Source organism: Lupinus angustifolius, chromosome LG11, assembly GCF_001865875.1.
Source record: "Lupinus angustifolius cultivar Tanjil chromosome LG11, LupAngTanjil_v1.0, whole genome shotgun sequence".
NCBI classification, from domain to species: Eukaryota; Viridiplantae; Streptophyta; class Magnoliopsida; order Fabales; family Fabaceae; genus Lupinus; species Lupinus angustifolius.
The window spans coordinates 1,444,665-1,505,612 of NC_032019.1; the positions used below are offsets into that span (position 1 = coordinate 1,444,665).

The 60,948-nt window shown below is 32.0% G+C and overlaps 9 protein-coding genes, 1 long non-coding RNA gene and 1 other non-coding gene across 13 annotated transcripts in view; 7 read left to right on the top strand and 4 right to left on the bottom strand.

Annotated features, from left to right (window-relative positions):
- The window catches only part of LOC109359268 (laccase-5-like), a 3,232-nt gene extending 1,423 nt beyond the window's left edge, over positions 1-1,809 (top strand). The window contains exons 5-6 of the mRNA XM_019603865.1: positions 229-1,188; positions 1,436-1,809. Of these exons, the coding sequence (XP_019459410.1) occupies positions 229-1,188; positions 1,436-1,566 (1,091 nt within the window). The 3' untranslated portion in view covers positions 1,567-1,809. The remainder of the gene's footprint in view (positions 1-228; positions 1,189-1,435) is intronic.
- Positions 5,506-11,532, top strand: LOC109359242 (SNF2 domain-containing protein CLASSY 1-like). The gene is given in 7 exon segments (XM_019603829.1): positions 5,506-5,655; positions 5,939-6,189; positions 6,519-6,720; positions 6,723-8,065; positions 8,265-8,411; positions 8,618-10,537; positions 11,298-11,532. Coding segments are annotated over 7 exon segments (3,933 nt in total). The 5' UTR covers positions 5,506-5,603; the 3' UTR covers positions 11,316-11,532.
- LOC109360574 (LOB domain-containing protein 12-like) lies at positions 18,180-19,210 on the bottom strand. Its single transcript, XM_019605558.1, has 2 exons — positions 18,980-19,210; positions 18,180-18,539 (listed from the first exon to the last, which is right to left on the bottom strand). Exons 1-2 carry the CDS (start codon positions 19,205-19,207, stop codon positions 18,195-18,197), a joined length of 573 nt encoding a protein of 190 aa, XP_019461103.1. The 5' UTR covers positions 19,208-19,210; the 3' UTR covers positions 18,180-18,194.
- Positions 28,492-30,742, bottom strand: LOC109360573 (40S ribosomal protein S4-1-like). Its single transcript, XM_019605557.1, has 5 exons — positions 30,613-30,742; positions 30,168-30,245; positions 29,903-30,083; positions 29,256-29,353; positions 28,492-29,092 (listed from the first exon to the last, which is right to left on the bottom strand). Exons 1-5 carry the CDS (start codon positions 30,613-30,615, stop codon positions 28,658-28,660), a joined length of 795 nt encoding a protein of 264 aa, XP_019461102.1. The 5' UTR covers positions 30,616-30,742; the 3' UTR covers positions 28,492-28,657.
- Positions 30,856-30,928, top strand: TRNAK-CUU. The gene has a single exon. It is a non-coding gene; the product is annotated as a tRNA-Lys (tRNA).
- LOC109360572 (peptide-N4-(N-acetyl-beta-glucosaminyl)asparagine amidase A) lies at positions 32,146-34,058 on the bottom strand. Its single transcript, XM_019605556.1, has one exon. It carries the CDS (start codon positions 34,013-34,015, stop codon positions 32,246-32,248), a length of 1,770 nt encoding a protein of 589 aa, XP_019461101.1. The 5' UTR covers positions 34,016-34,058; the 3' UTR covers positions 32,146-32,245.
- LOC109360571 (sister chromatid cohesion 1 protein 1) lies at positions 34,517-40,565 on the top strand. 3 transcript variants are annotated; one of them, XM_019605555.1, is made up of 21 exons: positions 34,517-34,630; positions 35,031-35,099; positions 35,193-35,251; positions 35,385-35,429; positions 35,553-35,572; positions 35,665-35,741; positions 35,878-35,998; positions 36,215-36,296; positions 36,384-36,462; positions 36,672-36,784; positions 37,834-37,907; positions 37,987-38,139; positions 38,367-38,532; positions 38,667-38,719; positions 38,833-38,992; positions 39,112-39,184; positions 39,378-39,496; positions 39,605-39,686; positions 39,779-39,891; positions 40,027-40,114; positions 40,214-40,516. In XM_019605555.1, exons 1-20 carry the CDS (start codon positions 34,578-34,580, stop codon positions 40,107-40,109), a joined length of 1,794 nt encoding a protein of 597 aa, XP_019461100.1. In that variant the 5' UTR covers positions 34,517-34,577; the 3' UTR covers positions 40,110-40,114; positions 40,214-40,516. The 3 variants fall into 3 exon arrangements, with proteins under 3 accessions (XP_019461100.1, XP_019461099.1, XP_019461098.1); XM_019605554.1 differs by having other exon boundaries at positions 34,518-34,630; positions 38,667-38,746; positions 40,217-40,565; XM_019605553.1 differs by having other exon boundaries at positions 34,518-34,630; positions 38,667-38,746; positions 40,214-40,515.
- On the bottom strand, positions 40,741-43,224 carry LOC109360570 (U-box domain-containing protein 1-like). Its single transcript, XM_019605552.1, has one exon. It carries the CDS (start codon positions 42,915-42,917, stop codon positions 40,845-40,847), a length of 2,073 nt encoding a protein of 690 aa, XP_019461097.1. The 5' UTR covers positions 42,918-43,224; the 3' UTR covers positions 40,741-40,844.
- On the top strand, positions 48,697-49,446 carry LOC109360012 (LOB domain-containing protein 21-like). Its single transcript, XM_019604749.1, has one exon. The coding sequence runs from the start codon at positions 48,742-48,744 to the stop codon at positions 49,282-49,284; it is 543 nt and encodes a 180-aa protein (XP_019460294.1). The 5' UTR covers positions 48,697-48,741; the 3' UTR covers positions 49,285-49,446.
- LOC109359178 (ethylene-responsive transcription factor ABI4-like) lies at positions 56,369-58,355 on the top strand. The gene is made up of 2 exons (XM_019603746.1): positions 56,369-57,212; positions 57,827-58,355. Exons 1-2 carry the CDS (start codon positions 56,510-56,512, stop codon positions 58,135-58,137), a joined length of 1,014 nt encoding a protein of 337 aa, XP_019459291.1. The 5' UTR covers positions 56,369-56,509; the 3' UTR covers positions 58,138-58,355.
- Positions 59,650-60,125, top strand: LOC109359180. Its single transcript, XR_002109040.1, has 2 exons — positions 59,650-59,777; positions 59,882-60,125. It is a non-coding gene; the product is annotated as an uncharacterized LOC109359180 (long non-coding RNA).

Below are 60,948 nucleotides of genomic sequence, written 5' to 3' on the forward strand. Positions count from 1 at the left end.
ACAGTATAAAAAACACTTACACGGTTAGCATATACATATTAAATATTTTCATTTATAATTTTGATCTACCTCATCAACATGTCATCTTTCATTATCTTGGTTAATTAATTACTGTACTATACATAGAATGTATTTGATACACTTTAAGGACAAAAATCATCCAATACTTTAATTAATTATGAAACAAAAAATCAATAGAATTTTGACATAACATAATTATCAATGCAGGCACCACAATTGTTCCAATAGATTCAGGAGAGACCAACCTCCTTCGTGTAATCAATGCTGCACTCAATCAACCACTTTTCTTCACAATTGCAAACCACAAATTCACAGTGGTTGGTGCTGATGCCTCATACCTGAAACCTTTCACCACCACAGTTCTAATGCTAGGTCCTGGCCAAACCACTGATATTCTCATCAAAGGTGACCAACCACCTTCAAGGTACTATATTGCAGCACGTGCTTACCAATCAGCCCAAAATGCTGGATTTGATAACACCACTACCACAGCCATTCTTGAATATAAATCAGCACCATGTCCTTCTAAGGGTGTAGCCACAATTAAACCACTTATGCCATCTCTACCTGCTTATAATGACACTAACACTGTCACTGCCTTCAGCAAAAGCCTTAGAAGCCCAAGAAGAGTTGAGGTTCCTACAGAAATAGATGAGAATCTTTTCTTCACTATTGGCTTAGGACTTAACAATTGTCCACCAAATTTCAACTCAAACCAATGCCAAGGTCCTAATGGAACAAGGTTCACTGCTAGCATGAACAATGTGTCTTTTGTTCTCCCAAGCAATATTTCAATCCTGCAGGCTCAACACCTTGGAGTTCAAGGAGTGTTCACCACTGATTTTCCCACAAATCCTCCTCTGCAATTCGATTACACGGGTAATGTGAGCCGTTCGTTGTGGCAACCGATTTCGGGGACTAAAGTGACTAAGTTGAAGTTTGGATCAAGGGTGCAGATTGTGTTGCAGGACACAAGCATTGTTACCTCAGAGAACCACCCTATTCATCTTCATGGCTATGATTTCTATGTTGTAGCTGAGGGATTTGGAAACTTTGACCCCAAGAAAGATACTTCAAAATTCAACCTTGTTGATCCACCTCAAAGGAACACAGTAGCAGTACCTGTAAATGGATGGTCAGTTATAAGATTTGTTGCTGATAACCCAGGTAAAAATAAAACCACTTTTCAATTTCAATTTGCATTGCATAAATCACATTTCTAAGTAAGTAATGATGCATTCAGACCTACATTATTTAGTAAGTTAATGTCATAACACACTTTAAATTAAATAAAAAATATTTACATCCTTATTTACTTACTTTACATGCAAGCTTACTTTTAAGGTACCTTAAAAAATGTACTCTATTATTCTATGTTTGATCTGACATAATTGATGTCATGTGATATGTGTAGGTGCCTGGATTATGCATTGTCACTTAGATGTTCACATTGGATGGGGTTTGGCCACAGTGCTCTTAGTAGATAATGGCATTGGACTATTGGAATCCATAGAGGCCCCTCCAGAGGACCTACCTCTATGTTAACATCATCAAAATTATCCAACTTCATTGTTGTTTCCCTGCATTGGAAATTTTGCTATGTTTCATTGTTCTTTTCATATATAGATATAATCTGGGTTTAGACTTTAGAAGTGATGGTAATGTGGTTTCAACACAAAATGCCATATGATATGGTTACAAGCCCAACTAGTTAATTTGATCATAGATGTTTGTTATTCTTTTCCATGTTGTAATGTTATAATCAAGTATCAGTTTTGATTATGTTTCTGTCCCTCTGTTTTCTAATCTGTGGAGTTATATATCTGTGAGAGAAGAGGAAAAACATAACATCATATGAAACATTATAAAAATGTAGCAATCACCCATTCTTGAATATCTCCATTAATTAGTAAAAAAAATTAACAGCTGAAAATAAAGTGTTGAAGATAAAGATAATTGAAAATGTTGAATAGAAGGTTGAAAATAAAATTAATATCTCCATTAATTAGTAAAGGTTGGGGCTTAAAAATAATCAAAATTATATAGAGGATCTAAGATTCAAGGTGAAGGATCAAAAGTACAATCATGTCAATAAAAGTGGTAAAAGCCGACTTAAATTTTTTCAAGACTTTAAACAATAAAGGGTTTGGGTTAAACCCGAACAAACTAAATTGTTAACCCGATAACTCTTTTTTTATAGATCATGTGAAACGATGCGTTTTAATCTGAATATTGTATTTATATATAATTTCATTTAGACATTCACCTAGTAACCCTAATCTATACAACCCACCTCATTTTTCATTAGCCATGACCTCAATTCGCATGCCAAGATGCTCTTTAGTAAATCTTCCATCACCACATTCAATTTGACACTCCATTAGGTATGTTCATGGCTAATTTTTATTTTTTCGTTAGTTTTGTTGTTCCTAAAAGTTTTTATGTTATGGATTAACAAATTATGGTATTTGAATGATGCACACTACATCTAGATTCTGTTTGATTTCTTTTTATACAATTTCCAATTACTTGTTTCATACCGATTCTTGCTCGTAATTCAATTGGAGCTAATTCAAATTAATTTTTCCATTTGAGACATCTTTTCTCGTCTTTTCACTTCTTCTTCCAAATTAATTCCAACCAAATTTAGATACATGATTTTGACTTCAATTTTTCGAATTTCACTCATATAATTATATAATTGCTTATTTTTTATTTCTTCACATTCTTATGTAATATGATCTGTTTCAATAAGAAACAATCGGAAGCTACACAACTACTATGAGATTTATTTTTTCCTTATTGTCAAATCAAATTTATTTATATAAAAATACATTAATATTTATTTAATCATATTAAACATCTATATTGTTACCTGTCATTTTAATATTAACAATTAGATTTGTTCTGCAAGTCCTATAAGTACCTATGTAATGCCCTCCTAAATTAGGGTGGACATGAATATGTTCATTTTTAAATAGGGCTTGAAATTTTATACATTGTCTATCCTAAACATTGGTAAGGCGAGTTTGTGGGTCGCCCTAAATAAAATTATAAAATATATAATGAATATATAAATATATACCCTAGTCATACAAAATAAATTATTCATAATTGACATACAAATATATAAATGTATTTATCATAATAAATAATCACAAAAATAGAACAATATATATAATACAAATATGTATAGTACATAATTTATATAAAAAATACACAAGAAATAATATATATATATATATATATATATATATAATATACAAACAAAAAAACATATATATATAATAAGAGAGATGAGATCAACTTATTAAACATCTTAGTCATCAATTTTAGAGAAATCTAATATTTAAACTTAATCATAAACTTACTCTTAATGTAAGTGAATCTTCTCTCATAATAAGAAAGTGATAGTACTTTCTCATATTTTATATACAAATGTATATATAATTATCAAAATTATTATTTATTAATGGAACACAATCATCTTCTAGTTTCATTCAATTAATAATTTTCTTTTTTTCTGATAAATTCATGTAATAATATTTTAATAAAAACATTTTAAGTGCATAAAACGTCAAATTTTATAATATAAAATTTTCAACTATACCCTCAAATGATCTCAAATAGGAGGAAAGAAATCAAAATAAGTATAGTAAGTATAAAATAGTTACTGCGATAAAAGCACTACGTAATTAAAGACTTTATAACAATGCATTGAAGAGCATTTAATATTCTTTAATGAATATATTTCTTACCTACGAGTATCAGTTGTTTTTTTTACTTTTCTTACTTAACAAATCTCAAAATTTGAATTATGCCTGATTAAATAATCATATAAGCTAATAAGCATCATATAAAGCACAGACATAAAAAAAAACATTCAAGAGAAGAGTTGCACTAAATTAGTCTTTTTTAAAAACATTCTATGCTAATTTCTTTTAACCTAAATAGTTTGAATATATATTTAATTTTTTAAACAGGTTTTTTTGTTTGCCGTATTCTCGCACTGAAGGCAATCCTATCCGAGCCGGGAACATCCATAAGTAAGTGGAGATTTTTTAAACAGGTTGATACGCATGAAACTTTTTAAGGATAAAATACGTCCAATAAAAAAAGAATGTTTGACAAAAAAATATATATTTCTTTTTTTTTATATTAATACTTGAAATAGAAAAGTAAAAAATGATGTAAAAAATTACTTAATTTGAAACATTACTATGTGTGATATAACAAAATTGCTTGTTACTGTTACTCTGGTCCTGCAATTTATCCTTAAACCATGACTTCTCTCATGCAACTGCACGAAATTCAAGGCTTCATGAATTTCTTCGCCATGCTGTTAGTTTCCATTTTCACGCACTATTTTTCTACTCTCTTCTCTCATTCTGTTGCACTCACTCCATGCTAAACTAAACTACTTCATTTCCAGCATCATTGTCACCTTTTTCTGTTTCCCTGTCACACCCTCTTATTAATTCTTCTCTATCTCTTTAGTTTTAATAAGATGATGGTGCAACAACAGAATCTGATGCATTTGAAGTCAACACAGAATCTGAGGTTTTGATCAATTTTTTGATCGACCTTGTCAACAACGTGACAAACTGTGTTTTTTTTGCACTTTGTCTGAGTTTTTATGGAAAAAGACAATGGCTTCTTTTGTAGAGATTTGTTTTTTGAACCATGTGAAAAGTAATGTTTTTTTCTCTTCCCTTTTGGTGTTATAGAAAGAATGTTTGCATAAATGGGTATATATTATTTTTTCTTCTTTCTCAGTGTTCGCATATAACTAGGTCTCAGCTAAAACTTTAAACTTTTCTGCTGTATGTGTCTGAATTATTATATGCTTGTGATGATAATAGGACTCTTTCCTTTATTATTTAGTTTGATTTGTAGAGGAAAGTGAAACATTTGATTGAGCAGAGTTTTGTCTTCTTCATTTTTCTATCTTAGTTGACACTCCGTTATATATATATATATATTTTGTTGGGTTTATTCGTGAAGTCACACATTCGATAGATATGCGGGGAGGAGCGAAAGAGTTTATAAATAGGCCCATGGAACAATGGAACTCCGAGTGGTTGAAGACTCCCCAGTCGTAGTCTGGTCCAACATTTATTTTTAGGGGAATCTCACAACCTTTGCAGATGTGTGCATATTTAAATTAACGGCATTTATCTTTCTAGATTTTCCTTTAACCTTATGGGTGCAGAAAAGAAAATATATGAAATGAAACACTTTTACCTGTGCCTTTGTTTCAGGTAAATTGTAATTGCTTATCAGTGTTGGTCAGTTAAAGGCATATCTCCATTGCATGCAAACTGAGAGGGTAATCTGCAGAGGAGGAACGTGTCTGACAACAACATAAGCTATTTTCTACAGCCGTTTTAAGGTGGAAAACAGACTTTTGAAGCTAATTTTTTTACTTTAAGATTATCTTATGTTGATAATATGATTGTTCTATAATATAAACCAAACACACCCTTAATGAAGCCTTGAACTGAAGTTGAAGTTTGTGTGCCAAATCATCTGCTGCAGATTCTAACTATACAACATAAGCAAGTAAGTTAGCTGTTTGAATCATGAGCAGAAAAAGGATTGTACATCAATCAAATCATCCATTCGCTTCTTACCGTAAGCCTTTCCTCCTCTTTTTTATCAACTGATCACTATACATATCAAAGAAAAGAAAAGAAAAGTAATGAATGGAATGAATACCAATGAATTATAGTACTCATTCTGCAAAAATAATGGAAGGAATGCCAGTGCTATGATCAAGATAAAAGTACATTATTTTAGTTTACAGGACAAACTTGATTGACTAATGCTTTTCAGATGTGGATACAAGTTAACCATACATTTATTCTCTTTACAAAAGATTCTTTTGACACAATAACAAAATTTTCTTTCTAAACAGCATTTGAAGCATATATCTCTGGTTCATGGCAATTTGTGGAGTTCATAACTATTGAATCTGGAACTTTATACATGCATTTAAAAAATAAGTACCCTGTGGCTATGGAGAAAGGCCCCTTTTCAGATATTCGCGTAAAGTCGAGGAAAGCTGTTTTATCAGATTGCTCAAGTTTTTTACGGCCTGGGATCGACGTATCTGTGCTGTTACCCCCCAAGAAGACTGATAATTCTGATGAATTAAATCTCAAGCCTGTAAGTGCCTTTTAGTATAATTTAACTCCATTGCATTACAACAGAAGTACAGAACTATCATGTCATCTTTTGTTGGAGTAAACCTTATGATAAAACTGTGAGCATGATGCAGGCATAAACTTAATAACATGTATATATGCAGATGATAAATTCTAATTCTTCCTGGTTTTGTTAATATGAGAAATTTGTGTTTCTATGCATTTCACCCTTATCTATTGGCCTGTGTTAAAGTCCTCCCCCTTTTTTGTTTTGGATAATCTCCTTTAATTTGAGAGTAGTAGCTGCCACAATTTAAAGTCTGACTTGCAGATTCTTTTCTTAAATTGTAGATATGGCTTGATGCTAGGATAAGTTCTATACAGAGGAAGCCCCATAATTCCGAGTGCCAATGTCAGTTTTATGTGAACTTCTATGTCAATCAGGGTTCACTTGGTGCAGAGGTAAGAACTCTTAGAAAAGAGGTCAAGGTATTATCGATAAATGAAATCTCCATCCTCCAAAAGCTCGAGCATAGTCCATGTGAAAATGAGTACACCGGTGGAATTCATCTGAGGACTGCCCTGCATTACCAAATACAAAATTACTTCTGGGGAAATTCTTAGCTGACATTTCATGGTTAGTGGTTACGTCTTTTGTGAAGAAAGTTTTGTTCTGCGTGCGAACTGTTAAAGACAAGCTTGTATATCAAATTTTGGATAGTGAAGCTGATGAGTCTTCATTGAACGCCGAGTCTACAATAAATGTTGTGAGTTTCACATTAGATGACGAGAATGGTGGGTTAGTATCCAATGTTTCACAAGTTACTGCTAAGCCCGAGACTATTGACTATGCGCATGAATCTCATGAAGAGAAAGTCTCTCCATCATCATATAATGTTGAGGGCTTACGGCGTTCCAAACGCAGACATGTTCAGCCTGAGCGTTACCTTGGCTACGGTGATGTTACTGAGTTTGATGTTGGTTCTTTTAGAAGCCAGCCACCAATCAAGATAGAAACAGCAGCTAAAGGTGATAACGGATTGTCATTGCCATTATCAAACCTGTTAACTTTGAATCAAAAGCCTCTACAAGAGGATTTTGACAATTCTCAAAATCTCAGCAGGATGAATATCAGCAGGGATCTTCTAGTGTACAGTACGAAGAAAAGGCATAAAACTAAGAAGCGAAAGTCAATTCGCAGCAACCAAAATGAACATCAAAATCAACTTGCTATTATTCCTCTTCCTGATCATGGAGAGCCAATAAGTGTTGACCTTTGTGATCAGAATGACAATGTTTCTGGAAATCATGGACATGAATCTTTTGATACTCCTTTAAAAAGTTATCATCATTATCTGGCAAGTAGCTCTAAACAAAAGTGCGAAAATATTAATCTGTTAACGTTTGAGCCAAATAGTATGCCTGCAAAAGCAAATGATGCAGAAAAGAGTGATGAGTTTACTTCAAGAAGTCATTTTGGTTACGGCATATCTAAGTTACAGAGGAAGGATTCATCTGTTATGGATGATATGGACCTCGGAGGAACTAAATGGGAAGGGATAAGTTCCAGCAAAGGAGTTCAAGATAAAACATACCATCCTACATATTCAAGAAGTAGAAATCCTGATGAAGAAAGAACATATAAGGACAGAACCTTGAATGCAACTGCCTACAAGGATTTGATAAATTCATACTTGAAGAACATCAATGTAACACCAACAGAAGAACTACCTGTCACTGACCATTGGAAGCAATTAGAGGAAACAAGTGGCTTTAGTGGAATGAAGGAAACAGAAACAGAAATATTCGATGAAGAGGATGCTGAAGAAGCTGAAATTGATATGTTGTGGCAAGAAATGGAAGTGTCATTGGCATCATGTTATCTTCAAGAGGCAGAGGTATAACACTAAGTCTATAACCATTGGCTATTGCTTTACCGTTCTTATTTTTTTCGCCCTCTCCTTTTTCACATGTGTGTCTTTAGGAGGGGTGATTTTGATTTTAATTTCAATCATTCTGTCACAGTTTATTGGTGTTCCTAGAAGTATTACTGCACTTTTTTTTCTCCCCTAAGACTAATTCTGTTCAACTAATCAGGGTGCAAATGCTGTCAATCACACTGAGACTGTGGAAAAATTGGAACAAGGTTGTCCACATGATGAAAGAATGGATGACCAAATCGGAATTCATTGCCGCATATGTGGTCATGTGTTTGTCGACATTACAAATATTTTCCCACCCTTTGTAAGTCAAGTTTAAACTTATGAAGAAATCTCCCTGTCTGTGTGTGTTCTTATTTGCATTTCTATGTAGTTTTTTTTTCTATTCCCACTTCTTTACCTTGCATTTAGATGGAGACAATATGTACTGCTAGCTACAACATCTTGCTTTGGTTAGATATTTTATCTATTGAATCATTCAGTATCTTTTAACATGGTTTGGATTGGCAGCTTGAACGGCCTGAGCGGCACCGTGAGGAGAAGCAGAGCAGTGGAGAAGATTCTGATTTAGAGCGAAAGGCTGATGAAGACGGCGATTGTCATCTCTTCTTGACCGATGCTCCTCCTGTTGATGAACCTAAAATTGTAGAAAATGAAAACGTCTGGACATTAATTCCTGAACTTAGCCCAAAGTTGCATGCACACCAAAAGAAAGCTTTTGAGTTCCTATGGCAAAATATTGCAGGGTCTATGGAGACAGCACTTATGGAAACAGATCCCAAAAAAATAGGTGGCTGTGTTATATCTCACACTCCTGGAGCTGGAAAAACTTTTCTCATTATTGCTTTTCTTGTCAGTTACTTAAAATTGTTCCCAGGGAAGAGGCCTCTGGTTCTGGCTCCTAAGACAACACTGTATACCTGGTATAAGGAATTCATAAAGTGGAAAATTCCAATACCGGTCTACTTGATTCACGGTCGAAGAACCTACAGGGTGTTCAATCAGAAAAACTCAATGGTTTTTCCTGGAATTCCCAAGCCTACTGAGGATGTGAAGCATGTTTTGGATTGCCTAGAGAAGATAAAAAATTGGCATTCACAACCCAGTGTTCTAATAATGGGTTATACATCCTTTTTGACATTGATGCGAGAGGATTCGAAGTATGCACATAGGAAGTATATGGCAAGAGTATTGAGGGAAAGTCCTGGCATGATGATACTGGATGAAGGACACAATCCTAGGAGCACTAAATCTAGGTTGAGAAAAGTTTTGATGAAAGTACACACAGATTTGAGGATATTACTTTCAGGTACATTGTTTCAAAACAATTTTTGTGAATACTTCAACACTCTCTGCTTGGCTAGACCAAAGTTTGCTAAGGAAGTGCTGAAAGCATTAGATCCAAAATACAAGAGGAAGAAAAAGAAAGGAGCTAATTATGAGTCACGTGCTAGAAAACTATTCTTAGATACAATTGCTAAGAAGATCGACTCGAAAGTTAATGAGGAGAGGATTGAAGGTCTAAACATGTTGAGAAATTTAACAAATGGTTTTATAGATGTTTATGAAGGTGGGAGTTCTGATGCTCTACCTGGTTTACAAATTTATACACTGCTGATGAATCCAACAGAAACACAGCATGAGATGCTGCATACACTGCACCAGAAAATGGCTCAGAGCAATGGGTACCCTCTGGAAATAGAGCTTTTAATAACTCTTGGATCTATACATCCTTGGTTGATCAAAACAGCTGTGTGTGCTGAGAAGTTTTTCAGTAATGAGCAATTGATAGACCTAGAGAAGTGTAAGTTTGATTTGAAAATAGGGTCAAAAGTGAAGTTTGTTTTAAGCCTTATCTATCGTGTTTTCCAGAATGAGAAGGTCCTTATCTTTTGCCACAACATTGCACCTGTGAAATTATTTCTTGAGTATTTTGAGAGGTACTTCAGATGGCAAAGAGGTAGGGAAGTTTTGGTACTGACTGGGGAACTCGAGCTCTTTGAACGCGGGAGAGTGATGGATAAGTTTGAGGAGCCTGGTGGAGTGTCAAAGATACTCCTTGCTTCAATTACAGCATGTGCCGAAGGCATTAGTTTAACCGCAGCTTCTCGGGTTATCATGTTGGATTCGGAGTGGAATCCATCAAAGACAAAGCAGGCTATTGCCCGAGCTTTTCGGCCTGGTCAGCAAAAGATGGTTTATGTATATCAGCTCTTGGTATCAGGTTCACTGGAAGAGGATAAGTACAAAAGAACAACTTGGAAAGAGTGGGTATCAAACATGATTTTCAGTGAAGATTTTGTGGAGGACCCCTCTCAGTGTCAAGCTAATAACCTTGAAGATGATATTCTGCGCGAAATGGTTGAAGAGGACAAGTCTAAATCATTCCATATGATATTGAAGAATGAAAAAGCTTCAACTACCAGAGAGGTAAGTACTCCTTTCAATAAAAATGACACATATTTACCTATCCTATGTTCTTCCAGTGTGAGTGCAATGTGTGTATTAGAATTTAGATCTCTTGCATATGCTTGACTTCATGTGCATTCAGAGTTGTTCAAAATTATCATATAAACATTTATGTTAGACTAAAATTTAGTGTGAAATATGCATCATGTTTGGCCCACTCTTGTAATATTACACAATTTTCTTCAGCATATGGATCATTGCTATTTAATTATAATCTGGCTATCTGAGTGATCACTATATTAATTAGCCTTTTAAGTTTGCACTATTATTTAATCGAAAGATCGAAGACATGTACTTATAATATTCACTTAAAATGCAACTTGTTAACATAGCATTCTGTTGTTGCAGTAGTTTCTCTTGATTTCTACATTCTGATGTCATCTTTATCTCATTTACTTATTTCAAATAACTTATCATGTATATAAATTGTGGACATTTTTTGCTTTGAGGATAATATTTGAAGGCAATTTACATGGAAACAGTAATATAGTTTCTTGTTGAATCTGATTTTTTTTCTCCTTCTGTTACTTAGCTCATGATTCTAATATATGAATAATACATGCATAAGAATAAGATACCTTAAATGATGTTGTAGTGGATTGCATTATTGGTTTCTTTCTGACATTGATGTTAAGCAATTAATGCAGACATAGTTCTTTCTGCTACAAATTGTTATGGTTATTGCTATTAACTCTTTTTACACTCTTTCCTTTTTCATCAGAGGACCATCCAAAGTTAAAGATTGCAGCAGGACATTAATACAACAAGCCAATCCAATTTCTTAAATAAAAAAAGGCTTTTTATGGAGAGCCCAAACTCTTATTTGTCTTTCTTTTTGGATATGTAATTTTTATTTGGTACATTCTAGGTTGATGCCAAATTTTAAATATTTTTGTTAAGCCTAAAGAGGTGGAATAGAATTAGGGAGGGCCAAAGAAAACAGAATTGAAGAGACAATAGCTACTCCTTGCTCAAAGAATTATTTTCAAATGGGTTGATTTTATTCTTCTTTTTGTCTTAGGTACTGCATGTGAATGATTGTTGGGACATAAAATTGTTGGAATTACATTTAATCACAGCTATTTATTTTCTTAAATCCAATAGATCAATATAATAAGTGATAAGAGAGAAAAATAGAAATCTTAAATAATATATTTGTGTCATTGTGAGTTCTCTCAATGAGTGAGTGTGTGATGTGAGGTTAACATGATATTAAGAAACATGGGAAATGAAAAGAGGATAGTTTGGAGTTTTTTTTATATTAAATGGTGTCCAAAATTAAATTTTGATATTGAAAAATATCTTCATATTAATTAATTTCAGCAGATAAGGCCCACTTATAATAATTAACCTGGAAGATAAAATCAGGTCCAACCTTTGATAAAACCAGGCCCACTTATAAGAATTAAGATCCCATGAAGGTAGAAGATAAAGGTGTTTATTTTTTATTTGTTTTATTTTATTAGATTTAGTCAGAAAACATAGTGCAATTTTGAGATAATAAAAAACTAGCGTCCTACACCTTTGTCTAACATAGCATGTCATACCTCTAAAACTAGGGGAATGAATTAACAAATGTTTCAGAAAGGAACTCTGAGAAGGTTCAATGCTCCAAGCTGTGCAATTTAAAATGTTTAGATTTTCAGGAAAACGGCTTGTTTGTATACATCGCAGCATGAAAAAAATAATACTTATAGATGTATGCGTAGCTTGAAGTTCAACATAATAATTTTTTAAAATTGTTATAATGTTTATGTGTTTGTTGTTGATGTAAAGTGCCAAAAAAACTGACTTTGACTTAAGTGAAAAAGAAGAAGAAAGGCAAAGAGGGTTGGTATAGTGAGGCCTAAATTCCAAAACAAAAGTGCTTTTGGAAGTATTGTCCTCGAGCCCTCAAAAGAGGAATGAGTTTTCCACTAACTATATCACTTTCTTTGTCTGCATAGGGGCAGAATTTAAGATTGATTGATAACATTAATGTATAGGATATGTTTTTGACATGTAATGTGTTTTAACTTATAACTGATGTTCTATTCAACTGCTGTTATATATGGTCGTGTAACCGAAAATTGAGGTATTTTTTGGCTCCCTGCATTATGTAAAGTAGAATATAGCGTTTAAAATGTCTTAACCAAAAAAAAAGTCTTAACCTAAATTACATTTGTGACTAGTAGCCACAGCATGTATAGACTATAGATAACTTACCTAGTCAAAGAGGGAGGGAAGATTTTTAGATGGAGAAAATATTTTTGTACAAGAGACAAATATACTTTTTTTGGAGAGATAGAAACATAAATGTTTAAAGGTAGAGTGCTGTTAATTGATATGTGTTTAAATAGATTGAATATTCACTCACACAATCATAAAAACATATTAGTTTAGTTAATGAAGGTTTGGCATGGTTGTTTGAAGCGTTGTTGGGGGAAGGTGAATGAATATTTTATTAGAAAATGATATATCTTTACTCTATATATTATAAAACACACTCTCCATTGCAATGCAGTTTTGACTTAAGATGTTGGTAGAGTTGCTAGATATTAAAAGTGAGCATATAAATTCAAACCTTCACAATTTTATAACAAACCTAGCCTATGAAAGAAGAATGAGACAATAATAATGAGACTTACAATCACTTAATTATAGAGTCTCAAATAAAATCTGATGTTGTTGAATGAAAACAAATGAATGATTTTATATTATCTAATATGTTGTCAAGCATTTAGCTTGCACTTTATAAGTATGTTAACTTGAACCTTGTTACTAGCCTAAAGTCTCCTTGATGGCTAATATATAAGCAATGAACTATGAGGCATATTCTATTTTGATAAGGCATAGGATCCAACCCACATATTTTTGTTGTTGAAAATACATTAATTAATAGATTGAATATTCATCCATTTATTTGGATTAAAGGATCATATTCCTTTAACAATAATTTAATAGATTTTATTTAATTCAATAACCCATCCTGATTAGTTGTAATATTTGTTAAAGACACTAATTAATATATATCATATGATAAAAAAAATATAGTATACTATGAACCAAGTTTGAATTTTGTTTGTGTAAAGAGAAAATCTTTATTGGAAATTAAATCTTACTATGTTGTGAATATTCTCAAGTAGAAGAAGATTTTCTACAAAAGAGATAGGTTAGCTTATGGTTTTAAGAAAAAACCTAATGAAACCTACATTCTTTTTAAAACTAACTATTGAATATGTCTATCAGTATTAATCCCTCTTCTCTTCATACTATTATTTTTTTGAAATTCCAATTTGCTTGCGTTGCATTTTATACTAAAATGATGATTGTTTTGTAACAAAAAAGAGTTTCATACTATATGGAAAAAAATATTGGAACTTCTTCAAATTTCTACAGTAGATTATAGTAGCTAGGTTAGTTGTTTCACTATCAATTCAGACATTTACTATAGCAGCATCGGTGGGATACGATCTAATGGACCAAATTTGTTATCTCAATTTTTATACAATTGCATGTATTATTTAAATTAAAGTTGTATTTATTAAATATTTTTCTGACCAATCACATCTCCTAATATATGGAGTGACATAAAGTTGTGGGACAGTGGATATGCTACTGGATCTAATACAGTCAGATTAGGACAAAATTGGATAAAGCCAAGGAGGGTTTGGTAGGGATGAACAAATAAAATGATAAATTAAATAGCTTTCAAGTTTGACTTGAAACATGCTTCTAAATTGAACAAACTAGAAAAATGTTTCCATACTAAACAAATCTGGATGAAGAATCTTTAAGTCAGTTTTTAACCCATTTTTTAATTATCAAAATATCACCATCTTGGTACCCTTTTGGCGTTTCTCGAATTTTCTCTTTAGCATTAAATTAATAATTGATTTAGAAGAAAACCATATCGTTTTCGTAAATAATGTATTGTGCACATCCCACAAAATGAGCACTTTCTTGAACACCCCCACTACTTGAACCAACTAGCTAGAAGAAGTTTAATCAGTGTGAAGGAATAAAGTTGCTTCTGATTTTATCGTTTTCTATTAAGATTAGAACGTTGTAGTTTAATTTGTAAGAGCTGAAACATGAAGTGAAAGCGAAGAACATAGAATATGTGAGAACTTTCCAAATAAAACATTAGATTATTGCTGAAATTAGCTAGGTAACATGGGTAAAAGAGACACAGAGAAACTTTGTGAAGATCATATCTGAAAATATCAGCATGTTTTTATCATTCACATATTTGAAAAGAAAACTTCTTCAAGGGAACCATTCACTTAAGAACTTTAGGGTTGATACACTTGACTTGGAATTAAGGGTGGAAACAGGCCAGGCCGCCTACCAGGGGCCTATTACCTGGCCTATAACAGGCCAGGCCAGGCCAGGCTTTCTTCGTAAACAGGCCAGGCACAGGCTTTTTGAAAAACCTATTTAGTTAAATAGGCCAGGCTGTAGGCCATCCAAAAGGCCTATTAAGCCTAACAGGCCGGCCTATTTAATTATATTATGTAATATGTTCATATTATACAATTTTAATATAAGTAATATTATTATACATATGTAATATTAATATAAAAAATATAATTTAATTGTTAGGGTTAGAAGAGTCTAATTAAAAGTAGGAATATTAACCTATCTAAATGTAGATATGATGACCTATTTCAAGATGATATAGTAAAACAGGCTTTTAAACAGGCTAACAGGCCAGGCCAGGCTTTTAAACAGGCCAGACCTAGGCTTTGAATTTTTTTTTAAACAGGCTAACAGGCCAGGCCCAGGCTCCTACATACTATATAGGCTGGGCCTGTTTAAGGCAAAGCCTGGCCTGGCCTGGTCTGTTTCCACCCTTACTTGGAATATATCATATAAGTAGTACAAAAAATTGTATCATGAATACCTACTTAAATTAAAATGCAAGAAGAGATGATATAAGAACTTAAAAAATAGGAAATATGTCATAAAAGTAAGACGGTAAATGAGTATAAAAATTTATACATAATCAGTGTATTATTCATCATTCATTTATATTACTTTTTTGATGCAATGACAGTTTAAAAAATACTTACACTATCCATGTATATTTTTTTTTTTCTCTGTATGCAATAAATAGTTGTTTTTAGGGGAGGGGACATTCCCCCTTAACCATTTACTCGTAGGTCTTTCCCTACAAACATATAGTTAGTCATTTATGCATATTGTTAATGTGAGCAATTTTTTATAGAAAAAATAAATCGAATTTCATATACCAAGATTAGTTTAACTATCCTTGTCTATTTAAATCGAATTTCATATACCAAAATTAGCATAACGCACACATGTATATGTACATACATTATTGACGAAGTTTCTAATAGAAAAATATATTCATCAAGTTCACATATCAATTAACTACAAGGAGGACTTAAAAGAGAATATATCCAAAATATAATGTGGCAATTATATGAAATAAAAGAATCCAATTTGATCTATACATCACATGTTTATAGGACTGGAAGGGCAAAGAGTTAATGAAAGGAGTAAACTAGTCTTTTTCAAAAATAAGAGCAAACTAGTCGATCATGTGTTAAACCTGCACACCATAGCAAAAAGAGAATTAATTTTTTGAATTTGAGAAAATGAAATTATATATTCTTTTATCAGCCAAACTATATATATACATATTTCCATTAGATACATATGAATAGAGCCTTCTAACAACCGCTGAAATTGTTATTATGTGACTCAGAAGTCATATATTAAGTTGTTGAATCATTCTTTTGCAAAGATACAAATGATAGGTTGGGCTATGCCCTTAATTATATGAATATTTGTCGGGTGGTGACGGTATTTGTCAAGGAATAAAAAACAGGCATGTTTAACTGGAAATTATAGTTTTAACTTTCATTATATTTGTATTTAATATTTTTCATTGTGAGGTTCGTAATACCTTGCACTCATTAAAATTTCTTATTTTTTAAGTTATCTTCTGTGTTTTCATTAATTTATGTTAATAAACAATTTTTTTACGGTAAAAAAATGGAAGATTATGCAGAAATTTTAACTCGTGCGTTTAAACTTGGGTCAGGCCCAGTGGTTTTTTTACAAGATGGGTGTATCCCAAGTTGGATTCTCTCCCTATTTTTTACGATTAAAATTTTGAATTGTAAGATTTTTTTTTTCATAAAGTGGAGGTCTCATTTATATTTTAGGATTTGATTTTGATATATATCCTCACACTTTATATCCTGTAATCTAATCATATAAGAGATTGCGCTAAAAAATATAAGCATTTAAGTTTAAACATTGACAACTATACAATTTCCTCTCTCAACAATAACTTTACAAAATAGACAAAAGTAATATATATGAGTGAAAATATATTCTATAATATGTATTTATATATGTACATATAAATAATTAATTAGAAATAAAATTAAGAGGAACAGGTAATTATACATCCGATTGATTGGTTCATCAAATTGTATCAGTAATTATATTTTCGTAGTAATTAAGAAAATCTTGAAATGCCTTTAAATTCAATATTATTTTTTTTAAATGAGAAAACATTTTTAAATAGAACCAAATTACTTCAATTCAAGTCTAATTCACAACAATATTTTGTAGTGATTCAAAAACAATATTCTAGATTATTTTTATATTTTTGACCAGAAGAAGTTCAGTTAGAAAACATGAAGAGTACAATCCTTCGTAATTATACGAAGAACAACTTTTTTATTCGTAAACCAAATTTTTCAATACTATATACATTTATCTCTATTTTCCATTTAATTTGTATCTCTTATATCTATATACATTTCTTTAGGATTTCCGAGGGAAAACATTGGACACCAATATTTTTGGTGTCAATAAAATAATTCACATGGAAGAAGCATAATATTCAGAAAAATGTAACTAATAATATTCAGAACAATTAGTGTAGGTTTCTATTTTAAGGAAAGCAAAGCGTAGCGTAAACCATAAAAAAGGAAATAAAAAATACATTATTTAAAAAAACAATAATAACGTCCAATTTAGAAAAAATCAAATAAAGCATATATAGTTTCTAAAAACTGCAATTTAAAAAAACATAGATTTATCACAAAATGACATGTGCTAAACTTTACAAGAAAATAACTCACTATTATATATATTGGAAACAAAACACTTTAACTTTATCTTAAAATAATAAATAATATTTTGATATTTATACTCACATAAATTAAATATTGTTAAAAATATTAACAAAGAAACGTTTCTCCAACCATAAAACTCATAGCTGATAATGTTGATTTTAATTTTGAATTTGTCTTTCTAGATCATGAATGATATTTCTATATAATTCTCAGAATGTTTTTCCATTTTTCTTAAACAACCACCGACCCTTGTTTTAGTGTCTGCATTAACTTACAAACAGCTTAGTTATTTTTTAACAGCTGAATACACTATATTGCTTCACTGCTACATACTACATAGTAGTACTTAATCACATGCTAGAGTTGACTCTAGAAATCCCTTCATATATCCTAACTTCAAATAATAACAAAATAAGATAAATAAAAAAAGCACAGAACTTTTCATAGTCCATGATGTATATAACAATTTATCTGAATGATTAAGATTTAAGAACTGAAAGCAAGTGACCAAAATTCATTCAAGAAACCATGTCATGTCCAAAAATGTTCTCCCTCTTGAGAGAATCATGAATTACATTAGTAGAAGATCCAAAATTAAGGTACTGAGGGAATTCATTTTGGAGAAAGTAAGATTTCTGATCAGAGTCAATGATGTCTGGGGTTGGCATGACTACTGGGTCATGTTGCATCTGGATGCATAATATCTCTGCTTGAGCAACTGCAAGCTGCATCTGAAGCTCAGAAACTTGATTTTGCAGATATGATATTGCTCCAACACAACCATACACAGGGTCCCTAACTCTTGCATTTGCCTCATACACTAGACTACTCACTGCATCTGCTCTCTGCTGAACTGGAATTTCCTGCATCATTTATAACAAAATACTCTTTAGTGCCACACAAACAAGGAAAAAAATAAGAGAGAAATAAATAGTGATTAACAACTCCAAAAAGGCCTTAAAGTTCTCCTATATTGTTTGGATAGTTGGTCCTTCACCATATATAGCAGATTCTCTCAATATATAACTTTACAAATTGATTACTAACTCAAAGTCTTGTAATATAATCACAAAAATTCATTGATCATGTATTAACTATCTTCTTCATAGTATTAGAAGTGGAACCTAAATTTGTATGCTCTTATCCGCTTTGGTTCTGAAAATGATTCAACTAATCACCATAGAAGGATACTTTTTTATCTTCTTTTTTATTATCAAGGGAAAGAAAACACATAATGATGAATATGAGATAGTTATCAAGGGAAAGAAAGCACATAATGATGAATATGAGATAGTTATAGTACCTGCAGCATTTTGCTAACGTTGCTAGCACCAAAAACCTTGTGAACTATGGCGAACTTTTGAGGGTCATCTGAAGGGAAATAAGGAGCAAAAGTGCAATCTTTGGTGCAACGGCGTCTCAGAAGTTTGCATGAGGCACATGGGGAATTACCACCCATTTGATTTTGAAAACTTAAAGACTCTTTTAAAAGGTTGAAGTTAGTGGAACAAAAAACAAAGGATACACACATAATGAGAGTGGAGTGGATAGGTGTATTTATAATGGTCTACAGCTTGTGTTCTACAATAGTATCATCAAGGATCAATCACATTCAACTGCTAAAGATATTTAACTTAATTACAAATTAGTGGGATGGGTTATTTAATTTTTTCTTCCCTTTTTTGGGTATGCCTTGTTTTGATTATATGAAGGATTTTTACAAAGTTTTGTGTATTAATAGTCACTATTTTTTTTTTAATAAAATCAATATTCATTAATAATAAATGATATCTTAAGAGTGTAAAAATTAAAAACTTCAATTAATTTGGAAAGGTGGAGGTAAGTGTTACCCTTTTTTTATATATATCTTTCTGCAAAATCTACCATTAATTATCATAATAGTACATAAGATAAAGAATCAGTCTCTTGAAAATATAGGGAAGCATTCATGTAAGATGATGAAAAGGTAAATATATAATTTTGTGCCTTTATATGTTTTTTACTAAATGCAACTAAATATACGGAGATGCTGGCAGAGATCAGGTTCGCTAGCTATACAAACTTGATGTAATCTGAATACTAATTTCATCAATATAATGAATAGAATAATTGAGAATTTTGGATTCGGGGATGATTTTGGCTATGGTATTAAAATTGCATAATTCTTTATATTGTAGGTAAAATCTTTTTAGGTTAGAGGGTTATGACATGTATAACTATCAGCAGAAAATATCTTCTATCATTTTTTTTCTTATGTTTTTCAAGTATATCCACAACTGAAAATTGACAATTAAGCAAAGAAAAAGCTGTCAGTTAATACTTAATAGAAAAGTTACTATCAATCAGGTTTCTACATAAGTATCATGAATAGGTTTGATTAGGGGACATGGCCTGAAACAATAGAAATTGCTATGGATGGACTGGTATAAACATCAATGCAAGTTGTACAAAAAATGAGTTGTATTGTTGAATTCTTCAAAATATTTTTAAATATATAAAATACAATTAACAAGTTATATTTAAAGTTTTAAACAATATATACGGCACAAGAGTAATTTCTTTTTCGAAAAGTCTAACAAATTTTGGTAAGTTCACTGTAGAAATTTTGTACTCCCATCACATATTGACTTATTTGCTTTGAAATTGACAAGGGTCCAAAAGCCTAAAGTGTCCAGGTTTAGAGTTACAATATTTTCATTGAAGAAGAGAAATAAAGAATAACAAATTATTTATTAGATCAAGTAAAAGAAATATCTTTCAAAAAGAACTATATGCAAAAGAAATTATGGACTATTATATTTGGGTTGAGCGAAAAAAATATATTTTTATTTTCTATTATTATTGATAATAATTATAATAGTACGTAATTCAATGTGAACATGAAATTGTTACTATTATAGTTTTGTGGCCCTTAACTTATAAAAATAAGGTTGTTATAGTTTAGTTCTGGTAATTATAGTTAGTGCACAAGTTAAGAAATTAAAAAGAAGAAAATATGCATTGAAGATCTAAAATCATTTTGGAACATTTGTTCAGAATTTGCTTGTAGATGAAGTCAGTGTCTTAGTGGTAAAGAATAAAGAAAATAACAATAATAATAAAGAATCTTGCTTTGAAACACTCAAGAATCTTTTTTAATTGTAGATGATGCAAGTTAATGTTGAAGTTCTGCCATGATCTAAAGAGGAAAACAAAATATTCACTACTACATTATAAGCTGATTTGGGTCACATATAGAGAGTGGAAATAAAAGCATGCAAAGTTTATCATTGACACATTGCAATTAAAATTAATCAAGGTTGTTAATTGTGATAACCAAGTAATAATTGGCCAAGTATGGTTTCCACGTTGTTTGACTAAGAGTGATATTTACTCACTTGTTTAAGTGTGAAGAGAGCACATACATGAAGGTTGAAAAACACTAGGTTGGTTCCAAAGAGAGCTGGTTCAACATGAATGTTTGTTAGACACACAAAAACAAACATAAAAACATTCACGTGAATCTACACGTTATTATCCCTAGTATAATTAACTCTCCTTTCAAAGTAGAGGTTGAGTGGTTGACCCAATTCATTGATTAACTCAACATGGTCATTAATCACTAAGATTAGTTTAATATTACTACTACTACGTATAGGAGCTGAATATAGCGGGTGAAGGTGAACTATGGAGGATCCAGCACATCTAACACCATACTTGAATTTTTTAAGGTTTGAGCATGTGACAAGTAATTATGTATATATGATGAGCAAAGCACACTCAATAAATTGTTATATGAAATGAAGTATGATATAGCCTACAAAACAAAACCAAAACATAACAAGTGTTTCACCCCAATAGGATCTCACAAAAACGAGAAACAACCCAAGTTACATAGTTTGATTGTGTGGTGAGAAATGTGTATACATAGTTTGATTCCGCTAAATCTTTAATCAAATACATAAGGGCAAGGACATGTGGTGAGAAATATGTATACATAGTTTGATTCCGCTAATTCTCTATCTCAATTTCCCTTTGTATACAACAGGAAAAGGAGGGAGTACTACATTTACAAGCAAAGTGAATACAGGTATACCATAGCACCAAGATATTAATGAGATTCCTGACACAAGCAATTAAGTTGTAGGATTATTATAAATGAAGCACATTTCGATAGAGATAAATGAAAAGTTGTATGAACTATAGTATCTCGTGTTGTGTGCAATAAAACATAATTAAGTTTTCCATGCATTAATTGCATCACATGATTCAATGCTTCGTTTTCGTCTCTTTCAAATTAAAACAGTTCTTCTTCAATCGCATGATGGTCTCCCATACATTTTTGTTTTCAAAAAGTCTACTAACCGAATGTTTGGGTCGGACATGATTTTGAGCTTCATTTATGGTTAACTTATAGTATTCTCAGATTTAGTTGATATAAAAGTTTTTTAAGAATAAAATTACATTTCTAAAAGATTATTCATTGAGAAAAATGGAGGATATGAAATTCATTTTATATTCAAAATTTGAGGTTTTTTTGGTAAATTAGGCATTATTCATTTTTCTAGGCATATCATCTATATTTATGACTAGTTGGTAATGTTATATTTTCTTAAAATATAAGTCTTGAAGATCCTTTTAATTATACGAAGTGAAAGGTTTCTTTCAATTCATTTGGCTTTGAAATGTGTTAGGTAGATCTTTAAGTTGATTTGTTAGGAGGGCATAATATTTTTGCTTCTTTGTACATCTCAAAATATTTTATACCTTATTTTGAGAAACGATTTTCTTAACATCAACATGAGATAAGGAGCTAAAAGAAAGAGAATAAAATATTAAAAACTAAATTTATTTCTTCTATGATGCATTGTTAAATAGTTAATCTAATATTTGATTCTCTAATAAATTTATAATATTTTATTTCATTTTTATTGTCTTCAGCCTCGAGAGAATCATTTAAGATAATTAATAATTAATTCTAATGCATTATTTATTTAAAACATTGTTTATATTATCTTATAATCACACAATGTCATGTTATTAAAAACGTTCATATATATATATATATATAATAATAATAATAATAAAAAGGTTCATATATATATATATATACAATCATACGATGAGGTGTATGGAAAAAGAGCTTTGTTGAACCCTCGTACAATTTCACCAGTATTAAATTAAAGATTATATACGTATCTAATGCATTAATTATTAATTAGGAATATAAAAGGCAACCAATATCTTGTTGGAGAAAATTACAGGATGAACATTTTATTCTAAAAGAGTTATTCTTTAAAATTGTACCACCATCATTTATTTCTCCTTCAAATTTAATTTTCATGTGCTCTTGGTGTTAATTTTATTGAATTGTCATGTTATAAGGGATATAAAAGAAGAAAATTAGTGGTAGAAATGTGAAATTATCATTTTGTAATGTAATATATATTTCTCTTTATCATTAAACAATGTCCTTATAAAACTTCTTAACCTTCTCTTTTATAGAATATTAGGGATGAACATGGGTTAGATTGGACTGTGTAATGTTTGTCCCTTATCCGACCCTATACGTTGGTCAATATATTTTTTGAATCCGAGTCTGATCCTAAACCCGAAGCTAAATTGTCCAAATATCGACTAGGTCTACCTTCGAACTTAAACTTGACCTAGACCTGATTAAATAATACATACATTTTTTAGATATAGTCTTCTCAATATTTCTTATTACTATAAATATGTAAATTGACATATGAATTGATAAATAATATATATAGTTTAATTATGTAAATATGATGAGCAAAACTAGATAACTAGTGATACTTTCGACCAAAAAGATTACATTGTATACAATTGAATAAGCATACACAAACATGATGAATAAGCGACCATACGACAAATTGGGTTGGATTATGTTTGTCCCTTACTCGACCCTAAATATTGACTGAGTCTAAATTTTTGAACTTGAATTTAGACTCGACCATATTCGATCTAATTATGAATATCCTAAATCGGATGAGTGGGTAGGATGAGGTATTGCTCACCCATATTAAATACTATAAACAATTATGCAAGTATTATTATGGGAAAAGTAAAAGACTAACAAATGTATATAGTGAAAATGTTGTAATTATATTTGCCATAAATTAGTTAATACTGTCTCCATATTATAGAGTAACTTATATTTGAGGACATTCTAAAATGTAACTTATAAAATTGGTTGAAGATAGTAACTTCGCATATATTATATCTATCAAATGTCAATCCTAAACTCTTTCTTTTACTACCTTAACTAGTAGGAGATACGTGTATTCGCACGAGTGATAATGTGTATTGTATGAATCTATTTAAACAGTGCAAAGTAAATTTCAAATTAAAAAGTTAATGATGATTACATAGATGATGTTTATGTATTTAAATGACAAATTATAGTTGTTGATGACCCTCTTATATTAAATAAGAAAAGATATTTATAAAGGATATTTTAATAGTTTATATTATAATAGTAAATAAACGATACTTGTAAGAGCATACACACTTTCATAACAATGGTAGTATAAATTTAATTAAAAAGTGTCAACATAATTTGTTAATAAAAATGATATGGAGATTACCTCATTAAAGATGACTTTTATGTATTTTATTGTTGATATATATTTTTTAACAAATGAAATGGTGTTGAACATGTTATATTAATAAATGATATTTATTTATACGAATATGACATCCTCATATTTATTGGTATAAGTTTAATAAATTTATTATGTCGAACATAATGAAAATTTAAAAACATTTAAAAAATTCACGCGAAATTTTACTCACAACATATTCATTGATTTAATCAACAATCTTAATGTTGATACAATTGTTGCTCTAGATTGCATAAATTGGTCATTCTTATAGTGTTGTATTGTACAAAATGTATAAATTTTTTTAAGTAAAATAATAATTAAAAATACATTCATTAAAGCACTTGTGATAAGTGTGTCTATTTCTTTCAATGTGCACACTTTTTACATTTTTATTTTCAAAATAATAATAAAAAACTCACTTATAACAACTTTCATATATAAAACATTGATATATGTTATGCCCCAAAAATATCCATTAAAATCTTTATTAGTCATGTTTTGTTTAAAGCATAAGCACTTATGACTTGAAAATAGATAATTGAGATCAATAACATTACACCAATTTTTATAAAGTTTAACATCAATTTTAATGTCTCACATTTAAAACTTATTATTCCAACACACTTTAAATTAGTTAGTAAGTACATTCACTTACTTTATTAATCATTCTTGCATTTTTTGTATCTTATTTTCATCATTATGTCATAAGCCAGTAACAAAAATTAATTTATTTTGTGATATAGAAAAGCATCCAAATTCTACATCTCCTAATATATTAAAAGCTACAACTCAACTTTATCTATAATATCTCACTCATTAATCAATTGAATCTCACATGGATGTTAAACTAAACATCAACATAAATAAATAAGAAAGCAAAATAACATCATCCTATCAATTTATTATCTATCTAAGGATTGTTTAATTTACTATTAATTGCAAATTTGCAATTAATAGACAACACAAATCTTGTTTTAAAAATATTTATATCTGATTAGGTAGGGAAGTAGATAGATAGAGAAGAGAAAACATAAAAAAATATAATCTTAGTACTTACATTTAATAACAATTTGCTTATTAGAACAGTTACATAATTTAAATATCTCAATTGACTTATACAAAAAAGAAAAACTTTTACTTGGCTAATTTTACTATTCTATTTTTTGTGGTTGATTTTAGGGTAAACTCGCATATATTATATCCATCAAATGTCAATCCTAAACTCTTTCTTTTACTACCTTGATTAAAGTGCATAGAGAACTACTCAATATTCCTCAAATTTTAAAGTTGTATTTAATTTTTAATATTAATTTTCTGAACTTTGATTGAGTTCCTTATAAACAAAAGTTAAGAGAACACCTAATTTGATAAATGTCCTATAAACATTATTTAAATAATAATATATGAGAAAATTTAAGATTGAAAAATTATTTCCAACATTTGTCAATATATTAAATGCTAACACTTTCTAATACAGTATAACTTTTTTCCTTAAACAATATTCTTAATACAATGGTTAACCTTTATTTAATATGCTCGTGGATCAATGTGGTTAATTAAGTTGTACTAGTACTAGTAGTGAGAGATAGGTCCTGAATTTAGAACTTCAATTCCTCGGGAGGTAGACCCATGGAAGCTGAGACTGAGAAACTTGTCTTTTAGTTTCTCCGAAATCACAAATTTTGAAGATAATAAAATACACGAATATGGTTTAAGAACAGACATTTCACCACGTTAGAAGGAAAAACATGAGACATTGAGACCTTCAACGCGAACATTAAATGTGCATCGTCGTAATGAAGATTCATTTTCGATATGCATGTTGTTTATTTTTCCATGACGATAAGGGGAATGGTCTTTTTAACTTATCAAGCAGCTTTTGTTTTTCATTTTTTTAGTTTATCCTCAAAGTTATCACAAAAATTAGAGTATAGAAAATATCATGAAACAAAGGAAGGACGCCACACGAGACATAGAAAAAATATAGTATATAATATTACTACAACACGATGATTATCAAGAATCTTTGAGAAAAAGTTTACACAGTGATTAAGCATGAAGTCGATTATATGTTAAGAATTTGAATGTTATTTGCCAGCCACACACAAATTTGACGCACAAGAAGTTCAATCTAAATTGATCACTGCCTATAGGTTTTCTTAGCTATCAAGAATGGAATATTATAGTACAATTTTGAAGCCTATACAAGGAAGACCCATGTATTAGTATTTTATACAATCAGTGAATGGATAATAGAGAGCGTTACTACTCTTCCTTTTTGTCTATGTGCGTGAATTAGTTTTGAGAGTAAAAGCTTGGTGAGATTTCATGTGTGTGACATGAACACACAAATGCACAACATGAACGTAGACATGACAAGAATACAACAACCATTATGAAGTGTCATTGCCTCCTCACATGAAGCAACGATGATGAGTAAAATTGTCATCGTTACATCCAAACAAAATGCGACATCATAATATTTTTTCCTTTGTTTTTTATATACTTTTCTCTCTCCAATATAATATGTCTTACGAATACTATGAAGATCTACTATTGTTGACCAACCTAATGGAAATGAATTTCTCTTCAATATTAAACTCTTTAATATTAAAATATGTGGAGGATATAATTTTATAGATTATTTATTTATGTAATTAAAAAATTAAAGTTTTTAATACCACATGTTGTAATCCAGATAATGAATGAAGTGTGTTATGTGTCTATGTATATAAGTTTTCTTTCTTGATGCTTTTTCATCTCCATCATGATCTTATGAGGGGGAAGGTTTATAGTTGAGGAATTGAGGTCCATTTCTTCCTTCTATAAAGGAGTGGCCTCATATGTATGTGGGCTTCTTTGCCACGTTTGGGCTTTCATATCTCTTCTATCCTTCATACTTTCATAGTCCCATTCAAAATTTACCAAATCATCTCTCAATTTAATTATATTCCTAAAATACCCTTTCAAAAATATGACCAATATACTCTTCCAAAACCATTTCCCATCATCCACAAGAACAAGACCAATTACCTACATGAGAAGCTTTTGGATAATTGAAATGGATGTTTGACATTTTAATTAAGTCATTGGAATATTGGCGGTAGTATTAGCATTGTCATGAAAACGATCATGTCCTATCTCTTTCTAAAAGTGACAAAACAATTGATAATAAAATTGGCTTAAAAATGGTCAGAGTGAAATCATACAATCATAAAGTGTGATCAAGGCTTAATAATACCATTTGATTAGTCAATCTTTTATTCAGAGTAAATACATGAGTTCCTCAAAATTCCTCAAGTGTACCAATTTCGTCTTTAAGATCAAATTAGTCTCTATCATATTATAAAATATGCTAAGAGTAATTAATTTTACATGTATTAATATTTTCGGAAACCATTTTAGGCCATTTTAGGTTTTTCATTTTTTGATAAACAAAAGTGGGACACATGAAAAATTTGAGGATCGAAATTAGTATTTACCTTTTATTTAATTTTAAAATTGTAGGTGCTATAGATAAACTCTCATAGGTAGGCAAAATAGAAGAGTGTTTTACACATAATCCTAATAGTGATATATGCTAATTAAATTCTCTAATATTCTATCATGAAAATGTAATATACTACGATCTTTCTACACTCAACACACTATTCATTAAACCTTAAATGAAATTAATACAAAACTTCACCTTTTATTAGTATTTAGAAGTCTAGTTTTCTATCTTTAAAATTAAAATTAACCAAAAGCGGAATTAAAAGACAAATGGAAAGCAATTTGCTTTAAACCTTTGTTGATTAGAAGTGTTAGGGGTTTATGTTTTTTCTCTTACTGAATTTTCTAGACACGAATTGATCAGAAATACAATTTCAAACATTCTACAACAGCCAAACACATGTTAACTGAAATTCCAAAGAGTACATTTCACGATTGTGGTGGGCTACAACATCAATATTTCATTCCTCGTGGCCATAATCTATGATTGTCATGAGAAATCACAACCTCATCCTCAAACCAAACTAAATTTTGGTTGATTCTCCTGTTATGTACCCTCATAAGCGTTTTATATTTTCCATTGTCTTGTCTAGATATAAATCAACTTTGTCAACTAAATCAAATATAAATAGGATACCAATAAAAAACTCTATCGCAACCCCATCATGCGTCCCAACCCAACCTAATAATGCGACAAAACAAAATAAAGACAACGTAATGAATGGAAAGACAATGTTCATTCAGCAATATAGAAGGAACAATAAAAATAGTTAGGTAGAGCAAAATCCAAAATTAAACTCATCAAATGTCAAGACAATAACTAGAAATCAAAAGCACTAAATAAAACTACCACGCAACTAAGTTCAATAGTCCATAGTGATTTAAGCAGTGATTGGTTGTTGAGCAGCAATCCTCTTCCTAGCTTCCTCAATGATTGATAGCTTAATACCCTTGCCCTTGGGAAGAGAGATCCATGGCTTAGTGCCTTTGCCGATGGTGAACACATTGCTCAATCGAGTGGCAAACTCATGTCCGGTGGAATCCTGAATGTGAACTGTCTCAAAGCTTCCCTTATGCTTCTCCCTATTCTTGAGAACTCCAACACGTCCCCTATTCCTTCCCCCAGTGACCATCACAACATTACCAACATCAAACTTGATGAAGTCAACAATCTTATTCTCCTCCAAATCCAACTTGATGGTGTCATTTGCCTTGATGAGCGGGTCAGGGTAACGGATAGTGCGACCATCATATGTGTTCAAGTATGGGATACCTTTATCTCCAAACCGCACTGATCGAACCTTGCTGAGCTTAAACTGCAAATCAACCATATAGAGTGAAAAAAAATGTAAATAGTTCATACAAGAACATCAAAAGAAAATTGGTCAAGACTACAAGGACTGGATGAATAGAATATAGCATCTAGAACAATTTGAGGAAAAGGGAAGATTAAAAAGTTAAGGAACCAAATCAGAATACCTTTGCCTCATCCTCCCTAATAGAATGGAGACGGAAACGACCTTTGGTGTCATAAAGCAGACGGAAGTTCTCATTAGTTTTGGGGATAGATACAACATCTGCAAAAGAGAAACAAATTAATGGTGCATATAATGTCTCCATTCAAGCAAATAGAAACATTTTAAGTATTGAGTTGGGCAAACTCAGTTTTTCTAAATAAAATTGAAGCAGCCAGGTCAGGATCGTACACTACTATTTCAACAATACATGTTTACAATTTCCCATAAATTAAATTGACAAACCCTAGCACAACATAAGACTCCAGGGATAACATTGACTATGCATATTTCCACAGGATTAACAATATGTAAGCTCACACTTGACACCTACATATATTCAATGGTATAACACGAAGGCACCAAGCTGACCCATCTAGTGGGATATATGCTTGGTGGCTTGTTGTTTGTAACAATACTCATGCACCAAAGACTACAAAACAGTTTAGTGAACACCTCCAAACTCTTCAAGCAATGTTTACTTATAAACTACTATAGCATATGATATAATAACTTGGAGAGTGCAATAATTAAAAAAAGTCATGCCACATACTAAAAATCACAATTATATGTCACATAAGTATTTAAAGGACAGAGGACAAACATACATACCCATAAAACCAGATGGATAAGTCTTATCAGTCCTAACTTTGCCATCAACAAGGATATGGCGCTGCATAAGAATGGCAATGACTTCACGGTATGTCAAGGCATACTTCAATCTGTTTCGCAAGATCAGAATGAGTGGCAGACATTCCCTGGACTTGTGTGGGCCAGATGAGGGCTTGGGAGCCTAAACAAGGAAATAAAAAAACACATCAGTCTTTGAAATACACTCTTAAAAAACAATCAAAATGATGAAACTACTTTTACTTACAAAAGCACCACCAAGTTTGTCAAGCATCCAATGCTTGGGGGCATTGAGCCTCTTCAAATGCTTCTTCAATCCTCTAGCCTGTAACAATCATAAGTGTTTACAGTTCAAATCAAAAACAAGTACTGAGGTCCACAACTATTACAACATAGACAAATAACAGCCTAAATGATTAATCACAGCTTTCTTCGGTGGAATCCAAAAAACACAAAACATGTGATACCAGTTCATCACAGCTTTAGGTCCAAAAAACACATTATATGCAATAAAACTAACAATAAGATATGAAATCAAGGAACTAAACATATATAAGTGAATAAATTTCAAATGTCACAGAATACAGATCAATTGATTGTATGGTTAAGATTATAGGAACTATTTTGAATATGAGATTTAGTAAAGGAAAAAGAGCAGAACGATTAACGAATGAGAAGAGTAAAAAACGAACCATATTGAGTGCAGCGAAGTTTGAGATCCGAGGAAACTAGTTGCTGAATCCTCCTGCCGCAAACAAACTGAGGAAGATGAGTTGTTGCTGCTGCTGCTCGTTTAAAAGGTTCATAAACCCTATTCTCAACTAATGGGCCGTGGGCCTTTTGGCCCAATTGGTTGTTAGGTTGCCCAAATATAAATCCACTCTAACTAAATTAATAAACGGATATTATTCATAAAGTAAACAGTTCAAAAACAAGCCCGTCTAGCTCAGTTGGTAGAGCGCAAGGCTCTTAACCTTGTGGTCGTGGGTTCGAGCCCCACGGTGGGCGTTTTTCTCTTCAAGAGAGAAAATATCCATGCTTTTTCACTCTCTTGCTAGTGAATGTAAAGTGGATTATAAGGGTATGGAACACAAGGTAAGGCATTGTCCTAATGGTTTATTATTCGTTGTTTGTTGCCCCTTCCCAAAGGATATCAAGTCCCAGTTCCGTGGCCTAAGAGCAGGGACATGGTCTGCAACACCAGTTTATCGTAATAATGAAAGAGATGAGCAACCATGGAATGATTTGTCTTTTATTCTATTTCTCCCATTTTTCATGGTTATTATGTCTCTGCTGTTTCATTAATCATTATATCTCTTTTCTCTGTAGTTAAAGGGTTTTTTTCGTGTAATGAGTAAATATCTTCTTCACTCAATTTCTATGTGCCCCAATCAATGGTCCCCAAATAGGCAAACATAAGCTTTTTCCCCTTGTTTGTGGTTTTTGTGATTCCTGATGGATGTTATTGCCTTGTTTTCTGCAGCAACCACAACCATAACAAAAGCTATGTGCTGGACAGTTGTTACTAAGGCGTGTGATCCATATAGACATGGGCTTGTTACATACCTGAAGCCTACCTCCTCTTCCTGCTACATTGTGAAAACAAGGATGGAAAAAATAGTTCATGGTATTTTATTTTGTCACGTTTTCCTATATTTCCATATATTTTTATTTTCTCTGTAATGGCAATATGAAAAGTAGGCAAGTGTGAAATATTGTCCCAAAAGAGAAGGCTGGGGAAACTTTAATAGACCATTGCAAGCAATGCTAAGCATATTACCGTTTGTTCAGTTTCTGTGTTTGCTGATATCTTTGCACAATTATGTTTAGGCATGTCATACTCCAAAATTGACTTACTTGCGCCATTGTTGTGTCTTCTGTGTGTAATTTTTACGCAGATAAATGGTGCTGCAAGCCAAAAAATGAACATATTATGCTTTATGTTGCATATTTGCATTTACTGCCTAATTCTTTAAGCTGAAATTGCATATTTTGAACTAGTTCCTTTTCTGCACAGGGAGAGTGACTAACAATTTACTCATACCCTACACCTCTCACTTGCAAAAGCTCTCCTCCATTTGTAGACAAAATTATCATCCTTCTCAGAAATAGAGGATCAGTGATTCCTAGAAGGAAATCCATATTAGTTCTGTTAGACAATTTCAGGATTTTTAGGTTAACTAACTTAAGTTCATAGAGGCAGCCTGTTTCTTCTTCTTCTGACGGATTAAGATATAATATACACATGCAAATTCAGAAGGTACTACACATTGTCCAAAACAAAGTTAAATTACAAAGAAACAGGTTGCAGCAAAAGTAGTTGAACTACAAAGAATTTTCACATTGAAAACTTGAATCATCATCAATAATTCTGCCATCAGCTGCTGCAACATTCCGGTTGTAACAATCAAACCCATCAATGTAACTATAATTTTGTTTAGTAGTTGTTTCACCTGATAGAACATTGTGATCTTCAACCTCCATCCATCCATTGGAATCTTGAACATTACTAACCAAGTGGGAAAACCACCCTCCTACATGCTTCTCCTTAAAAGCATGAGTAACATTGGTAACAAGAATGTATCTATCACTATCCGTCTTATTACAACATGGTTGCTGAGTCAAAGTGATAACTCTCAGAGGATACCTCCTCTTAACCTTCAATCTCGCAACCAACTCACCTCTTTCATTGATCACCTTCACCTTCTTTTTCGCCCTGAACCTCTGCTTAACCATCTTGTAAGTCCCATTATTCTGAAACTTTATCAAGTTCTTGAAAGTGAAACCTTGTGAAATAGTGGTGGTTATGTTGCCTGCACTTGAAGCAACCCACCCTGCTATTTGTGTTTCCTTATTAGCTTCCACCTCAAACTCACCATCAAGTCCTGAAAACTCTTCTATTCGCTCTATGGAAGTTTCTGGACTATTGTAAATGACACGGTTGGCATAAACAACCGAGCACTCATGATCCAACCATAGGTGCAAATTTGCATTCACAAGCCAATATGAAATTCCATTAACTACTCCAATTCCAAAGCTATGCTCTTTCCCATCAAGTATCTTACCCAAAAACGGCGTCAAATCCATGTCGTAAGAAGGAAGGTTGAATGCTCCAATTGCCACCACAGGTTCCCAGAACAAGGGATTGATTCCGCCGGTGAATATCACCGGAAACGGAATCTCTGACCCTACAACCTCGCCGTCAATTGTAACATACACTTCTCTGTAAGCTCCATTTCCGCGACCTGTGGCTAAACCATTAGCTGTAATGTACGAATTGGGAGGATTGGAGTACCAAAACTCATCATTTCCATGGAAGGACACACACAATTCAAGAACCGCACGGTGAGTATTTTGAGGAATTTGAATGCTTCTAGAATGCAAATCGTTTTCGGTTTCCACCATGAACCAAAACCCTCGTTTTCCGTCACTTGAAATCGGAACAATCAAATCAGCTGGTGGTGGTGATTCATTAAAACCTGATTCTGGTTCCGATTCCTCCATAAGAGACCTTGAAAATGACCTTCCAAACGGAACTCTAACGGCGTCATCATAATAGAACAAGAGAGTAACTGCAACGTAGTAAACCCCGGTGTATTCGTTGTCAACAATGTTTTCAAGCATCATCGTGAGGTTTAGATCCGATCTTAAAATGAGAGAATAGTATTTAGTAACATCCTTGCGAACATTCCAGAAGATCCCAGCGTTTGTGGGCTCAGCGGTACTGGTACGGAGGAGCTCAACGCCGCCGAGCCATATGGCGGCGATGCGGTCATATTGTTCACCTTTGCAAGTGGCGTGGAAGTGTAGGAGGATGCGAGAGTTGGGGGAAGAAAAACAGTGGGAGGGAGGGGAGTAAGGGGTAGAGTGAGGAGGAGAATTGATGGTGTTGGCGAAAGAGTGGTTTAGGATTTGGTGGGAACATGAAGGAGTGAATGGAGGAGAGTATGTGATTTCCAAGTATTGTTGGGGATCAGGATTGCGAAGTGAGGGGGAGAGGGTGAAGTGGTCTAGGTGGGAGAAGGGTGTTGATGAGGTTTGGTGTGTCAACAAGGGGACAAGGAAAAAGAAATACAACATTGTGTCCATTTTCATGTTCTATAAGTGTTGCTTGATTGAGGGAGGGAAGAAGGATGGTAATGGTACTATTAAGAAGGCAAGTAGCCAAAAATAAATATATTTCAGAAAGAAGTCAAATGGGCACCACATGCAACGCTGGTTGGCTTGGGACATGGGGATGGGAAAATTTTGGGACACAAGAGTCCGATTCTTATTTCAGAAAGAAATAAAGTGGTCATGCAACAGGACTAGTGAGTGCGTGACACTGTAATAATGAGAGGAATATTGCCAATTACCATTTTACCATAGCTGTCGCATATGAAGTTGTGAAAAAATTAAAATCATTACGGTTTGATTAACGGATACAGTTTTTGTGTGTGTGAGAGAACGTCGTTGTGTAATGATTGTGTGGGCCCGTCTATAACAACCTGGGGAGTGTGCACCAAAGGAGTGTGCATGTGCTACTCTTCTTGCATTTGGCAAGTCAATAAAAGGATGACACAATAGAGCTGTGAATAATGCAAGCTAGCTTTCTTCTTCATTTTCTTTTGTGTTTATGAATTTTTAGTCCTTCTATCTATTTCTCTGGGACGAGAAAATGTTTTACTCTCACCAGCTTCTTGCTCGAAAGGCTTCACTCGGTCAAATTTGGTACTCTATTCTTAATATCTTACTATCCCTTTTACGCGTTTCATCTTCCCGTAGTTTACAACATATTACGTACTGAATTCTAATTATCACCAACAGAATTATACTACTATGAATTCTATGTTTAGACATAAGAACATTGAAACATGACAAAGGCATTCTACGCAAAAAAAAATGGATATAGTGAAGGGCAAAGTTGATATAAAAAAATGACAAAAAACTTATTACGTAAGGATAATGTTCATAGTTGTATAAATTACGAGAGTGGTTTTGAGACTTCATTTTTCTTCCTCAATGTAATGTTATCGGTGATTTTGCATTTCAACTTCCACGTTTTTTCTCTTTCTAAAATGAGAAATAAGAATGATAATAGCGTTTTCTCTTCGTTTTAATTTTGATGTAGGATGGCGGCTACTATGCACGCCAAAATCGACCGAAAAAAGCTAAACAAACTCAATATCATCAAAATCTGGTAACGATTTTTTACTTAGTTGCATTATGTGTATATTATTCTCCTCGTGTCGAGTTTTTACTTAGTGACATTGTTTCTTTTGTTTGGTTATAGCGAAGAGATTTTGAACCCCAAGGTGCCTATGGCTCTTAGACTTTCTGGAATTCTCATGGGTACTCACTCCGTTATTTTAATTTCTATTTCCATATTAATATATTTTTGAATGCTCATTTTCCATTTTATTTATTCAGTGGCTATGATATTTCTGTGACTCTGTTTAATGGATTTTTGTCGCGTATTTATTAGGAGGCGTAGCTATTGTCTATGAGAGAAAAGTGAAGCTCCTTTATGGTGAACTTTTAATACTTGTTTTAATTTTTAATATTAAAACTATAGAGTTCACTTTTATTGCACAACAATTTGGAAGAGCCTTTCTCAATTATATTTTTACCTTCTTTCTTATTTTGTTGGCAGATGATGTTACCCGATTGATGGTATAAAGTTCAATTTCCATAATTTCGTCTCTTATTATATTCAACATTCCATTCCTTTTTTATTATGTTGCTTCTGAAACCCACTGTGTTAGGTTGAGATAAATGAGGCCTGGAAGGTAAAGAATGTCCCAGATCCTAATGTGCTCTCAAAAGGAAAATCTAAAGCCAAGTTAGTCACACTTGCTCTAAATTGTTACTATTTTCCATTTTAATTTGTCACTGGTTATTTGTTACATAAGTTGCTTTTGAGATAACTACATGGCTCAAAATATTTTCCCCTTTCTCTCTGTATTTTATTTTGACAGGAAAGAGGCTATTACTCTGCCTGAGAACCAAGAGATAAATATGGGAGACATTGAAGAGTCCCTTCAGTTTTCAAACACAGCACCAACAATGGGGTTTCAACATGATGCCTATTTTACTATGGTGAGTAACAGATCTCCGTGTAATGTACACAAAAATGGATATAAATCATGTCAACATGTGCTATCACGCAAATTATGTGATATATATTTATGGAAGGTAGTTATATATAGAAACAGAAATAAAAATAATAAATTGATCTAGTTGTGACTTTTGTTGTCCTAGGACCATGAATACATGGTTGAGCTTATCTTTGCATATATTTTCTGTTTGATGCAGCGACTCGATAATGTGAATGAGGACCTCGACTTTAACAACGGAGCAAGAGAGGAGGAAGATCCATCTAAACGTCTCCATCAAGGTTTGCCTAATTTCCTCCTTGAATTTTCTATTGATATACAAATGTGCATGAGTCCCTATGCTGACTCTTACCAGTTATCATTCTCAGTTGATGTAGAGAATATCACCTTATTCGAGCGTTTTGAATCATTCCAAGCTAATGAGAATCTGTACAATCGCTTTGAGAGGTTTTTGCTTCAATCATCCTTATTTTGACCACCTTGTTTAAAATTTAGTTATTAAGTTTGTACTATGTATGTCAGAATTGCTATGCTGTTATATGTATTTTTTTGTCAGAAAAATGTACCTCGATTCTGATAGCTTATTCTTGAATCTGAGAGGATATCATATATTATTATCTTCATGTATACCTTTCTCTTTGTGAATGTTGGGGAAGGTTTGATATTGAAGGAGATGATGAGACATTCCTAAATGTAACTTCAACAACTTTCACTCAAATTCCAACTACACTTGTACCCTCCCCACCTCGTCAAGATGAGCCAAGTAGAGGTGAGTAGGCTGACAATAACTTATGTTACCATTTTGCCGTAGAATTAGTGCACTTCTTTTACCATTTTCCGATTGAGTTAATGGTAGACTAAGAAAACATGGAAAGCATGTCTGCTTTTGCATTAATTTCATTTCTTTCTTTCCCCCTTATCTCCCATTCCTCTACCCATGTCAGTTGAGCTTATGCTAATGTTGGGATTTTGGTCAAACAGTTTACAAGAACTTCCATTTAGTATCGCTAAATGTGCATTTATTTGTTGTTCATCATCAAGAAATTCTAACCATGTTGGTGATTTTCCATATAATGCTGTCTCTCCTTTCATTTGTTCTATCTGACACTATGAAAATGTTAAGTAATATGTTTGGCATATCAAAACAAATCTACTGAACCATTAGTGTTTTATATAATACACAATGATTGTAATAGGAGGGACGACTATTGGCAAATGACAGTGGAAGGTTAACTGTTCTATTTTGTTCCAGCCTGTGGCATGATAGTAAAAAATATATTTTATACCTTAAGCTCTTGCTTAAAAAATAAAATCTTTGCTTAAGAACAGTAACATTACTATTTGAAGTCAGTGTCTATCAGGCTGCATTAGCTGTATTATCTTTTGCTGAGAAAATAATTGAGATATACAATCATCCCTAGATAGAGAAAGTATCAATTATAGAAGCATTGTCTAAATCAATATTTCAAAACATATTAAAATTAAAATCTAAGGTGATTAATATTTTTACCAAATGAACTGGTTCTGTTCCTCAGCCCAACAGGGAATACAAGTTTCTTTGATTGTTCTTCTTATCAGAGCATGTCCTTTCTTGATGAATTAAGGCACCCATAATTTATACAGTGATTGGCCATGGACCACAGTGCTCTTTGGTTACTAGCCATGCATACATTCCTGTTCTGTCTGTTACATTCTGTCATTACTCACATTGTTAATCATTAAATTCCAATAGTCTGTTGCTTCTAATGATTAAACATTTTCAACATGAGGGCAAATTGTAGGAAGAAAACCAGTTTCTGACATATAACTATTCTGCAGCTGATATAAGTCAAGACCATCATCCAGAACACCCGGTCATCCAGCATTCTGATGAAGGCGTGAAAGAAGGACAGGTAAAGTAGTTGTTTAGTGCTACAGTTATGTCTTGATGTAGAGGAAAAAATGACCAACCTTAGAAGTGCAATTCAACAGGAACATAGAAGACGAGGCCCAACTAAAAGGAAAAGAAGACAACCAGTGGCGACTGTAATGGATTATGAACAAACCATAATTCCTGTTCATATATACCAACACTGGCTTCAAAATACTTCTGATATTGTCTCAAGAAGAGGAAGAAAGAAGGAGGTTTTCAATTGATATCCATTATGCCTCTAGCAACCCATACATTTTTGAATTAGATGAATATTCACATCTTAAGTAGTTTTCCGGTTAAAGCATCTAATTGATATTTTGCAAACTAAGTTGTTTTAACAAAATTTAGTGGAGAGTTTAATATTAGAAAGGAAAGGGGGAGTGGAATAATATTATTATTTAATTATATACTTACTCGATCAATACTTCTTCTGTTGCAGCCTACTAATATCATGTCTTCAACAAAGATAGCTAAGCTCATGAAGATCCCACCTGTTGCTCTAATTAGTGATTTATACAATAATGAAACTGGAGATATATATTATCCAGCACCCCTTCTTGACTTATGGAATAAGAGTACTCAACCACCTCATGATTCACCTTCAGGTCGGCGTAGACTTCTAACGTTTTTATGGTTGTGGTGAGGGGGATTAAATTGGTGTTAGTTAATATTGAGAAACCACTCAGCCTTTATATGGAAAAGGTTAAACAGAAGTAACAAAAATCACAATCCTATGCAGCAAGGGCTTCAGGACACCATCCTCCAGAGCCATCATTTTCATCACCTCCAGTGGTACATAGTGAAGGTTTCATGAGATTTGTGAGTCTCATGCATCATTCTTTTAGTTTGCTTTACCATCTTAAAGGACGGTGTAACTTGTTTCATTTGAAATTTTAAATGTGAAGCCTTCTCAAGATTTTGACGGTGGGCTAGACAATCAGTTCTTGGCACCTCCAACAGAGAAGCCTCGGGACAAGGTTGAACATGCTGAAATCTTCATGGATGAACTGAGGGCTAACCTTGACTTTGGTTTGAGAGCTCCTCTGATATCCTCATGGAAATCTGGTACAGTTCATCTTATTTTGTTTATTGGGCCTTCCATTTGTCTAAATTAATTCTTAACTAGGTGCCTATGTTTCTAAAGACAAGTAACAAGACAATTGTTCTTTCATACGTACTTCCAGGAGACAGTATACATTCCTTTGGCTCAGGATCTGAACATGGCTCTGCCTCACATTCTGACATTGGTAAAGGAAGGTATTACAATTTATCACTTATTAAATCCAGTTACATGACAAACATAAACTATGTGAACTGCTCATCATGCTTTCAACTTTCAAGGAATAACTATTTTATCTTGATATCTGATGGGAAAATAGAGAAGATAATTTTGGTCCCTTATGAGAAGATGCATATTTTTGGTTGATTGATGCTTTACAAAAACTTACAGATTCACAAAGAAAAGGCATTCATTATCTGGAAATATCAGTGGAGGCCTTGAGCCTGTAGCTGAGAATGCACATGTCAAGTTACCCAGGGTGTCTGAAATGGATCCAACACCTGATCAAGGTCTATTACTTATTATTAATACTTCTCTAATATTTCAAAAACCCTCGTTATAGTGCTATAATGTTAATCCACTTTGCACATTTTTTAGACTAATAAGTTTGTTTCCAGAACTGATTGTGGAAACAGGACCCACACAAATACAACCAATCATCAATCAGCCTAGAGACGTGATTGCTGATACTATCCAAGCGTATGAATCTATTTGAGTAATTTATTAGCCTTCATTAGAAAACCAATTTTAGTACATAACAATACATATTTCTTGTATGTGAATCTAAACAGGCAGATGAAAGCACATTTTGAGACACCTGGAGTTCCTCCAGTTGAATCACTGGACATCCTAGCTGCTGGAATGACCAGGAAATCAGCAGCAGCACTTTTCTATCAAACTTGTGGTATTTATGCATGCTCCATCACATTGCTTTTTTGTATATGTAATCTATTTTATTGATTAATAAGAAAATCATAGCATCCCAAATTCCAATGTATATATATATATATGTTGTTGTAATTGTAACTGGTGTGCATAGTTCTTGCTTCCCGTGATGCCCTGAAAGTTGAGCAAAAGGAGCCATATGGAGAGATTCTCATCTCTAGAGGATCTAAAATGTGATCAAGGTTTGGTTGCTCCTAGGTTATGATTCTTCTATTTTTGTTTTCTCCTTTTAAATCTTAAAACATAAAGAGAATTGCATTTACGTTTGTTTTGTTGAACAGCAGGGGCATTGATGTTTAACTTAGGAAACCATAGCACCTACTCCTTCAACTTATTCACAACTTCTTCTGTATATGGATTAGACAAATAGTCAAATAGTGTTTGCTAGGTTTAAAAATCTTATAGAGGTTGTTTTTAAATTTAGAGTATTGTTATATGTAATGGTGATTAAGTTCTGAACCCTCACCTTACAATTTTCCAAATTTCTATATGCTTAAATTTGCAGTATATAAGTTCATTGTATGGGAGTTTTGTTCTCCTAGAAATATTTTCTCGTTTACTACAAGAATTTGATGGATTAGTGATCAGAATCAATGGTGATTTTTTTTCTTGTTACATTTTTATATGACTAATGAGTGACTGGAATAGATCGTTAAAGAATTCCCTATTAATCTCTTGCTAAATCTTGTTAGCAAAGAATTAAAACGAGGAACTAATGAATAATTATTTTCATAACTAATTAACAAACATTTGGTAGTGAATGTTCAACTTTTGAGCTTTTTGCCCCTTTCAATTAATGAATCCACTTCCCCCTCTGCAACAACAACTTAACATCATTTTTTAATTGTAAGATTCACAAAATATACAGCTCTACACATATTTTTAATGTCATGTCACATTACACAACCTTGCTCAAACAGAATGAAGTTGAGAGCAGCATCTATTGAGTAACCGAAGCAGTGCATCAGCTTTTCTCCTAGCTCTCAAAGAACCATCTGCAGCCAAGCTTTGAAGAGAAGGAATACTCCTTGGATTCGCCAAGAGATGCCTCGCCACTAGTTCCCCTTCTTCTTTGCACAATCCTAATAAAAGAGTTATTGAATTTTCCTTCCCTTTAACTGATCCAAATCTCAAAAGATCAATAAGAAGTGGCACCAATGATTTACTATTCTTTATCTCATCAAGTCCCCGAGAGTAACTTAAGAGTAAAGAAAGCACCGCTAAAGAATCATCTGTTATTCCAGCCTTATCATCCATCAGCAACTCTACAAGTATAGTTATTGCACCAGAATTAACAATGCTTACTTTGTTAGGATTATAAATTGCAAGGTTGAATAATGCAGTAGCAGCATCTCTTTTCCCTATAGTAGTACCTTCTCTAAGTAGTCCTACTAAGGCAGGTATTGCCCTCGGACGCGCTCCAATTTGTAATTTGAAATCATCTACCATAGACAAACTAAATATTGTTGCTGCCGCATTTTCTCTTGCCTCCATGGTCTTCCCTGATTCTAGCACTTGTACTATTTTATCAACCGCTCCAGCTGCCATGATCAAAACCTTGTTGTTGTCAAAGATTGAGAGGTTGAACAAGGCTGTGATTGCATATTCCTGGGTTCTTGGATCCTGAGATCCTAATAGTGTTACCAGAAATGGAATAGCCCCTACCTCAGCTATGATTCTTCGGTTATCCATGCCGGTTTTGGCAAGCAACCGAAGTTCATATGCTGCTTGCCTTTGTATATCAGCTGAACCAGTTGCCAATTTTCCAACTAGAAACTCTGCTGTCATTTTGACAGCACCTGATGCTGCTTTGTTTGCAGAAACATGATCAACAGCGACCTCTTTTGAGTTCTTCTTGCTGCTTTTGTTTCCCGCAGAAAGTGAAGTTGCTGGCTCATTCACTGGGACATTGTTCTCATAGCACCACTGCTGAACAAGACTCTTCAATGCGTAGTTTGGTATTAAAGCAGTGTGAATTAGCCTTTGACCACTTTTTGGGCAAGTGTTGTGTCCTGAGTTTATCCATTGTGCAATTGAAATTCTATCATAAGTGTGACCTGACGATACAATCACCGGAGCCCTCATTAAATCAAGTGAAATCGGGCAACGAAATTCATCGGGAATATTAGGCACAATAGACATAGAATGAGAAGATGAACTATCATGTAACATTCTATTGTTATATAAAAATGCAGACAGCGATGGCTTATTCACTTCTTCATCTCTTTCAATTTCTCCATCTCTGAATATCATGGATTTGCAATAAGAAACCAATGCTATGAGATTGTATATATTGGAGACAACTGTTACTCCTCCTGTGCCAGCTTGATTCTGAGCTTCAACCTCTAACTTGGATATTTCTCTATCATAATCTGATCGAATCCTGAAACCAATGCTGCTTAATATCTCTTCCACTTTCCCGAAGTCGAAAAAGCCCTTGTTCTTCTTGGTTTCTAAAGTGTTGTTGGACATTACTTGCACAAGCTGTTCTCTTCTTTGAAGCTCTCTTGGATCAATGAGTAACTCAGCTCTGTTTGTCTGTTTTTGAAAAAGCTCCACTTGTTCCCTTATATCTGCTGTTATATTAAGAAACTTGAGTGGTAGAATATCAAGGGCTCTTCCCATCTCCTTCACAAGCACATTAAATTTGTTGGAAATGAATTCTAACTGTATTAGACCCCAAAGAGAGCTTCCATCTTTGCACTCTTGGATCAAAACCTTCACTCTTCTAATCACAGAGAAGAGCTCAGTGAAACACAGAATTGAAGAAGGAGGAAGTGAAGTACCTGTTTCTTGAATCTCTTCAAACAAAGAAGAAAGAAGCTTGATCCTCCTTATCATGGATGAAACATTCCTTCTGTGTACAAAAGGAAACTTATCCATTGATCCAACTTCATTGGATATGTGAATCAAAGAATCTAACAAAGAACCAGTTGGTAACAAATCTGGTGAGATCATCATTGCAGATAGAAGAACATTGTCCATTGTGGTTCTTACCTTATGATAATATTTTTGTTCATTCTTATTGTTGACAAAATTAGCTTTTTGCAAGAATTGGATTACCCTGAGACTGGGAGCATCTATATGACCCTTTTTTTATTCATTAAAATAACATAAATTAATCATCAAAGAGACTTTGTCTTTAAGTTTTTTAAATGCATGGATCTTCACTCTTTCTATATGTGCAGTTGGTGCTAAAGACAAGAAAAGAATTGAGGAGAAGCTAGGATTTCTGTAATGCTGCCATATGGAGGATTTTCCTAGCTTACAAATGAATATAAAAATGAATATTTTTTCAGTGCAAGTTGATATTTTATATATGTATAACTGTATAGTCCCACAAAACCTTCAACTAGAAGCATACCATGTTGCCATTCCATTTTCTAAGTTGTCTTTTGAGGAAAATTGAGCATTACTTGGTTATAGATTATGACTCCTGGAATCCTTAGCGGCTGAATAAGTCATTCTATTATTCTAAATCACCTTGCCCTTCTACCATTGCAGCTTATAGAATATGTTTCATCTTTCATGCTCTTCTTCATCACCGAATTTTCCTCATATATGCACCATACAAAGATGCCAAAAGCCACAACAGATTAGTTGTCTTTTTCCCATAATCACTTCATTAACTTTCGGAGCTAAATCAGCTAATACTATTGGCTGTAAATTTCTTTCTTAGGCTAGTAACAACCATAGAAGAAGGTTCATAGGGTAAATGAACAGTGAGAGTAACATAGAGTGGCTCTATAATGTGTGTGTGGGGGTATATATATATATATATATATATATTAAAGTGGCTCTACTAAGCATTATAATGAATTCTTGAATTTTAAACATTAAAAGAATTCCTTAACTTTCTATAAAAATTTGTGACTGATTTGCATACAATTCTTGTAGTATTAGTTGTCTCAAACATGTGCTTGGTTCAAGTAATGAAGAGTGTAACTGAAGGTATGTTGAATACTATATTGTGAACATTACTCTTCACCTTACTTCGTTGCCCGTTTGTATATATTCTCATTGACTTCATTAGTCAACTAATGACACGCCATTCTTTATTAAGAAATTTGTTTAGGTGATGAGGATGATGAGAGTAAGAGGCAATGATGTTCTGAAGACAAATTCTTACATAAATATAAGGTATTTAAATTATGAATTAGTGGATTACTATATTAATAAATACTAGTGAACTACATGATTTATCATAACTTATGATATAAATAATTGAAGATTTAATTCACCCAAAATATTTAATTTTTGAGAATTTCAATGTTATAAATGAATTCCCCATTTTTCACCCTTATATTTTAAAGACTCTTAAAAAAGGTACATGAAAAAATGGAACAAAAAATAAAGGTAAAGACACATTTTAGTTGCAAATTATTGCAGCAATAGTGCAATCTATTAGAATGTTATAGACTTATCAAAATGGGTAACCAAATTATTACAGTCCAAATACTTCCTGAATGAAATGGGATATGAAAAAGCAAATATTTTCTTTACTTAAATAACAAGCAACGTTATATAAGTTATGAGAGAGAGAGATTGAGATATGAAAGAGGACAATTCATGCTTTATCAAGTTTCCATCACTAAACAGTAATTAGACTCAGATCTAGCTTCTAAGTTTCCCCCTGACTGATTGAACATAAAGATGTCTATACTCCTTCTCCTACCAACTTCTTTGCTCTTTAAAGAAAAGGTAGTATGATTCCAAAAGCTCAAAATAATTCTTCACCCAATCATTTTTATCAGATACTTTTAAATTTTTTGTTATGGTTTTTTATTCTTTTTAAAATTTTGAGTAAAATGAGAATTAGTGGAAAGAGAATTAAAATGAATCCATAATAATAATGATTATCTTAAAATACATATAACTATTAAGAAATAAATGTAAGAATTAACCAGCTTATCTTGAAATTAATGGTACTATAAAAGGAATTGGATGGATATAGTAAGAGAGAGGAAGGTACTGTGTGCATAACCACTAACTTGTCTTTGACCAAGTCAAGCTCCATTACTAACCTAGAGCATTTTAATGAAGAACAACATTTTCATTCTTATTTGTGTCTCACATGTTATTTTATAATTTTATTACAATTTCTCATGAAATAAGAATAACATCTATTTTTTTTTTCCTCCTCACAATGGTAAACTTCATTCTTATTCTTGTTTTGGTCCCACAACATTACATTTTCCCACAATATTTATCTCTCTCCTCACTTTCTTATGGTTAAGAACAACCAAGAATTGTTCTTATTTAAGAACAAAAGTCAGGAAATTCAGGAAATAAGAGTGACACAGTAAACAACAAAGTAAGAATGTTCTTATTCCGTTAAGAAACCTTAAGAACAATATTGCTCTTAGAGCATCCACAGCCACAAACAAAATTTTCATTCTTATTTGGGTCTCACACATTATTTTATAATTTATTACAACTTCTCATACAATAAGAACAACATCTACTTTTTTCACACAGTGACAAACATCATTCTTTTCTTATTAGAGTCTCACAACATCTACATTTTTCACACAACATCTACCACTCTCCTCAATTTCATTGGCTAAGAACAACTAAAAATTGTTCTTATTTAAGAACAAATATAAAGAAATAAGAACGACACAGTGAAGAACAGAATAAGAATGTTCTTTTTCCATTAAAAACAAGCATAAGAACAACCATTATATTCATGTATTTGTTAGGTATCCACATCCAAATTTCAAAGATTTAATCCATTCCCCCTCCAAAAGAAAGAAAAATAATAAATATATAATATGAAAGTGGGACTCTTTCTGATCACCAATCATCAATGGGCCGGCCCATTTTGCGGAACCTAATATCTGCACCTCCGTGATCTACTCGTGCGTGTGTCTTTCGCCCACCGTTGGATTAAGATTGAAAGGGCCACACCAGATTCATGTAAGTTATTTGTATTATGGGAAAACGACGCACATTAAAATAAGTGGTTCTAAGATCTCAATTCCTCTAAGATCATTGAAGTTGGGTAACATTGGCATTATCATCTTCCATCGCTTTCCACTCTCTATTTTGCCCAACCCCAATTTCCACACCAAATCAAGTTTCTCGTTGGTTTTCTCTAATATGTATAATAGCTGGTTAATAAGATTGTGCAAAAAAATAATAGATGTCAAAGATGAAGCTATAAATAACTAAATAGTTTTAGATTGTTCTTTTATATGCACCTTGATAACAAAATACCAATCCCTTTCGACCTCACAATTCATGGTCTTTTACTCTTGTATTAAATTATTACACAACCCATTTAAAATATATTTACTATACATATGTATATTCCCGGCTAACATAAAAGATGACAATAGTAAGTATTAAATAATTAAAATACTATTTATTAAATAATGAATCGGTTAACTAATTAATCAATAAATATTTAAACTAAAAACTAATAAATATAATATGAAATGATTTTCTCAGTCACTTAACTAATTTCCAATGTAGTTTTTACCTAATAACATTAGATAAATGATTTTTTATATCTATACTATTAATAAAGGGAAAACGCAAAATAACCACCTCATCATGGTGTAATTTGCGTTTTCCTATTTTGCCTTCAATATCTTTTTATTTCTACCAAAAAACCATATAATATTATTTTCTTATTTTATCATTATTATCTTATTATTTTAAAAGTGTATTTAAAAAATTGAATATTAAACCAATTGAATAAATTCAACCGTAAATTTAGCGCAAAAAATTATATTTGAATTTATAAAATACAAACTATACGTTACAAACGATAGAAAAACAGGTTGACAGACACGACAGTGCATGTCAACACGCTAGTATTTATAAGCTTTTAACTAGAATATAAATTAGAAACTACAAAGTATTAAATAGTGTTGAGAACAGGATAGTAAAAAAGAATAACTTTTTCAACCTACAATCTAACTTTTATCTCATTTTAGGTTATTATGTTTTATACATATCTAGGGTAGATAAAGATTACATGTCTCCATTAATTAAACGAGGTTAAACTTGGGATACTCATTTTGTTTCCATTACATTCACCTTAATTTCAAAAGTAACAGCCACGAGAAAACAAAATATCTAATAATAGAAAACACAGAGCAACACCCGATAGCTTTATTTCTGGCTCCACTATGTTTTACTGAAGATTCCGTACTTCACTTGGAATACTCAATTTCATACAATTGGCTCGTGTGACCATACCTCTCTAGTTTCTATGCGAAGGGATAATTTTTCTTTTACTAAGAAAAATTCTTTCACAAATCAATCAAAATATCCCATCTTTATTTATGAACTATCATGTCTGACTCGACCTATTGTCAACAATAATCAATTATTTGGACCTACTTTCGCACTGGTATTTAAATGAACTGCTTTTTCATCCAAAAGTGATGTTTTTAAACTCCCAATATTTTAATACATTAATAACTTTCCTATCTTTAATCTTAAAGTTGATATTCTTAAAAATGTTAGACTCATGTTTCAGTTTAAGTTTGAGTTTTCGGAAGAGAAAAATGATTTAGTGGTCCAAGATAATCTCGGACAAATACCATCAATAATATAGCTTTAGTTAAAATCATAAGATTTTGTTAGACATATGCCATTAGAGTCTAGGAAGGGAGAAATGGTTTACTGGTCCAAGATGACCTGGGGTACATACCATTAATATTAAACTTATAGTCAAAATTATATGCTTTTTTTATATTGGTAGTTTGGATATATCGATCAACCATACAATAATTCATTCTCTCAAGACACATGCAAAAATAATTAGGAGATTTCATACCTTAGGCCTTGCTCAATATATAAGGTATGAGCATAGTTGACCATTATGACTTAGTTAGTAGTCATCATGAGTGATAATGGTGATGGAGTGTAATTAAAAGTCATAAGAGGCACATGTTGTGAGGATGACTACAAAGTTCATGTGATTTCTTGTTCGACATTGGACTATTAAGGATAGCTCGACCAATTTAAATGAGATGAATATAATCTTTTGTCTTAGAACTAGTTTAAAATACCTATAATTTACTTTTATAAATCATCCTAATATTAGTGAATAACAATGTTGAATTGTTTTATCATATTCTTAACACGTGGTTGTATCCACCTTTTCAATTACACTAAACATACTTAGTATTATGAGGATTTGTATGAATAGATTGTAGGATGTTTCTAAAATGGTTTGTCAGAGATAATCAATAGTGTATTAAATTTGCCATAATTTGCTATGCCTAATTCTTGGATATGTCCAATCTTATATATGGATGACTTTGTGCTCTTGATCTATAATTTTTTATTTATAAAAATGGTTTGGGATAAAATGCCTCCTTACACATAAATAACCCAAGTAAATCTTAAGAGTGACCTTCCCCTCTTAAGATGTAATAAATGCAGGTGTATGTTTTTGGAGACTATCTAAATTTTGTAGATAATACGTACCTAAATATATATAGAAGGAATTTGTTTACAATTAAATTAAGTTACATTTGTAATTTTAACTATTGATTTTTTTCAATCTAAGGTGACTAAAATAAGTGATGAGAGAAAAAAAGTCTTAAATGATTTTTAAGTTTCACTCATTTAGTCCTTTCGATTTAAGGAATTAATAGTTAAGATTGAATGTAAAAAGACAGCAATGGCCCATGCAAATGCAAGATTCTAACCGGGACCTTTACCTAAAGCTAATGGGCAGGAAATGTGGTTGCCCTTAAATAACGATACACCAAAATACCTATAGAGATAACCATACATTATTCTATATTGAGAATAATAAAGCAAGATAGGAAAAAAGTGGATGTGAATGAAAACCATGATGAGGGGATATGAACCTCGTTCAACCTCTTCTTGTGCAGCCTGCAAGTTCTTGAAGAGAAGATGCACACCAACTTGTATATTTGCACCTTACTTTCGCTCTGATGAGTGCAAGAAATTCGCAAAGGTGCACAAAGTATTTGGAGCCAGCAATGTGAGCAAGATCCTTATTGAAGTGCCAGAAGAGCAGAGAGAGGATACTGTGAATTCACTTGCTTATGAAGCAGAAGCAAGGCTTAAGGACCCTGTTTATGGAGTCATTGGTGCCATAGCTTTATTGCAAAGGAAGATGATGGAGCTTCAACATGACCTTGCTATTGCTAAGGATCGTCTTGCTCGTTATGCTGCTGCAGCTACTACAACTGCACCTGATTTCTATAATAACCATGTTAGTTTGCCACCCTTTCCTGAATTCTACACTTGCACTGATTTCAATGACAGCTTTTGCCATAGTTCTTCATCTCCAACCCCTTCATTCAGCCGACATGAAATAACAGTGGATGATTTCGTTCAAATTCCATATATATTTTAATTTCATTGTTATGATCTTTCCCATCCCTACCTCACCCACTCTTTTCTCTCCATTTGATTGTAATTGTTATGAATATGATCGATAAAAAGCTTGGACTTGTTGTATATATGCTAATAAATAACATCTCCATGTATGAATTGGTCTGTGTTTGAAAACTATTCATTTCATAATTCGTATACTATTATAGGAGCTAGGTACTAATGAAAAATGATGATTCTTGGCCTTTTTTTGTTTCACTCATAGTTATATTTGTCAGAAGTTGTCCATGATATATAACCTTATAACCAAGGACTTGTTTACACTATTAAGTACCATGACTGGTACGTGGTCGATTTAGGGTGTTGTTGAGAAAATATGGTAAATATAGTTTCACAGTTGCAATCGTAATGGTATTATCTCCATGGTTGCTTCTCTAGCTTGCCTATTTTGGCAAAGTGACCATGAAATTCTGCTCTTAAATACATGTTCTGATCAGTCTTTTTTTCTCTAAATTCAAATGATCTCTGATCACTTTTGTTTAGTTAGTAAAGATAGGAGGACCATGGCAAAAAAAAGGAAAGTCTTCAATTGTGAATTCAGATCACTTTCTAGCCTTGACTCCACCACCATTGAGTACAAAGAAAGCAACAATAGCTAGTTGGTTCTTCATAGTCTTTGATCCGTGGGTCTAACAGTACTGTTTTATTGGAACATGGAGCACCCATTTTGGTTTTAACTGAGTAATGAACCCCACCAATGACCAGTAATGGGAATCCAAAGACCAGTGCCAAGACCAATTAGTTTGAACAGTTTCTTTGCACTTTGCAGTATTGCACATGTCAATCCCGACAAGCCACGCCCCAGATATAAATATTTCTTGTTTTGTTTTACTATATTTGATACTGCTAGGGATACCCCTACTTCAACTTTTAAAGTAAGTGGTATTAAATACAGTAATATATAAAAATTATACTGATGGCATGTAAAAAAATATAATTGGGAGTCAATGCTATTGAATACAAATAAGAGAATGAAAATAATCATCTACCATTCAAGCAACATGAAAATCACCTCTTGCATGATTGCATCCCCGCTTGTGTCAGACACACAACAAACTAAACTGGAACTTGTCTTGTCAATCGAGTGTTTCATTAAAAAATTCTAAAATTTCAGAGGCATAATAGATATCTCTGTATGAACCTTTACTCTTTTTTACAAATTACTTGCCGTAGTGGATATTACTCTAAAGTTTAGACGAGACAATAATATTTAATTATAATTTATTTTTAAAATTATTTGATCAATAATAAAAAATAAACATATATATATATATATGATTATTTCAAAGTTTTAAAGAACATATTAGTTCGAGAGTAAATACTCATTTTAGTGACGTAATGTTTTTTAACCATACCAGCTTAGTCCCTCAAAAAACTAAGAATCCAAATTCGTTATAAAAATTTCAAATGTATGTCAAATTTGTCATTTTAGCATGTTTTACAACAAATAGAAACTAATTTGACCATAAAATTGACTAATTTGACTTACATTTGAAATTTTAGGGGACTATTTTAGGTTTCTAATTTTTTAACAACCAGACTAATAAAGTCAAAAAATATGAGAAACTGAAATAAATATTTGCTATTAATTATAAATTACATTAATTTGCAACTAAAGATATTAAAGAAAAATATACATTCATTTAAAATGTAACTTTTTAAACTTTTAAGGACTTAAACTCATCGATTATTGAATCATGTGTAAAAGTTTTAGTTATTTCATTTTTCCATATTAATAGCCACATTACCAATAAGAAATTCATATTGATTAATGATTGAATCAGTATATAGTATAATAAAAATTCAGAATATATCATTAATGTCTATAACTGTACCCAATATAGAGTAACGATACTGCAATATTAAATAATTATCAATTGAAGAAATAAGAATATTACATCAAGAAAGTATTGTGAAAATAACTTACAATCACTATATGAATTCATGAGTGATAAAGGAAAATCATTTAACAAAAAATTTGGTAATAAAAACACATTCAAAAACACACTCTTAAAGGTGCAATGACAATTTTTTTACTATTACTACATGCCTACAATGTTGTATGACTTTATATTACAACATAAATAGAATAATTAAATTATTTGTGAATCATGCATGTAGTCCAAATTGATAAATTGAGTTTTAATTTAAACACTCATAGGGTAAAATAAATATTTTAATAAATTATGTAAAGTAAATATATTAAAACAATTTACCAAAAACAATATTAATTTCTTTTTTAAAATTCAGGGGGCAGTTGCCCCTCTGACTTCTTGGATGAGTAAAGATCTAATTATTTACGAAGGTGTATATTGGAAAGGGATCCTCTCCAGTGCTTGAGAGTTTAGTGCTGGATATGATGATGACATATGACAAAAAAATATTTTCAACGGTCATGATTTCATATTATTTTTGAATAAAAAATAAATAAATAAAATTTAACTCGTGTATATTATCCTTCAAACAAGTATTACCTTTTAAACATTTGAGTGATAGATAAGATCCAATGGAATTTAATATCATACATTATAAATCATATCACTAGCTAACATGATTTGATGCATACAAAAGATGTTTGAACTCTTACTAATTAGACCATATACGTCCATTTTCCGCTTTGCAGTGACATGTTAGTGTAAAAAACAATTTGAATTTTCTGAAAGAAAACTTTTGGAGACCATTTGGTTTATAAAGGCAAATGTTGTGTATTTTGTTGTGAGTAAGATTTTAACTCATAATCTCTTTCAGTTAATATTTTAAACTCTTTATCTTAACCATGAGACCACTTTATGACTCTCGTAAAGAAAATCTTTGTAGAGTTCAATATAAGTTTGGTTTTCATGGAGCTGTTCAGCAATCCACCTTCCCCCACCAAAGCTACTTGTTCTGGAGCTGTATTTCTTACAGGGATTAGCTTTGAAAACACATTTGAGATGAAAATATCACACCAAGTGACCAAACATTCATGGATATGATAAATGAAAGTAACACTAACTCCGTGGCACACATTCACCATAGACAAGAGCACGAAACAGATATGTAAAAGAGAGAAAGGTTACTACTATTTGCTGCCAAATAAAAAATGAAACTCTTTTCGTAGGAGTGATGAAGCACACAAATGAACTAAGCTTCAAAATGCAAGAACCTTTAAGTAGATGACAGTTTCTAAAGCTCATATAGAAAGTAAAACCAAGTCAACCTTTCTCATATTTGAGATTTTAAAATGCAATGCCACTTTGTTATTTTCACCATGGAACCAAATATGACAAACCATTAGTGTAAAGTTTCTAAAGCATGACTAATCATACATGAGAACAAAGGATGAAAAAGTCTAACGAAAACTAGACATATGCTGAAATTCAAGCTCCTTAGTTAATTCCATTCTCTCCAACTCCATCATCTGCTCCTGCTTCCACCTCTCATTAATATAGCGTCAATAATGTGAATTAGATTGGTTGGATCATTTGTGTAATAATTATTCTGTGCATTGTGAAATGACAATTTTATAAAATAATATCAAATTTTTTTTTATAATGACATTTTCTAATTGAATGAGAATACAAAATGGACATAAATAAGGACGTGTGATTTTGGATTTTAGTTGAACGACTACCCCTACCCCTGCTCAACCTTCTCCTTGTTTCCCACCAATAAAAATGAATTAAACATATTTTTTTTTAATAGTCTGGCCTTGTTTTTTTATTTATTTTAGGGCCTCAGCCCACTAGTGCGCCAAAAAATATGGCAACATTTATGGGTAACAAAAATTGCTCGAAACCTTTATGTTGAATTTCTTAGTTTTATATAAGCGCGTGCTTAATGTATCCTCTAGCATTCAAGAAATATAAAAAAAAGATAACTTTTAATATATTTTTATTTTGTCATACAACAAAAAATTATTAAAAATGATGTTTTAATATACTTAAAAACCGATATATTTAATATAACAAAAAATAATAAACATACATTGATTTGTATATTATTTGAATTTTTCTTCGCAATGTATTAATGTACTATGTTTTATTTAATTTAATTGCATTTATCATATTTTTTGTTTAAAAAATTACACTTATTTCTCATGCAGGAGTGATCAGTATAATGAGAATATAAAAACCAGAGGAGATTTGTGCAGACATAAAAAAGTAATAAATGATTTATATAATTTCACTAAAACTTAGGTAGTGTCAGTATAATTAACTCTAAATAGTATAATAGAACGAGATTTTTATAAATAAAAAAACATGTGTTGAACGAAATCAAATTATTCATGATCGGTTGAATTCCTATATGAAATATCACCATAAATTGAATTGAAACAAGCAAGTATAAAAAGTCAAGAATACATATCATTTGTCCCAAAATGATAGTGTCTTTTTATTCTTGGCCAATAAAATTATAATGAATTATATAAAAATAATAGATTTTATTTTTATAACTTTTAAATATTATTTTTCGATTCAATATGGAATGAATGATGACAGCAGATTCCCACTCAAAAATCAAACCATTACAAATTAGATGACCAAGCAAATTAATGGGCTGCTGACTCGTGGTTTACATGAGATATTTAGATTTAGATACCATGGTAACCACGTGGTTTTTACATTAGATATTTAGATTTAGATACACATGGTAACCACGTGTTTTTGGAGTTATCTATAATTCAGCGTCAAACTCATGCAATTAACTGAATTAAGTAAGCTAAGTTAGAACAATTTTTATATAAAAATCCTGATAATAATAAATATAAGTGATAAATCATATATAAATAATTAGGATTAAAAGTTATTTATTCGCGGAGAGAACAATAAAATATGAAACAAATCTCTATTAATCGAGGGAGAGGTAAATGATTTCCTCATATTTCCAATAATAAAAATATGATTTCATGATAAACAAAAAAATATCAAAATGTTATTTTGTTACGCTTCCTTCTCCTAAAACATGGGGCAGTCGATAAGATTAAGAGGTGTTGAGAGAGACGTGATGGATTAATTGGGTTTTATAATCTCGACATTTGATGTTGACATAAATCTAATCCCCATACTGCCTCCTTTCACTCCAACACTAATACAAACAAGTTAGGCGTTTCGAGTAAGCATGGTCAGACAAAAAAGCTTAGTAACACATTATGTTTTATGGTATCTAAAATATCTACTTATTTATATTATGTGATTTTGATATAATTAAAATTATTATATGTGCAATTTAAAGAATAAAATTTAATTTAATTATTTGTGGCAGATAAATATATTTAATAGAATATAATCAATATACTCTTAATAAATTTATAAGTCATAATTAAATGTTAAATTTTTAAAAAGTGTAATATCTATGTATCATTTATGTAAAGATTTATACATAGTCATTACATCATATACAATTCATTTGTACTATTTTTTAAAGAGTTAACTATTATAAAACATGAACGACAAATGATGCATTAATACTTATAAAACTCATATACTATTAATATATATATTTTTCTCATTTTAATTAGGTTAACACGGAAATCAAAAGAATATAGATATGACATGATTAAAACAAGTCTAACATTACCTGTACTCCCCAAATAATTTCCTTTCCACCACAGACATTCTTATTTATATATTATCAATTTTGCTAACATTATTGTTAATTTAAAGTGAAACATTTTCATTAAAAATAACTTATTAAATAGATTTCTAGTAAATATAGTTTATTATCTATCTACATGTATTTATGAGGAGTCAAAAATCGGCAAATAAAAATATTTGAATTGTTAGTTGCATCGGTAAAGAGATACATAATATAAATTAGTGATATAAAACTCTACTAGATCTCAATTTATGTAAACAATATTTGTTTAAAAGAACAACTAAGAACTTCAAAATAAATTTCTTCTTTGTCAAGAAGATAAAATAATACTCTTTGTATTATAAAAAAAATTGAGTAAGAAAAATTAGTCAAAACAAAATACAGAGCACATGGAGCTAGCAGGATAGAAGAATAAAGAAAAGGAAGACGTATTCAAGCCAAAACACCCGAAAAATGAAAAACTTCTACTCAAATGCCATATAAAAATAGTAATCTTATAGGTGATTGCACAGTATGACACATCAACGTTTGATCCTTCACCAATATTCTGACTTTAGATTGTAGGCTAAGTTTTATGATCACATGCTTAATATTGCGATTTATCTTTTTACGTTACTTTTTATTGGAGAGATAAGCATGCACAGTACAAAAATATATCCCTATATTAACTCCTCTAAAGCACACTATTGAAGATGTTTTAAAGAAAACAATGAAATTGGTAATTAGTTTTATTCGTTTTATTAACCACTGTTTTAAGATGCTTAAGCATTCCAAAATATAAAGTTGATCTTAAAATAATTCAATATAGTCTATTAATATAAAATATATCAATTTTAAGATTCAGGTAGTTTTATTACGAGTGAAAATCACATGTTTTCATATTCTAAACTCTATTTTATTCTAATAAGATTTTCATGGTAATAAAAATCAATATATATGTTTCTTATTCTTTCTTTTTTAATGTGTCGTATTTTGATTGAACTGAATTATGATTAGAGGCAATGTTTGGGGATAATTTATGGGTCTTTATTGTATTACTAGTAAAACCTTAACCGATAAATTTGAATGAAGATAATAGTGTGTGGTACTATAGTTACCAAGGGATCGTTTTTCCTAATCATAAAGGCAATAAATAAAAAATGTAAAGTAAATGTGAAAAAAAATTAAAAATGTCATAATTTTATATTTTATAAAACATATTGTTGTCAACATTGACTAGACATTATTATTTCTTCCAGTCGATAATGTTTATTAACATTATGGTAAACGTGACTTTATTATCCCAAACAAACACCACTATTCTGGACAGAAAAACTAAGCAATAAGGATAAGAAAGAAGAAAAATGAAGAAAGGCAATTAAAGATTTCAATTTCCCAAACCAACGTGCACACTGTTTCTTCAATGCACATCAATCCATTAATTTCTGTAATTTTAAACAAATAAAAATTCGAAATATTTTCTAAAGCACCGCCCTATTCCACCATTGACAAACATGACACTTAAACCACTTTGATCAGAGCCCTCTCTTTGGACTAATCAAATGCGGAATCAACACTGAACGAGGTAGCAGCTATAGCCAAGCATAGTCTCCATCTTGTGAACCCAACCAATGGAACCTCATCACCCACCCCAAGAAACCAAACCCACCGCCACCACCGTTGCTATCACCACTCCTTGTGAAACAACTAACACTGCCAACAGTAACAGTTCTAGCAGCAAGACCACCACCGCTAATAATACTAGCACTAACCGAAAATGCAAAGGTAAAGGTGGCCCTGATAACAACAAATTTCGATACCGTGGTGTGAGGCAACGAAGTTGGGGTAAGTGGGTAGCTGAGATACGTGAGCCACGTAAGCGTTCCCGGAAGTGGCTTGGCACCTTCACCACCGCCGAAGATGCCGCCAGAGCCTATGACCGTGCCGCCATTGTTCTCTATGGTTCTAGGGCACAGCTCAACCTTCAACCTTCTTCCACGTCTTCTCAATCTTCCTCTTCTCGTGGCTCTTCTTCTTCCACTCAAACCCTAAGGCCTTTACTTCCTCGCCCTTCAGGGTTTGGTTTCACCTCTTCGGCTTCTCACGTTCCTATGGTGTTCAACGGTGCTGTTACATCGGGTTTCGTGCCTTTTGGGGTTCACCCCTGCGGTGGCGGTAATAATAACAATAATATTGTGCCACAGGTGTTGTGCCCTATTGATAATAATGTGGTGCAACATCGTCAAAATCACTATCATCAACCTCAGCAATCAGAGCAACAATTACAACACCAACAAAAATATCACTACCCCGAATCTGATGTGGGTGTAGCTGGTAAGGGTTATTGCTTGCAACTTTACATATATTTACATTTTGGAGGTTGTTTAATTTTATTCGAAACTTCTTATTCGGATTACTAGCAACGGAAATAATTGTTGCTGCTTCAAATGTATAACTGCCCCGAATCTGATGTTTGATAATTTCCAAGGTTCCATCTCAAGACCCTAATAAGATGAGTAATTTAAATGCTATATAAATCATATGAAGGAGAAAGTGGCGCAGGGCAAATGGAACGTCCAACACATTTGAAAAAAATGCTAAATTTAAGTTCAATTTTTGGATATTATCTCACAAGATAGTTATAGGATCTCAGCCAAACACAATTATTTTTTATATTTGCATAGCAATTTTAGGGTGACTATAGTTGAAATCATGTCATCTTTTTACGGATCTAGAATCTAAATTATTATTGTTTGTGAAGTGGGCTAATAGTTATGTATTCACCATATCACCCTTGCATGTTTAATGAGTCAAGATAAGATTATGCAGTATTATAGCTTTTATCATAATTGATCACTTTGTATAGAGACATTATCTGTGTGGATTAGATGCATTTTCTTACCAACTTAGTCTGAAAATGGTATACTGTATATTTTTTGGTAATGCAGGTTCCATCAATTCTACCTCATACCAAAATCATAGTCTTAATCATCAATTTGTTCCACATATTCCTGTGTCAAACCATATGCAGAATCAAAACTTCGTGGTTGAGGAAATGAATTCTTTGGTGGGTTCAAGTTTGTCTTCCCAGATTACTTTAGATCATGCAACTCCGGGTCAGGATCCAGATCCGTCGTTGGGGGTTGTTGGTGCAGTTGGTCTCGGTTCTCCTTCGATGTGGTCATTTACAAATGAGGATGGGTACCAGTACCCAGCTAGCTTATGGGATTATAATGATCCTTTATTTTTTGATTTTTGAGGAAATTTAATTTGCTTTCGCTTCATTGAATGTTTTCTTCTATTCTATCGAATTTTATATAGATTGATAAGTTTTAGTTTTAATTGACTGAATGAAATACCACATATCAATGTGAATACCGTGTAGGTAGAAACTGAAAGTTTTGTATGTACTAGTTTTAGTGAATAATGAAATGGAGGTGATAGAATCATATGAATAAAAAAACCTCCAGTCAAGTGATTCAAATTAACGAATTAGTTAGCACTTTTATTGTCTTATTATATATGGCAAGTTTTTTCTGTTATGCAGGATTGATGATAGCTCCTATAATTATGATTATTTGATAAATTAGTGATGGTTTAATTTTATTTCCTTGTAACCTTTGTTTTCATTGGACTGTGTCCTGATACGGTTTTCGGGGTTGCTGAAATGTCTTGTATGTTCAACCATACAAAGTGACTGTTATATAGGGAATTAGTTACAAAATTGAAAGTGACTGTGATTTGTTTTTACTTGATAAAAATACACATCAAAGTATTAGCGAACATCTGCTTTATATAGTACGACTGAAAAATATGAATGTGTCAGTGTCACCTAACTCTAATGAATTATCGTTGTAATGATTTTTGGACGAATAGTTAATAGTTATTTTGAGCATCTGCTTTAATGATTTTAAAGTCATTTAAATATCAATCTTGTCGTGCTAAGAAAATTATTCTGGAAAATAGTTTAATTTGGAATGAGGGGAAGTATCATTGGATTTGAACTTTTCACGCATTTTATAAATAAGTGTCGTATAGGCTACAAGTTGAAAGCAATGTATACTTTTCATTAATTCACATAAAAGAGATAGAAATAATCCAACGAGACCTAAAAAATCATTTAGTTTATCTAAAAAACCAAGGAAGAAACCTCATATTATTTGTTCCTTTCTTTACGGATATTGTAGCCTCTGATGTTATGCAGATATATAATGCCCCATGAACAAACACTATTCTGGATGACAGTTATATTGGATTCATGCATGGTTGGGATATTTATCAACTTGTGTCGAAAGTTTGCATAGCAACATAGAGATTGGGCCACATGTTGAAGACGTGGTAACAATAGTACAAGCATCTAAAGGAACTTATAAAAGTCCCGAGCAAAATCGAGTTTACCTCTTGTTGATAGGGACAAATACTCAAAAATGTTTTTTTTTTGCTAAAAGAGGAGTTACCATATGTGTGTAAGACGTAGGTAAAAGAAGTTTCAAGTTGAAAGAAATGGATGTTGAAGATCATGAGTGGAAAATATTTAAACCCAATGCCATTAATTTTTTGGTCAAAATATAATGCTAATCTCACTTATGTACGAAAAAGAATAGTTTTCATGTCGAATACACAATTTTGATTTTTTTTGCCTAATATTGTTGTGCTTCAAACTTTATGCTAATGGGCCGGTCTTGTTAATTTTATAACTGTTTATACAAGCCCAAATAATGGGCTAAAAAGCCCAATAGTTGCTTATGCTATTCGCTAGGGTTACTTTGGCTATAATTATTTGCAGTTTCCTTTCTCTTCATTCTTGTTTCTCAGCGGCCTTTGTCATCTGCTTCGGCTTTTGACATCTGAAACGAAGAAGGGGAAGCGTTTCGATTTCTGATCAACATGAGAGCAAAGGTAAGAATCAAACCAATTTCGCAATTCCTTTACTATTACATTTTTTATTTAATTATGTGATAGGGTTGAAGTCTGATTTGTACACTGTGGTTTATTTTGTGCAGTGGAAGAAGAAGCGTATGAGGAGGCTGAAGAGGAAGCGCCGAAAGATGAGACAGAGATCCAAGTAGTGTGTGTTTTATTTCCCTTGCTACAATTAATCCCTACTTTTTTGTTGTTTGTTGTCGATTCTGTCACCTACAAATTTGTAGTACTTTAATTGTTTTTCTTAGTTTATGTTTATCTTGTTTTAGCTTATATTAGCTGAAAACATTGTCATTCATCTGAGAATTAATGGATTATTGTTTTCTCGTTATCTATTTCTTCTACTGGTCCCATGAAATTCCCTTTGTTAGATTTGAAGTTCGTATTTTATAGGCCGCGCTGTTTATCTGATTATGATCTGATTTTCTTATTTCAATCTTAGATCTAAAATTATAAATGCTCACGACCAATTATGAAATTTATAAACTGTCTCCAGGATATATATATATATATATATATATATATATAACGATTTTCATGAGTTGATCTATTTGGCCATGTAGTCTGAACCTGTAATCCTTGTAAAGCCTGTTTAATATTTTTTGGATCTTAATATTCTTATTTTTTTATAGTTTATTCGGTAACTATGCTGTTGATTTTTTCTCATGAAAAAAAACGATTTCGGTGATACCTGTTTGTTTTGAACTTGTTTGTATTTCGAACTTGATCTGTTATCTCATGAAAAATATTGGATGAAAGTTATGTTGTCAGTTTCAACTCAACTTAAGGGAAGTCTGAACAATTCAATTGAGATTTATCTTGTCAGCTCCAATTTGTTGTTTCGTGTCGATTTCATGAAATGTTTTCTTCAATTCATTATTAGTTCGTTGTTACTTGTTATATTGAGCGACAGCGTGCTATTGTATACACCATAAGTGAACACATGACCAATTTGTTGTTCCAATTTGTAGCGTTGTTTGACATAAATTTCTTAATTTTGTCAATTTTATATGAGAATTGTTGTATAATCCATGAATGTAGTGAGCTGAAGTATACTTCCCTCAACTTCAAATTATTTATTTAACTATTTTTCTATGGAAGTTGACTCGTTTGACTAATGAATAAGTTTGTCGATCTAAATATACAG

Bases quoted from the DNA above. Each gene is read 5' to 3' on its own strand.
- LOC109360574 (XM_019605558.1), bottom strand. From the start codon at position 19,207: ATGTGTGTATCCTTTGTTTTTTGTTCCACTAACTTCAACCTTTTAAAA. The intron at 18,540-18,979 runs GTACTATAACTA...TAAATGATGCAG, and splicing joins ACGTTAGCAAAATGCTGCAG to GAAATTCCAGTTCAGCAGAG.
- LOC109360012 (XM_019604749.1), top strand. From the start codon at position 48,742: ATGAAAACCATGATGAGGGGATATGAACCTCGTTCAACCTCTTCTTGT.
- LOC109359178 (XM_019603746.1), top strand. From the start codon at position 56,510: ATGGAACCTCATCACCCACCCCAAGAAACCAAACCCACCGCCACCACC. The intron at 57,213-57,826 runs GTAAGGGTTATT...TTGGTAATGCAG, and splicing joins ATCTGATGTGGGTGTAGCTG to GTTCCATCAATTCTACCTCA.
- LOC109360573 (XM_019605557.1), bottom strand. The intron at 30,084-30,167 runs GTAAGTAAAAGT...TTCCTTGTTTAG, and splicing joins ACAAACTTGGTGGTGCTTTT to GCTCCCAAGCCCTCATCTGG. The intron at 29,354-29,902 runs GTATGTATGTTT...TCTCTTTTGCAG, and splicing joins TTATCCATCTGGTTTTATGG to ATGTTGTATCTATCCCCAAA.
- LOC109360571 (XM_019605554.1), top strand. From the start codon at position 34,578: ATGTTTTACTCTCACCAGCTTCTTGCTCGAAAGGCTTCACTCGGTCAA. The intron at 35,100-35,192 runs GTAACGATTTTT...GTTTGGTTATAG, and splicing joins CTCAATATCATCAAAATCTG to CGAAGAGATTTTGAACCCCA. The intron at 36,785-37,833 runs GTGAGTAGGCTG...ACTATTCTGCAG, and splicing joins TCAAGATGAGCCAAGTAGAG to CTGATATAAGTCAAGACCAT.
- LOC109360572 (XM_019605556.1), bottom strand. From the start codon at position 34,015: ATGAAAATGGACACAATGTTGTATTTCTTTTTCCTTGTCCCCTTGTTG.
- LOC109360570 (XM_019605552.1), bottom strand. From the start codon at position 42,917: ATGGACAATGTTCTTCTATCTGCAATGATGATCTCACCAGATTTGTTA.